Here is a 72089-nt window from a genome sequence, read left to right as displayed (position 1 = left end):
TGAACCAGGAAGAAACAGAAAATATCAACAGACCAATCACAAGTAATGAAATTGAAACTGTGATTAAAAATCTTCCAACAAACAAAAGTCCAGGACCAGATGGCTTCACAGGTGAATTCTATCAAACATTTAGAGAAGAGCTAACACCCATCCTTCTCAAACTCTTCCAAAAAATTGCAGAGGAAGGAACTCTCCCAAACTCATTCTATGAGGCCACCATCACCCTGATACCAAAACCAGACAAAGACACTACAAAAAAAGAAAATTACAGACCAATATCACTGATGAATATAGATGCAAAAATCCTCAACAAAATACTAGCAAACAGAATCCAACAACACATTAAAAGGATCATACACCACGATCAAGTGGGATTTATCCCAGGGATGCAAGGATTCTTCAATATAGGCAAATCAATCAATGTGATACACCATATTAACAAATTGAAGAATAAAAACCATATGATCATCTCAATAGATGCAGAAAAAGCTTTTGACAAAATTCAACACCCATTTATGATAAAAACTCTCCAGAAAGTGGGCATAGAGGGAACCTACCTCAACATAATAAAGGCCATATATGACAAACCCACAGCAAACATCATTCTCAATGGTGAAAAACTGAAAGCATTTCCTCTAAGATCAGGAACGAGACAAGGATGTCCACTCTCACCAGTATTATTCAACATAGTTCTCGAAGTCCTAGCCACGGCAATCAGAGAAGAAAAAGAAATAAAAGGAATACAAATTGGAAAAGAAGAAGTAAAACTGTCACTGTTTGCGGATGACATGATACTATACATAGAGAATCCTAAAACTGCCACCAGAAAACTGCTAGAGCTAATTAATGAATATGGTAAAGTTGCAGGTTACAAAATTAATGCACAGAAATCTCTTGCATTCCTATACACTAATGATGAAAAATCTGAAAGAGAAATTATGGAAACACTCCCATTTACCATTGCAACAAAAAGAATAAAATACCTAGGAATAAACCTACCTAGGGAGACAAAAGACCTGTATGCAGAAAACTATAAGACACTGATGAAAGAAATTAAAGATGATACCAACAGATGGAGAGATATACCATGTTCTTGGATTGGAAGAATCAACATTGTGAAAATGAGTATACTACCCAAAGCAATCTACAGATTCAATGCAATCCCTATCAAATTACCAATGGCATTTTTTACGGAGCTAGAACAAATCATCTTAAAATTTGTATGGAGACACAAAAGACCCCGAATAGCCAAAGCAGTCTTGAGGCAAAAAAATGGAGCTGGAGGAATCAGACTCCCTGACTTCAGACTATACTACAAAGCTACAGTAATCAAGACAATATGGTACTGGCACAAAAACAGAAACATAGATCAATGGAACAAGATAGAAAGCCCAGAGATTAACCCACGCACCTATGGTCAACTAATCTATGACAAAGGAGGCAAAGATATACAATGGAGAAAAGACAGTCTCTTCAATAAGTGGTGCTGGGAAAACTGGACAGCCACATGTAAAAGAATGAAATTAGAATACTCCCTAACACCATACACAAAAATAAACTCAAAATGGATTAGAGACCTAAATATAAGACTGGACACTATAAAACTCTTAGAGGAAAACATAGGAAGAACACTCTTTGACATAAATCACAGCAAGATCTTTTTCGATCCACCTCCTAGAGTAATGGAAATAAAAACAAAAATAAACAAGTGGGACCTAATGAAACTTCAAAGCTTTTGCACAGCAAAGGAAACCATAAACAAGACGAAAAGACAACCCTCAGAATGGGAGAAAATATTTGCAAATGAATCAACGGACAAAGGATTAATCTCCAAAATATATAAACAGCTCATTCAGCTCAATATCAAAGAAACAAACACCCCAATCCAAAAATGGGCAGAAGACCTAAATAGACATTTCTCCAAAGAAGACATACAGACGGCCACGAAGCACATGAAAAGATGCTCAACATCACTAATTATTAGAGAAATGCAAATCAAAACTACAATGAGGTATCACCTCACTCCTGTTAGAATGGGCATCATCAGAAAATCTACAAACAACAAATGCTGGAGAGGGTGTGGAGAAAAGGGAACCCTCTTGCACTGTTGGTGGGAATGTAAATTGATACAGCCACTATGGAGAACAATATGGAGGTTCCTTAAAAAACTAAAAATAGAATTACCATATGACCCAGCAATCCCACTACTGGGCATATACCCAGAGAAAACCATAATTCAAAAAGACACGTGCACCCGAATGTTCATTGCAGCACTATTTACAATAGCCAGGTCATGGAAGCAACCTAAATGCCCATCAACAGACGAATGGATAAAGAAGTTGTGGTACATATATACGATGGAATATTATTCAGCCATAAAAAGGAACGAAATTGAGTCATTTGTTGAGATGTGGATGGATCTAGAGACTGTCATACAGAGTGAAGTAAGTCAGAAAGAGAAAAACAAATATCGTATGTTAATGCATGTATGTGGAACGTAGAAAAATGGTACAGATGAGCCAGTTTGCAGGGCAGAAGTTGAGACACAGATGTAGAGAATGGACATATGGACACCAAGGGGGGAAAACTGCGATGAGGTGGGGATGGTGATGTGCTGAATTGGGCGATTGGGATTGACATGTATACACTGATGTGTATAAAACTGATGCCTAATAAGAACCTGCAGTATAAAAAAACAAACAAAACAACTAATACTAAACTTTCATTGGGTTATTTGTATGGAAATATGTTAATATAAATGTTTCAGACATTACATGAAATTTCTAAAAATCTTATATTTGTATTTGTATGGAAATATGTATGGAAATATGTTAATATAAATGTTTCAGACAGTACATGAAATTTCTAAAAATCTTATATTTGTATTTGTATGGAAATATGTATGGAAATATGTTAATATAAATGTTTCAGACATTACATGAAATTTCTAAAAATCTTATATTTGTATTTGTATGGAAATATGTATGGAAATATGTTAATATAAATGTTTCAGACATTACATGAAATTTCTAAAAATCTTATATTTGTATTTGTATGGAAATATGTATGGAGATATGTTAATATAAATGTTTCAGACATTACATGAAATTTCTAAAAATCTTATATTTGTATTTGTATGGAAATATGTATGGAGATATGTTAATATAAATGTTTCAGACATTACATGAAATTTCTAAAAATCTTATATTTGTATTTGTATGGAAATATGTATGGAGATATGTTAATATAAATGTTTCAGACATTACATGAAATTTCTAAAAATCTTATATTTGTATTTGTATGGAAATATGTATGGAAATATGTTAATATAAATGTTTCAGACATTACATGAAAAAAAAAAATGACTATGTTATCAATTGTGAGATTTGATTTTTTGGATCATAATTTAAAATCCAAAAACTTGGTTCATAACTAAGGAAGAGAGGATTTCATCAAAAGAAATATGCTCAGCAGGAGAATGCTATTCAAGAGAGATTTTAATTTATAACTCTGAGAGGAGTAAAGGAAAACTGTGTACATTGAATGGCATTAAGTGTTAGTTCCATCATAATGGAGGAGGTATCACTATGTCTAAGGAAATGAATCAAAGAGATATGTTGAAAAATAAACATGCAGTCTTACCATAGGAATGAATTCATTGAGTAATAAGATGAATGTAAAATTTGAACACAACATGAAATATCATCTCAAGATCATGCTTCTGGCATTATGAGATCACATATAGCTGAAAAATCAACAAGAATAAAAACTATGTGTTTAAAGTAAATTCCCAAAGAGATTTTACTAAACTTTAGTGGGATCTAATGTTAGAATTATGAAAATACTACTCTATATGAAAAAATTTTAAATGGGGACAGAATTATTTTTAAATGCACAAAGGAAAACTAAATTGATGTAAATACACAGTTAAATTTACAGTCTACTCAGTCAGGTCAAGAACAAGAATGATAATTTTCCTACATAAACCCTAACAGAGATGAGACTTAATGTGGAAATGTTAAACTAGGAAAATGTTAAAGAGAAAATATCTGACAAAAAGTTAACTGAATTTGTTAATAGTCTATCTCTCTGAAGATAGTGAATGCAATTACCGCTTCTCTAGATAGAATTATGGCTCTGCTTGTTCCCCTATTTAGCTATCATTGGGCTCCTTTCCCAGTCTCAGGAGTGAATCACGGTAGGTCCAAGACAATCTTTGTTGTCTCTCTCCTCTTGTCAGTGACTTTAAGTGCGGCCACATGGCACATTTCTGGATAATGGGATATGAGGTGAAGTCAGTGCTTACGCTTCTCTAAAGGTCTTTCTTTGACTTTAGGAAAAACAGTACTTGATAAAGAAAACTTAGACATGGCTACAATGAATTCTTTGTATCTTCAATCAAATGAAAATGCATACGGAAAGAATTAAAACATGAGAATGTGGTACCTAGAGCTCCTAAAGCAACCATTCGAAAATAACAGCAGCTTAATTGAGGATGAGTCCAATGACCTGAAAAAGATAGTACAGAAATATATAAAGGATTTGTGTCTTTGATAACATATTTTTGAATGACCAATTGGTAATCATCCTCCCTTTGATTTGCTTGTTTTATGAGGTAAAATAGAAGCACACACATACACCCTTTTTTCAAGCTAACTGGATCAGTGACAGAGTTTTATTTGGAACACGTAACATTTGAAAAGATTAACCAATGAAAACGATCTTTGAAGATGTAAAGGATATAGAAGTGTAGTTTAACAAAAAATTCATTTCAACACAAATTTCATAATATTTGACTATCACAAGTACTATGTCAAATGACAGAATATAAATATTATATATATTTCATATATATGTATGAACACATATACATCATATGTACAAAGCTCTGTCTGTGTCTAGATAGATAAGCACCTACTACCATGTGAAAAGCATATGTACGCAGGATACAAAACTGTAAAAAATTTCTCAGAGGGTGTCTGATACAAGGACCAAATAAGAGCTCAAATTGAAGAAATTCATCCCAGGAGTATCCACTTTGGATTCCTAGGGATATATCACTGAAATACATACTTTTAGTTTTTCACTTGTTTAATAACATGGTTGTATAAAATGAGTAAAAGAAAAAGCCAGGACAAATACACACACACACAATGACATTCTACTTAAACCATAAATCTATTTTAATATATTAATATAATATTTTGATTCATAGCCAGAGAACATAATGAAAACTGAACTTTGCAAAATAATTTTAACACTTGATTAACAAAATCCTTAAAAATATGATTTTAAAGTAGTGTACATGTGTGTACGTATGTATTTTCATCTTAGAAGTGAATACATTTGAAAATAGATTTCAAGTTCATTTAGAGTATATCTCCTGGTGTCTTAATCTTGATTAATGATCCATGTACTAGATCATATCCCTATAATTATAGAAATAACTTTCACATATTACCATATAATTTTATTTTGGAAACTTAATTATGGTAAGTTGATTTTTTAAGAAATGTTATGGGTAAAAAAAGACAGAAATCAAATATTTAATAGCCTGGCGAAAAACTCCACACTGATGATTGATGAACTATAATACTTTTGTGTTGTTTTAAGCTGCTTGGTGTGTGGTAATTAGTTACAGTAGCTATAGAAATCTAATATAAGAGAAACGGTTGGCCCTTTTTTGTTTTACTGATATTCAGATATTCAATGGCAGCCTCTTATAATACTAGACATTTAGTTACTTCTTATTCAACATCTTTTGTATAAAACCTCAAATTTACAGTGCTGGTTATTTAACAAAAAGTAGAAGGAATAGGAGAAGAAAGAAAAGGTAAAGGGGTAGGAGAGAAAAAGGAAGGAGAGGGTGAACAAGAAGGAGAAGAAGAAGGAAAATGTTAAGTAAGGAAAGAAAGAAGATAAGAAAAAAAGAAGGAAGGAGGGAAGAGAGGAGGGAAGGAAGAAGAGAGGAAGGAGAGAAAAAATTTAAACCTTACACTGGAACAAGAATACAGTACTATCCAGAAATAAATATCAATATTATATGAGGTTTAACCCATACTCAGTTTTTTTTTAAACCTCAGACTTCAGTCAAGTAAATTACTTTTGTCTATACAATTGCATTATTACCATGATATATACTATCTCTCTGTCTTAGCTTTAAGAATGTATATACTATACCTGACTAGAGATCTTTAAAAACTTCTATGCTTGACACATGATTTTTATACCTTTTTAAAGTTGTTGCCTTATCTCTTCAATTAGATTGTCTCCATCTTATAGGCAAGACTTATATTCAGTTGCTCTTTGGATCCTCCACTCATGCAACTCATTGGGAAAAAAATGAAGAAAATTTGTAGCCAACTCTAAATACAAATGCAGCTATATTTAATTAGGCTGTGAAGAATATATTATGTCTAAAATAATGTGTGCAACTACCTCCTTAAAAGACAATATACCCCATTCATTAATCAATATCTCTCTTCACATATAGAGATATATATATATCCATGTACAATGCTTGGTGTCAGTCTATTTATCTCTTGTAAAAATAAAATACAGTGTGTGTGTGTGGAAAAAAAAAAAAAAGAATCAAAGTCAACATTTGAAGTTTTAGGTAACTTATGAAATTGAAGAATAGAAAGAATCTACATCAGTTATGCTTACAATGTTATCTCATCATGTTGCCTATAAATATCATTGGTATTTTCATCAAAGATACTGTTACTTTAATCAACTACAGGCCCTTAACAGCTTACACATGTTAAAATTTTTTCTTCTACACAAATTGTCTTCAGTTTTAGTAAGCCATTAACTCAAATTGAAATCTGAAAATTTAAGTTTTGGGGGGATTAAATTGCAAAAGATTTCATTAGAATATCTTAACAGGTAAGCAATCAAGCTTCCATCATAACCCTGTGTACTAATTTAGTTTTTCCACAATATTTTCATCATATCTTCAAAACTTAGAAAAACAAAGCTGCTTAAAAAATTCAACAAATATGTTCAAATGACAAATCAGTAGGTGAAAATTGAAAATGTAATAGGTATTTTTCTTTGAATATTAGCTTCCACAGAACAGCAAATGATTTAAATATGAAAGATTCCTAGTCAAATATAAAGTTCTATGGTAATGTTTTTGCACACCATATATGGAAAACTTATTGGAGAACAGCAAAATGAAGCAAATAAATGAACAAGACTAATGTTTTACTTTTCAATACATACAAACATGATTTAGGCAGTACAGTATCTAAGCAATCAGTACTAAGAAATGGCCTATTTTATTTCAAACTATAAAATAATTATAACTTGATATTATAATATTGTATTTGATCATGTTCTCTGAAGAACAGAGGGGGAAAGAATTGCAGATACTGGGATAACCTTGAAAATAAGAATCCACACAAAGGGAGGGGATATCTGTATGTGTATGGCTGATTCATTTTGTTGTGCAGTGGAGGCTAACACAACATTGTAAAGCAACCATACTCCAATAAAAATTAATTAAAAAAAAAGAAAAAAAAAAAGTTGTTGCCTTATCTCTTCAATTAGATTGTCTCCATCTTATAGGCAAGACTTATATTCAGTTGCTCTTTGGATCCTCCACTCATGCAACTCATTGGGAAAAAAATGAAGAAAATTTGTAGCCAACTCTAAATACAAATGCAGCTATATTTAATTAGGCTGTGAAGAATATATTATGTCTAAAATAATGTGTGCAACTACCTCCTTAAAAGACAATATACCCCATTCATTAATCAATATCTCTCTTCACATATAGAGATATATATAGCTAACTTGTATTGCTTTGCTCAGGATTTTCCTGGTTTTAGCACTATAGTTTACTCATCCCAGGAATCCCCTCAATCTCAGGTATGCTGGCATCATGTTTCCCGCATACAAACATACACACACATGCATGCAAACACACATACACATATTCTTATTCAGATAGTTCATGACTACCATGACAATTCATATTATCGGTTTTGATATTGGCTTATGGTTAAAATGTGACACTCCCACAAATCTGTGTAATAGGGTTTAACAGGCAATCTCTCCCCATCTCAGACCTTTCTGCTTACCCTGTATCTTCTTGATACACTGGTAAACTGTGTGATTGATGATTGGCAAGACTGAGACTTCTTGGATCCCAGAATGTGTCCCTTAATGAAAATATCGCTGGGCTACTTGAACTTAGGTGAGTTAATTCTATGTTTGACTGCTTTGAAACAGGCAGTGTATATATCAGTTGCTTTTACCTGCCTAGTTTCCTTTCGTCCTTCGTTTGATAATTGTCCAAGGGGCAAGCCTGTGACTCATTCAAGGACAATCTGATTTGTTCTTCCTGAAATTTGTTGATTGTGCTTGAGAGGAATAGGGACAGAAAACAGAGCTGATACATTCTAGAGTAGGTGCCTGGGGACTTTTCTATTCATTGTTATTACCTGGACACCCAGAAGTGTCCCAGTTATTCTTCTTAACCAATGCCTAGCAATCAATCATTTATTTCAATTAGATGAGTTTCCTTTCAACTACTGGAGTTTTTTTAGAAAAAAAATTACCTTGGGTTAGCTTCAGTTGATGAATGGACACTAAATGATAGACTCAGGAACTGGGATAACAAGCCACTTCTGGTTCTATTCAGGTAAATCACAGTTTTTCTATAGTTTGGAAAGTGATAAACAGGCCACTTATTCTTCAGTCAAATTGTTTTCAGGTAAACAAATACAAAATGAAGTTTATAAGCAATCTTTGAAAATTTTTCATTTCTTTTGATTGCTTACTTAATGATGTTAATTTAACTATGATTTATTTTTCCATAATTGATATTCAATCATCAATATTTGATATTGTGTTTTATCAATAACACTGAGAACATTGAATTTTCTTAGACCAGGGTTTTTTAATTTACTTTAATTTACTTTTACATTAGTGACCATTACATTTGACTCACTGAGATTATCAATGTTCCAATCTTTACATTCCTATCTACTATCATTTGATTTTCTGTATTGAATTAGATTTATATCTCCAGTCTGAGTTTCTTCCCTGTACACCATACATTTATATTCTACTTCCTACTCTATATCTCTGCTTTAATTCCTAACAGGTATCTCAAAATTTGTGTCCCAAACTGAACTCTTGATCTTGATGCCCAATCTGATTTCTCTTACAGTACTCTCCATCTCAATAAATGAAAATCCTATTTTTCTAGGTGCTTATGAAAAAAGAAAACCATGTGAGAATAATTCTTGACTCATGCATTTTTTTTCACATTTAAGCCAACATTATATTCAGTGTCCTTTAACTACAAAACATGTTAAGAATTTGACCATTTCTCAAGACCTTCACCACTACCATCTTGGTAAATAAACCATCATTTCTTACCTGAATAATTGCAAAAAACCTCCTTACTGGTCTCTCCACCTCTGCCCTTCCCCCATTTAGTCTATTTCCCACAAAACAGAGAGAGTCATTCCTGAATTTTTTAAACATAATTTATTACATACTACCTCTATTAAAAATCTTCAACTATTTCAATCTTACTCAGATTAAAACTTAAATTTCTTACAAGTTATGTATCTCTAAATGACCTGACATTTCACAAATCTAGAATTCATTTCATGACAGTGCTCCATCCCTTTTCTCCAAAGTCACTAGGGTTCCTTGCTGACCATCTAACATCCCAATCCCACTCCTGCCTCAGAAACTTTCACACCTTGTTCTTTCTGCCTTGATTGTTTTCTCTAAAACCTTAGCACTTGCTATCTCACTTACCCTGCTTTCTTCTCCATTTTGCAGGTAGCATCTTATTTCAATACCTCTTAAAATCTAAACACAATCAACTAAAAATTCATTATTATTTTGTTCACAACCAAAAAGGAAAAAAGCCATCTATTATAAATGTAAAAGCCACTGATTATAATAATATTTTAATGTAAAAATATTGTTTGCTTTTTTATTGTTTGTCCCTTCCATAAGCATGCATGCTTCATGAAGGGCAGGGACTTTGTTTTGTTTTGCTATAGTATCTCTAGTATCTATAAATAGTGCTTATCATGTAATAAGCACCCAGTGAATGTTTCTGAATAGACGCATCAAATGTCTGCCAAGATCATGTGCTCCCTCCTTTATATACCTATTGAGTAAAAGATTCTTAAGAGAATAAAAGAGGATGCTTTGCAGCAAAAATTAGTTTATCAGCAAATGAGATTTTTAAAATAGTTTTGAAGTCCTTGGCTTTAATAAAGACTCAGAGAAAAAGACAAGATTGTTGCATTAGCTCAGGGTTTAATCAAGCAGTGAAAACTAGAAACGGAGTAAACCCTTGTTTTTACACACATATTGCGATCCTTCGCAGATTGCTTTGGTTTATATTACTTTCACTCTCTTGGTGGGCAGGGAGAGTACCAATAGCATCTACTGTTGCATAGGTGAGCATCCACTCATGTCTATCCTTCACTGTCATTGCCAAAGTGGTATTGTGTCACAGTACTGCCAAAGAAAAAATAATAACAGAAAGATTGGTGGGATAAGCTGTAGTCCCCATTGTTGCTGCAGTGCTCAAGGCCCTAATATTCATCTACCTCCTCTAGCATCCATTCTAAACTCCTCTTTCTAGGTTATCACTTCCGTTGGTGTAGGTACTTTCCCAGTAGGAAACCAAGGCTTTCATTCCTGAGGAATTTGAACTCTTTGTTTCTGTGAAAATGTTCTCTCTTTAAGAGCTTTGGTAAAGTTCTTGTCTTGTATTAGGTTGTGGTTGCTGCAATTACACATTCATAATTAACACAAGACAGTGAAGCACCGAGAGGTGCCCCAGTGAATAATCTGTGCTCTAGACTTAACGTTCTCATTACATCACAATGATCAGATCTACTTAGGATGATCAGGATCTGTGATTTTTTCAAGTATAGTAGCTAATTTATTTGCCTAGCACAGGAATCCTGAATTATTCAGGTGGCACCTGTAGATTTAGGTGTACTAAACCCTAGCTGTGTCCCTTCAAGGCAGATTTCCAACCCCTCCAGTAAACATTTGACTTCTAATCCTTCAGTCTAAAGTTGCAGGGATGGGAAGCACAAGCCTCTAAAGTGTCATCAGGAGTGATGGAGAGAGGGACCATTCCTACTTCCACCCTTTGTTCCCTGAATCTGTGCATTCTGCCTACTGGGATCACAGCATTATTTGATGGCTATTAATGCAAAGTATATACCATATATAGAACCACAGACTGGCAGGGGTTCATCCCTAATCTGGAACATCAGCTGCATCAAAGAAATAATTCTAACACTTTGTCAGGAGAGCAGTTTCCAGGTGATTTGGTATATAATTTGACCTAAAGATATTTTAATTATGTATCACATGTCACATATCCTTTGTCAAAAAGTGAGTCCTTTGGTCTAAGGTGATGTTATATGTGATAACATATCAGTAAATCAGATACTCTGTGAGCATGAAGTAGTGGTTCTGGCCAAGGACCAGTTGGTGGTTAATATCAATATCTGGAATATGTATTGATCTGCATAAGGACATGATGCTTCCTCTCTAGTTAGAAATGATCCAATTTAATCCCCTTGCCCAAAGTGGCAGCATGGTCTCCTCAGGTTTGGGCTACATGTTTCAGTATTTGTGTCTGACTGTTTATTAAGCAGCAGCAATAGATAGATCAGTCTTGGTGACTGGGAGTCAAGCCTGTTGGGCCTGTGCAGACCCTACATCCTGTCTTCAGATTACTTTAGCCATGGGTTCATTATGCTCCCACTGGGGTGACAGAAAATAGAGAATGGTTAACATCCACTGAACAAGTCATTCCTTATTTTTGGTTGTTTATTATCTTTTATGTGAAGGATGCTTTCTGGTGGGTATTAATGTGAGAGATGATGACTTCACATATTTTGTACCCATTCTTACGAATGCTTCCACCTTGTATCCAATATTCCAATTCCAACCAATATTTCCCAGGATTCTATGTATATTCCTATACAAGACCATGCCTTCTCCACATAAAATTGATAACTAGGAATACTGCTGGAATATCTGTTCACTGGAATAATTTTCTTTAACCACTGTCTTTAAGACCACACCTGTTTTAGGGTAGACTTCAATTACTGTTTTACTAACATATTGACCTGAATCATCCCTGGACAAGGCCCTCATATTTTCCTCTTCTGTCAACTGGTGATAGCAATCATCTCCACCCCCAACAAAGTTATAGATGTGAACTTAGGGAGAGGTGTTAAGTCAGTGAATAGAAGTAAATGACAAGTGACAAAGAGGTCTAGACCTCCTCTTGAGTTCTTTATATCTTGTTAGGCCTGGATTCAAATATATCAATCCTATTTTATGATATGGTGGATCAGACAGTATCTACTTCATGATTTGTATCTCTGGTGATATAGACACTTGATGTAACATAGTTAGGCTTTTCAATACTTATTGGGCTTCCTTGTGCCTTGCACTGAGATTCTCCTATCAGGGATTTCCAGAGGCTCAACATACTAGACTTGAATTTTACTATGCTAGATGAAGATTTCACTCATATTTACCGTCTTCTCATCTACCCTGACACCGCATAAAAGTTACATTTTTTAATTTGTGTAACATAGGTAAATCTATATTTGTTAACATTGTTCCCATAGCCAGTATCACTTGATTCTTCTTTTTCCTGCTTTCTACTTTCCAACTTCTATCAACTTTATGTTTACAATTTGTGGCCTAAATCATTAGTATTTTTATTCTGTGTTATTAGTATGTAAAGGGTGTTCAGTGCAGTCAATTTGTGCATTTTATATTTTATCCTCTAAGCTCAGAATGTCATACTCTTTGATTCATTCAAAAGATATTATTTTTAGTGCAAAAGTGGAATGGATTTTCCATTACTCATTGCCTGGATTTTACCATATTATCTATTTCCATGGAGCTGGATAGTAGAGGAAAGAACATTTACATTTTGGGGAAGAAGTAAACCAGAATTGTTACTCTGCAAATGTGTTATTTTGTATAAATTATAATATTTTTGTTTTCAGTTTTCACACTTCTAAAGTGAAGTTCGGTTAAGAGAATCTCTAATTGTTTCCAGTTCTAAAATTAGATGACTTTAAATCAAATTAAGCTGTTAAATCTAATTTTATATTATTCTAGTTAGCTTATAGTTAATTAATCACATTGTTTTCAATCATTCAGAATTCCAAACATATTCACAAAATAAATTATATATTGAATATGCTTATCTATTTTTAACCATTTTTATTGAGCTATAAATTACCTAGATTATTCTTATCTTTACAAATAATTCTAGAACTATGGAATCTTTTGTTGTATACAGTCTAAGTAACAGGACATCTTATACTACAACCTAAATTTGGCCCAGAGACCTATCTTGCTCTTTTAATCCTTGTGAGGCACCTGATATTTAAACTGAGCAGTACTCCTGAGTTGTATGCTAGATCTAAAATATGTAGAGGCCTTCCAAGCACTATGCTACTTTTTGAGTGGAGAAAGTGTAGGATGTCATGACTTGTCCTTTTTCTTGAATGGGATATTCCTGTATGCCCCCAGGATACAAACCTTGGATGTCTAAAACCTTCACTAAAGTGACAGGCATCTGAACCGTTAGGGGTTTAATCTCCCACCTCTGAAATGCATGTATCTTAGCAGAGAGTCCAGAACAGTTACCACTTCTTGCTCAATTCTGTCTATCATATCACCAATAGAATCAGCTTAACAGTAAAAATAGTAATCCTGATCTTAAAATTTTATTCCATTTAAAAATGATGAGTTTATATTAAGTGAAAAGTTTTTCCAGTTTATTTTAAAATTTGTTTTCTTTAGTGGGAACATTCTGTCTCAGAGAAATGGTTCTTATTTGGTCATGGATTATTTTTTATTTTACCCCTTTAAATGTCTTATAGGAACTAAGTTTATGGATATGCCTTCAATATAACCTTTGTTCTTAAAGACATTTTGCTGTGCAAATGAGTTTGCAGATGCATGATGAGAAACTCTTGCCTGTACCAAATACAAATCTAATCTCAGTACAAATGACAGCTGAGGCCATTATGTTGACAAAGCTTCTCATTATTTAAAGCACAGTTTCTTTGTCCTGTGAATTTTTTTTTTTTCCTGTGAATTTTTTGACATACCATATTTGGTTACTATTCTCATCCATCTTCATATATGCAATTCACTGAAGCAGTAAGCATAGGGTACTGACTTTTCTCATTATGGTGATAAAATTTATCTATGATGAAAAACTCATCCCCCAATTATATATTAATTATATTTTTATATTTTTATGACTATAGATACATACTATCCTGCCAATAAAATGCAAATTTAGATCTTTGCAAATACTAATTTGTACCATGCTGATTAGAGATAAAAATGATAGGAAATAAAACAAGGAGGGCAGATGATTTTGTGCTATAACTAGAGAAGATTTGAAAGGTAGAGTTAGGTTTAGCTGTATGTAACAGAGACTCCAGATGTTAGTGGGTTAACCAAGATCAAAGATTACTTCTTTTTCTAGTAAAAATCTGGAGGTGATATTCCCATGTTTAGGGTGACAGAGCTGTTACACATAGTTCTCAGGGTTTCAGATTCCAGGATTCTGGTCTTACATATCAAGGGTATGGCTCTCATTCTCAAATGACATCCAAGATATATATTCATCTATAAAATCTAAATTCTCGAGAGAATAGAGGAGAGGTCGGGATGGGCAAAGGATTCATACAAGCTGTCCTATAAGGAAATTTCCCAGGAGCTTTCACATAGACATTTTAAAATTATACCTCATTAACCAGAACTTCATCATGTACCTATACTTAGTCACTGGGGAGTCAGGAAAATATAGCTTTATTTATGTGGCTAATTATTCAGTTAAAAATTATTTTGCCATGGGAATAAAAAGGTCTACAAGTAGAAAGTGGAAGCTGAAATTTCTTTTTTTTTTTTAAGAGCAATAGTTGATCTTGTTGATCTTTTAGTTTATAAATTTATTTATTTATTGATGTATTTTTGGCTGCATTGGGTCTTCATTGCTGTGCATGGACTTTCTCTAGTTGTGGCGAGCGGGGGCTACTCTTTTTTGTGGAGCACAGGCTCTAGGCACACGGGCTTCAGTAGTTGCAGTGTGCGGGCTCAGTAGTTGTGGCTCACGGGCTCTAGAGCACAGGCTCAGTAGTTGTGGCACAGAGGCTTAGTTGCTCCACGGCATGTGGGATCTTCCCCGACCAGGACTCGAACCCGTGTCCCCTGCATTGGCAGGTGGATTCTTAACCACTGCACCACCAGGGAAGTCCCTGAAATTTCTAACTACAATTTTACTTCAGATATTCTAATCTCTATCTTGATTGAAGCACACGAAAATTCTCAAATAAGTAAATTATCTATTTAACTCTGAATAGTTACATGTGTTCTTTTCTGATTAGCTATCTTTATAGAGGTACAGAGTGAAAAGAAATGTTATGAAGAAATTAGCATTCCTTCTTATATTTCATAAAAAGAATACACCCCTTTAATTCTCTGTGTGATAGAAGCAGATATAACCTGTAGGGAATGAAATAAACAAGAGTCTTTCATTTAAATAGGATTCCTGATGTTGACCTAGGATACCTCACTATTTGGTGTTGCTGATGAAATAAGGCCATTGTTCGATGGTGAAATTAGGAAAGAATGTATGACTTACCTCTTCATAGCATATTGGAAATCATATGGTTTTGGAAAATTAAAACCTGGCACTTCATGAATACAAAATCTTGTTACATGTGAACAAGAGGCACAAAGCAAATGATTTATGGTACAGGCTAGAACATCTGCATTATCAGATTAACTTTCTAATACTAAGGTCTCAGGCTTTAGAATCATATTACTTACTTATCCATTTTCACACACATCACCACCACCACCCCACAGAAGAAATCTTTCATTTGTTTTCTAAATTATTTTCCCTCAAAACACATAATAAAATGAGTATATACTTAAATATAGTGACCCTGGAACAATGGTTAGGGTCAGGGGGTTAGGGACACTGACTCTTGCACAGGTTAAAATCCATGTACAACTTTACAGTTGGCCCTCCATATCCCTGGTTCCTCATCCATGGCTCAACCAACCACAGACCATGTAATATGGTAGTTTGTATTTATTGAAAAAAATCCATGTATAAGTGGATCCACCCAGTTCAAACCCGTGTTTTTCAAGGGTCAACTGTAATAAACTCTCAAATCAAAAGGGAGAGATTTTCAGACTGGATGAGAAACAAAAGACACACTTTCAAAGACAAATAGGTTGAAAGTTAAAAGATGGAAAAAAGTATGCTGTGAAACAGTAACCTTATGAGAGTTAGAGTAGCTTACTAATATTTGATGAAATAGACTTTAAGATAATAAATATTACGGTGGGCAAAGAAGGAAATATTCTAAATATAACAGGGTCAATTCATTAGGAATACATAGCAATTATGTATCCACACTTAAAAACCAAATCTGAACCAAAGAATATGTCTTTTGACCCACATTGTATTAGGATTCTCTGGTAAAACAAAACCAATAGGGTATATAGAGATCTATATGAAAGGAGATTTATTATAGGAATTGGCTCACCTGGTTACAGAGGCTCAGAAGTCCCACAACTTGCCCTATGCAAGCTGAAGAACCAGGAAAGCCAGTGGTGTGACTCAGAGTTCAAAGGCCTGAGAATCTTAGGGCTGATGAGATAAGTCCCAGTCTGAGTCTGAATGCTCGAGAACCAGGAGTGCTAATGTCCAAGGGCAGAAGAAGAAAGATATGTCTCAGCCCAAGCAGAGAGAGTGAATTCACCCCTACTCCTTTTTATTCTACTCAGGCTCTCAACAGATTGGATGATGCTCACTCACATTGGTAAAGGTTGATCTTTACTTAGCCAACTGATTCAAATGCCACCTTCTTCCAGAGACTATCTCACAGACATACCCAGAAATAATATTTTACCAGCTATCTGGCTATCCCGTATCCCAGTCAAGTTGCCACATAAAATTAGCCATCACACACACCTAGTCTAACATTTATCTGGTGCACTTCTACTCTACTGTAGTTTTGTCTTCATCCTTGAATTTGCAGCTTGTTTTTTGTCTACACAGAAATGATGTAGTCCAAGAACACCATAATTCCCAACAAGCATCACTACTGAGGCCCTTTTCATCTAGAGGGGCAACTAAAGTGCTTTTTATTAGATGGTATAACTTCTGTATAAATTTTACCTCTACCAGTAATGCATTAAATTGATATTTAATGTTTTAGTGCATATTTACTATGTGATTCAACTGTATTAAGGGTCTTACATACATTACATGTCATATATGTTATATAGATATGATACAGTTATCCTTATTTACTAGAGATGGATCTGAGTTTCAGATAGATTAAATAACATACTCACTATTTAATAGTCAGCTTGTAGTAAAGTCAGTATTTGAACCAAGGTTGAGATTACACACTACAGTAGTTTTCTCTAACACATAAGTATTACCACAGACTTAAGCAGCATAAAATAAAACCCATATATTAGCTCAGACCCCATATATGGTTCTGCAGCTCAGAAGTCTAGGTCCATTTGATGGGATTCTATGCTCAGGGTCTCACACAGCTGAAACCAGGATATCAGGATAAAATCAGATGGACTCTTATCTGATGGCTATGGGAAATAATCCACATCTAAGCTCATTCAAGTTGTTAGCAGATTTCAGTTCTTGTGGTTAGAGGATGGAGAATCCTGTTTCTTTGATAACTATCAACTGAGGGGTGCAGCTGCTCTTAAAGTGATCTATATATTCTTTCTCATACGGCTCTCTCCAGCTTCAAACCAGAGGGCAAAACAAATAAGCCCTTCTCACTTTTCAAGTCTCTTTGACTGTCTCTTCTGTTAACAGCCAGAGAAATCTTTCTCATTTTAAGGGCTAATGTGAAAATATTAGGCCTATTGGATAATGTCCCTGTCTTAAGGTCAATGACACCATATAACCTAATATGATCATAGGATGTTGCCCATTAATTCACAACTCTGGCACTAAGCTCCCTGTCAGCTTTGGTTTAATTTATGGTTGAAGCTTTCATCTTTTTTTCTGTCTTGATTGGTATTTATGAAGACAGCTGGAAAGAACACATTAAAGGCCATTAGCCAGACACTCTTCTAAATTGGAAATATGAATTTTACAGTGCCCTTAGAACGAAGGTCATTAATCACCAGTTTGAAAGTATGTAACGGTATGTAATAAGTACCCAACAAAGCATATTTAATACAAACCACGGCAAGGGATATTGTTGTGAAATTTCAGGAAATTCAAAATATAGAGATGATGTTAAAAACATTGAGAAGACAATAAACAGAGAAGAAAGGAAGGAGAGAAGGAAGGAAGTACGGGAGGAAGGATAGAAGGAAGGAAAGGAAGTAGGAGAGAAAGAAAAATAAATTCTACAGGCAAACAATAATTCAGAATGTCCTGGGCTTTTCAATAATAGTGCTGATACTATTTGACAATTGACTGTCCCTATTTTGAAATAAATTACTTTTAATGTAGGAATCAATACCTAGCTAAATAATCTACCAAGTAATAAAGATATTTTCAGATCTGCTAGAATTCTGGTAATTTATCTTCCTCATATATTTTTCTTAGAAGTAGTTTGAGGAGGTTTTTCCAGCAATATAACTGAATACACCAAAAATAGAAGCAACTGAAGTTTATAAAACAGCAACTCTGATTCAGGAGAACAGTATAGGAAAGTATCAGGAGGAGATATGTGCTTCAGGCCTAAGGAGTAAGAAACCCCAGCACCAAATGAAGATGAAAACCTCCAGGATGCAGGCCTCCAAGTTAAAAAAAAAAAAAAATGCAGATTCACTAGGTGTTCTGGTGTTATTTAATTTTTGACACATAATTTTAAAAAGATATGGCAATAAGATAAAAACAGACAGGAGGAAAAAAACCCTGTAATTATAGTATAATTGTCTATGCAGAGGACCAAATTTAAATAATCATAATAATGTGAAGTCATTTTATATTAGTTTAAATAAAATTTGTGCCATAACCTTATCAGAAGTATGGATAAGAAAGGGGCTTGTGAGTACAAAATTGAGATTAAATCAGCCTCTAGGGTAGCAAAAAGTAAGTGAATAATTTCCCAAATTAACACATCAAAAATATGTAATAGCGAGGGAAATTAAAAAATGACTACAATTATTTGGAATGGCTGCTTTGGGTGAGGGGGAATCGATGGTGGTGGAGAATGAATTACTGTTATTTGTAATGAGTCTTTTATCATCACTTGATATAAAACAAAAACAACACACAAAAAAAGAACAAATCTCTTCTGATATAATTTGCTTTGAAAAACAAGAAATATTAAAAACTCACATATTTCATAAATTTTAAAGGCTCACAGTTAGAGTCCTAACTTTATGTTGGCTCAAATTTAGTGTTTACTTGATGTATATAGTTCTATCCCTAGTTGATGTATAAACTTATGAGGTTACTTAGGCTCTGAGCACTGGGGTTGTGTTATCTACAGAGTGGGGAATAATGAGAATGCTTATCTCAGAGGATTGTATTCTAGGAAAAAAAGATAGTATAATCTCGAATATACCTTGTGAAAGAAAAGTTTATAAAACTGAAATCTAATAGAAGAATATATTTGACTGCTATCCAAATATATCACTCTCTTTCTTTCTATATATTACTAATATTATTTTGAAGATATATATTTTAAAATATATATCAATTTTTAAAAGATGTAATTTTTTGATTATTTTTATTTTTGCCTTGACAGATTTTCATCCATATCACCTTGAACTTTTTTTTTTTTTTAAACATACACAGGTTCATTTGTTACATTGTGTTTTTTTTTTTTTTTCCAATGTCTAGAGGTGACATTTATAAATTTATTTATTTATTATGTTTGGCTGTGTTGGGTCTTCGTTTCTGTGCGAGGGCTTTCTCCAGTTCCGGCGAGCGGCGGCCACTCTTCATCGCGGTGCGCCGGCCTCTCCCATTCCGGAGCACAGGCTCCAGACGCGCAGGCTCAGTAGTCGTGGCTCACGGGCCTAGCCGCTCCACGGCATGTGGGATCCTCCCAGACCAGGGCTCGAACCCGTGTCCCCTGGATTGGCAGGCAGACTGCCAACCACTGCGCCACCAGGGAAGCCCTCACCTTGAACTTTTAATGATCATCGTAAATTCCTACTTATTCTTCCTATTCTTCCTTATTATTATGTGACCATAATTTCCTATATCTCATCAAATATTTGTTTTCTATTCAACTAATTTATCTTCCTTTAGTCTTACTATTAACTGACAAGCAACTAATAACAAAGAAGCCCTTCACAATAAAATTACAACACTTTTAGTCTAGATTATGTAATAAACAAGTGTTTTTATCATTCATTACAAAGGAATAATATATTTCTCCCACATTTGATTTTAAATCTAACTTATTTGATTTCTAATGACTACTCAAATATTTGTGTCTTTGTTTTTAAAATACTCTGAATATTTAATATGAAGTAACTTCTTCTCTGATCTGTTTTAAACTAATACGTAAAATAGTCAATAATCTTCCACAGGTGAATTATTTCAAATAACTGGCATTATATATATAAAATGTTCTTCTTATGGGACTTCCCTTGTGGTGCAGTGGTTAAGAATCAGCCTGCTAATTCAGGGGACACAGGTTTGACCCCTGGTCAGAGAAGATCCCACATGCCGCAGAGCACCTAAGCCCGTGTACCACAACTACTGAAACCCGTGCGCCTTATAGCCTGCGCGTTGCAACTGCTGAGCCCGTGTGCTGCAACTACTGAAGCCCACGCACCTAGAGCCCATGCTCCACAAGAGAAGCCACTGCAATGAGAAGCCTGCAAGCCGCAATGAAGAGCAGCTCCAGGTCGCGGCAAGTAGAGAAAGCCCGTGTGCAGCCAAAAAATAAATAAAGTAAAATAAAATAAATAAAATGTTATTCTTATAGTAAAGCATTAAAATTCTTATTGACTACTTTTCACAACAATGGTAATTTGATAACTGTATCAGACTTACTAATATTTGAGCATCACCTAAATTTACCTGCTATCAATCTAAGAATAGGATAAGAAACACAGAGAAATGTAAATGGTTTAAAATGCTGTATACATTATTATGTGTTTGTTTCTATTAAATCTGGGTAAAACCTGCAAAACTGTATATTATGGTTGCAGATAGCATCATAAATTAGTTTTATAAATTACATGTGTTTCTAAACTGGTTTTTATTCTGAGTATAAAGTAAGGTTTGTTTGTTTGTTTATTATCTAATAGATAATTATTATTTAATAACTATCTAATTATTGAGTTTTATAATTAAATTTGATCAAAATTAATTTCTCTAGAGTCAAGGAAGTTCAGTTACTTTCCCAGTATTAGGGTATTTCCTTTTGATACAAAAATTAAACATGAAGCATTTGATTCATAGTTTTCTAATGACTTTGTGACACTATATCATCTTGAAAGAATAAAATACATTGAATTGATAAACTATAACAAAATACTGCTGAATGTATATTTTTATGTCCATAATATACATTTATAAATTTATAATGCACAATCAACATAAGTACAGGGAAAAGAGCCAATAATTTTTAAGTCAAATTTTTTATTTGTAACATGCTAAGTTGAGAAGATATGCGCTATGATTAAGCAATGCTTGTCGGGGTAGTACTCAAATTTTTTTCCTTATCTATAAAGGAACAGTATCTAAGAATAAAACTAGAGTTTTGTATGTACACACAGGTTCTACCGTCTCCACCAAAATGGTGAACAAGAATTTAATTACTTCCTATCAGAGAAATATCTATTAAGAGATAAATATCTACTATCATGAAATAACCCAAAACAATTCATTTTGGATGGATCACTGAACATGAGTCAAATATCCAGCTTGCCTGAGAGGAAAAAGAAAGAAGAAAGAAAAAGCAGCTATGTCCTTGACCTAAAAGTGAGATTCCATAGTTCACTACCACTATTCCCAAAGTATAGGCTCTATTACATTTTACACAGAAGGACTCATACTGATTTTCCCCTCAAGACTGTTTGTTCATATCATCTATAGTAACTGTCAAGATAAATTGAAAATTCCTGAACATATGACATCTAAATACAATGGGAGCTATATTTGTGCTAGCTATTTCAACATGTCATGTTATAAATTTTTTTACTCAAAAATAGAGTGTTTTTTGGACGATTGGGATTGACATGTATACACGGATGTGTATAAAATTGATGACTAATAAGAACCTGCATTATAAACAAACAAACAAAACAACCAATACTAAACTTTCATTGGGTTATTTGTATGGAAATATGTTAATATAAATGTTTCAGACATTACATGAAATTTCTAAAAATCTTATATGTTCTGGTATAATGTTATAAGTCATAATTCTAGTTATTACTTTAAAATGTGTATCTCAGAAATAACTAAATTTCCTTGTCAATTGCATTATTATGAACTTTCATCAAATCTTTAACTGTGGTCATTTTTAAGTCTTTTGTCATTTACAGACAGTTCTGGGTGTACTCTGATGCTTTTGCAAATATGTTCCTATAAAAAGGTTTCATCTTCAAGGAATTCATGGAAAAGACTGACAAGTACAGGTTTCTGGTAACTGACTGTACTGCTGAACTGAATGAATAAGCATTTTCAGAACTCTAATGGAAAACTGATGAACTCATAAAAGTGCTAACAAAAGATCAAGATAAAAAAAATTTAATTACATGGGACTGAGTGAACTGATGAGGATGATTATAATTTTTGTGACTTTCTGTTTGAATTTAAAAAAAAAAAATCCCACAAGGACTCAGAGGCAAAAAATATACAAATCAATTTTCACTGAAAAGTAAAGGAGCTGTTACAGTGGAGGATTACTGGACTGAAAGTCAATATTATGACATAGTATGAGTGTGTTTCATGTTTGGTAATTGCAATCATTGTTGCTTTTGTTGTGGTCATCCATTGACAATGCTTCGTGTCAGTCTATCTCTTGTAAAAATAAAATACAGTGTGTGTGTGTGTATGTGTGAAAAAAAAATTCTCAGCTTGAACCTCATGCTGTGGACCGCGAGACAATTGAGAAGATGTAATCTATTTTGCTTTTAATTCTCAAAATCAAGAGTTTGTTTTATGCGTTTAAAACTCCCCATCAAAATAGGCTTTCATTCTAAAAAAAAAGAGTGTTTTACTGGTAAGAGCCAGATAAATGTTTTCACAGCCCTCTATGAAAATATTTTATTTTTTAGATTTGGCCGTCTTTTAATCATTTATTCATCAAATTACAGCATATGATAAAAGTTAAATACATGTGTCCTATAAGCAAAATCTGTGGATGTGACATAGCTTTTAAATAATAAAAATGAAATTTTAATTAAAATACCTTTCTACTTACGTAGATATTTGAAATTTGTAAATTACCAACATTTCTGATACAAAAGTATAGTTGATTTAAAAGTATCAGCATTTCTATGCAGAACATTTGTTAGAGTGGTCAAAGGTGACCTTTTCAGAGGCTATAAAATACAATATTTTATTTATGGAAATTTGACTTAATTAAACTTGATATGGAACAAATCCTTAGAAACATTTAGTTAAAATGCTTCTGTTATCAATAACTGTTACAAAAATAGGTTGTTATCAATTCTGTGTCTTATTTAATCCTTAAAGAGGAGAAAAAATTATCTGTCACATTTGGTCACTATGTCAAGAATAGTATAATTTAATAGTGGGTTATAACAGTAGGAGAATTCCAGGGTCTTGGCTTAAAATCTATATTAAAAAATTAGGTTAAATGGTAGAATATAGTATGGTTTTTAAACTTTTTTGTCAAAATCAATGTACATCAGATATTATATACATTTGACTTCTGTACTGATTTTTTTTACCAGTTTCTCCCTATATCAGTTCATTCTCCAGATTGTTCCCTAAGAGATTCAAAAACTATTGTTTTACATTTACTCTAAACTGTGACTTTATTGATGGCAGAGATGAGATCTTTGCAGTATTTAGCTCACTAGCCAGTATATAGTACATGCTAAAAGGATTTTATTACATGGATAAGAGGTATTTAAAGTGAAGGATAAAAAAAGATATTCCATGCAAATAGTAATTGTTATGAGAAAAAGATGACATAAGTTGGTAAAAAATTCAGTTCATCCACTGTAAATATATATGCACCAAATAACTGTGTCTCCACAATATGTGAAGCAAAAATTGATGGAACTGAAGGGAGAAGAAATAGAATGTTAAACAAAAATAGTCGACTTTAATAATTTACTTTCAACAGTAGATAGAATATCTAGACAGAATATCAATAAAGAATTAAAGAACTTTGAAAACACTATAAACCAGGAAGACCTACTAGACATCTGTATTACACTCCACACAAAATAGTAGAATACAAAAAATCCACAAATGCATATGAAATACTTTCCAAATAGACATATATTAGACTAAACAACAAGTCTTAATAAATTTTAAAAGATTCAAATCATAAAATTATCTTCTCTGAACATGAGATGAAGCTAGAAATGAAAAAAGAAGAAATATAGAAAATTCAAAACTATTTAGAAATTAAACATCACACTCTAAAAAACCAGTAGGTCAAAGTGGAAATTTCTGATTGCTCAAGGGAAACTTGAAAGTGCATTGTGATGAATAAAAACAAAAATGGCATACCAAAACTTGTTGGGTGCAGTAAATGTAGCGCTCAGAAATAAAATTATAGCTTAATGCCAAATTTGTTTCTTTTTAACATCTTTTTTGGAGTATAATTGCTTTACAATGGTGTGTTAGTTTCTGCTGTATAACAAAGAGAATCAGCTATACATATACATATATCCCCATATTTCCTCCCTCTTTCATCTCCCTCCCACCCTCCCTATCCCACTTCTCTAGTTGGACACAAATCACTGAGCTCATCTCCCTGTGCTATGCGGCTGCTTCCCACTAGCTATCTATTTTACATTTGGTAGTGTATATATGTCCATGCCACTCTCTCACTTCATCCCAGGTTACCCTTTGCCCTCCCCTTTTCCTCAACACCATTCTCTACGTCTGTGTCTTTATTCCTCTCTTGTCCCTAGGTTCTTCAGAACCATTTTCTTTTTAATTCCATATATATGTGTTAGTATACGGTATTTGTTTTTCTCTTTCTGACTTAACTTCACTCTGTATGACAGACTCTAGGTCCATCCACTTCACTACAAATAACTCAATTTCGTTTCTCTTTATGGCTGAGTAATATTCCATGTATATATGTGCCACATCTTCTTTATCCATTCATCTGTTGATGGACACTTAGGTTGCTTCCATGTCCTGGATATTGTAAATAGTGCTACAATGAACATTTTGGTACATAACTCTTTTTGAATTAAGGTTGTCTCAGGGTATATGTCCAGTAGTGGGATCCCTGGGTCATATGGTAGTTCTATTTTTAGTTTTTCAAGGAACCTCCATAGTGTTCTCCATGGTGGCTGTAGCAGTATACATTCCCTGAAAGAGGGTTCCCTTTTCTCCACACCCTCTCCAGCATTTATTGATTGTAGATTTTTTGATGGTGGTCATTCTGACTGGTGTGAGGTGATACCTCATTGTAGTTTGATTTGCATTTCTCCGATGATTAGTGACGTTGAGCATCCTTTCAGAAGTTTGTTGGCAATCTGTATATCTTTGGAGAAGTGTCTATTTAGGTCTTCTGCCCATTTTTGCATTGGGTTGTTGTTTTCTTTTGATATTGAGCTGCTACATGAGCTACTTGTATATTTTGGAGATTAATCCTTTGTCAGTTGCTTCATTTGCAAATATTTTCTCCCATTCTGAGGATTGTCTTTTTCTCTTGTTTATGGTTTCCTTTGCTGTGCAAAAGCTTTTAAGTTTCATTAGGTGCCATTTGTATATTTTTGTTTTTATTTCCATTTCTCTAGGAGGTGGGTCAAAAAGGATCTTGCTGTGATTTATGTCATAGAGTGTTCTGCCTCTGTTTCCCTCTAAGAGTTTTATAGTGTCTGGCCTTACATTTAGGTATTTAATCCATTATGAGTTTATTTTGTATACCATGATAGGGAGTGTTCTAACTTCATTCTTTTACATGTAGCTGTCCAGTTTTCCCAGCACCACTTATTGAAGAGGTTGTCTTTTCTCCATTGTACGTTCTTGCCTCCTTTATCAAAGATAAGGTGACCATATGTTTATCTCTGGGCTTTCTGCCCTGTTCCATTGATCGATATTTCTATTTTTGTGCCAGTATTATACTCTCTTGATTACTGTAGCTTTGTAGTACAGTCTGAAGTCAGGGAACCTGATTCCTCCAGCTCCATTTATCTTTCACAAAATTGCTTTGGCTATTTGGGGTCTTTTGTGTTTCCATACAAATTGTGAAATTTTTGTTCTAGTTCTGTGAAAAATGACATTGGTAGTTTGATAAGGATAGATTTGAATCTGTAGATTGGTTTTGGTAGTATAGTGATTTTCAAAATATTGATTCTTCCAATCCAAGAACAAGGTATATCTCTCCATCTGTTTGTATCATCTTTGATTTCTTTCAACAGTGTCTTATAGTTTTCTGCATACAAGTCTTTTGTCTCCTTAGGTGGATTTATCCCTAGGTATTTTATTATTTTTGTTGCAATGGTAAATGAGAGTGTTTCCTTACTTTCTCTTTCAGATTTTTCATCATTAGTGTATAGGAATGCAAGAGATTTCTGTGCATTAATTTTGTATCCTGCTACATTACCAAAGTCATTGATTAGATCTAGTAGTTTTCTGGTAGCAGCTTTAGAATTCTCTATGTATAGTATCATGTCATCTGCAAACAGTGACAGTTTTACTTCTTTCCAATTTGGATTCTTTTATTTCTTCTTCTTCTCTGATTGCTGAGGCTAAAACTTCCAAATCTATGTTAAATAATAATGGTGAGAGTGGGCAACCTTTTCTTGTTCCTGATCTTAATGGAAATAGCTTCAGTTTTTCACCATTGAAAATGATGTTGGCTGTGAGTTTGTCATATATGGCCTTTATTACGTTGAGGTAAGTTCCCTCTATGCCTACTTTCTGGAGGGTTTTTATCATAAATGGGTGTTGAATTTTGTTGGAAGTTTTTCTGCATCTATTGAGATGATCATGTGGTTTTTCTCCTTCAATTTTTAAATATGGTTTATCACATAGATTGATTTGCATATATTGAAGAATCCTTGCATTCCTGGGATAAAACTCACTTGATCATGGTGTATGATCCTTTTAATGAGCTGTGTGATTCTGTTTGCTATTATTTATTTGAGGATTTTTGCATCTATGTTCATCAGTGATATTGGTCTGTAGTTTTCTTTTTTTGTGACATCTTTGTCTGGTTTTAGTATCAGGGTGATGATGGCCTCGCAGAATGAGTTTGGGAGTGTTCCTCCCTCTGCTCTATTTTGGAAGAGTTTGAGAAGGAAGGTGTTAGCTCCTCTAAATTTTTGATAGAAATCGCCTGTGAAGCCATCTGGTATTGGTCTTTTGTTTGTTAGAAGAGTCTTAATCACAGTTTCAATTTCAGTGATTGTGATTGGTCTATTTATATTTTCTATTTCTTCCTGGTTCAATCTCAGAAGGTTGTGCTTTTCTAAGAATTTGTCGTTTTATTCCAGGTTGTCCACTTTATTGTCATGTAGTTGCTTGTTGTAATCTCTCATGATCCTTTGTATTTCTACAGTGTCAGTTTTTACTTCTCCTCTTTCATTTCTAATTCTATTGATTTGAGTCTTCTCCCTTTTTTTCTTGAATGAGTCTGGCTAATGGTTTATCAATTTTGTTTATCTTCTCAAAGAACCAGCTATTAATTTTATTGATCTTTGCTATTGTTTCCTCCATTTCTTTCTCATTTATTTCTAATCTCATCTTTATGATTTCTTCTGCTAATTTTGGGATTTCTTTGTTCTTCTTCCTCTGAATGCTTTAGGTATAAGGTTAGGTTGTTAATTTGAGATGTTTCTTTTTTTTGAGGTAGGATTGTATTGCTATAAACTTCCTTCTTAGAACTGCTTTTGCTGCATCTCATAGGTTTTGAGTCATTGTGGTTTCATTGTCATTTCTTTCTAGGTATTTTTTGATTTCCTCTTTGATTTCTTCAGTGATCTCTTGCTTATTTAGTAGTGTATTGTTTAGCCTTCATATGTTTGTATAGTTTGCATTTTTTTTCCTGTAATTGATATGTAGTCTTATAGCATTGTGGTTGGAAAAGATACTTGATATGACTTCAATTTTCTTAAATTTAACAAAACTTGATTTGTGACCCAAGATATGATCTATCCTTGAGAATATTCCATGAGCACTTGAGAAGAATATATATTCTGTTGTTTTTGGATGGAATGTCCTATAAATATCAATTAAGTCCATCTTGTTTAATGTGTCATTTAAAGCGTGTGTTTCCTTATTTATTTTCATTTTGGATGATCTGTCCATCTTTGAAAGTGGGATGTTAAAGTCCCCTACTATAATTGTGTTACTGTCAATTAATCCTTTTATGGCTGTTAGCATTTGCCTTATATATTGAGGTGCTCCTATGTTGGGTCCATAAATATTTACAATTGTTATATCTTCAACTTGGATTAATCCATTGATCATTATGTAGTGTCCTCCTTTCTCTCTTGTAATATTTTCTATTTTAAAGTCTATTTTGTCTGATATGAGAATTGCTACTCCAGCTTTCTTTTGATTTCCATTTGCAAGGAGTATCTTTTTCTATTCCCTCCCTTTCAGTCTGTATGTGTTCCTAGGTCTGAAGTGGGTTCCTGGTAGACAGCATATATACAGGTCCTGTTTTTGTATCCATTCAGGCAGTCTATGTGTTTTAGTTGGAGCATTTAATCCATTTACATTTAAGGTAGTTATTGATATGTATGTTCCTATTACCATTTTCTTTATTGTTTTGGTTTTGTTATTGTAAGTCTTTTCCTTCTCTTTGTTTCCTGCCTAGAGAAGTTCCTTTACCATTTGTTGTAAAGCTGGTTTGGTGGTGCTGAGTTCTCTTAACTTTTGCTTCAATGTAACAGTTTTAATTTCTCCATTGAATCTGAATGAGATCCTTGCTGAGTAGAGTAATCTTGGGTGTAGGTTTTTCCCTTTCATCTCTTTAAATATGTCTTGCTATTCCCTTCTGGCTTGCAGAGTTTCTGCTGAAAGATCAGCTGTTAACCTTATGGGGATTCCCTTGTATATTATTTTTTGCCTTTCCCTTGCTGCTTTTAATATTTTTTCTTATTTAATTTTTAACAGTTTGATTAATATGTGTCTTGACATGTTTCTACTTGGATTTATGCTGTATGGGACTCTCTGTGATTCCTGGACTTGATTGATTATTTCCTTTCCCATATTAGGGAAATTTTCAACTCTAATGTCTTAAATTATTTTCTCATTTCCTTTTTTTTTTTTTTTTTTTTTTTTTCTCTCCTTCTTCTGGGAGCCCTGTAATTCGAATGTTGGTGTTTTTAATGTTGTCCCAGAGGTCTCTGAGACTGTTCTCTCTTCTTTTCATTCTTTTTTCTTTATTCTGCTCTATGGTAGTTATTTCCACTATTTTATCTTCCAGGTCACTTATCCATTCTTCTGCATCAGTTATTCTGCTATTGATTCCTTCTAGAGAATTTTAAATTTCATTTCTTGTGTTGTTCATCATTGTTTGTTTGCTCTTTAGTTCTTCTAGGTCCTTGTTAATCATTTTTTGTACTTTCTCCATTCTATTTGCAAGATTTTGGATCTTCTTTACTATCATTACTCTCAATTCTGTTTCAGGTAGACTGCTTATTTCTTCTTCATTTGTTTGGTCTTGTGTGTTTTTACCTTGCTCCTTCATCTGTTGTCTATTTCTCTGTCTTCTCATTTTGCTTAACTTACTGTGTTTGGTGTCTCCTTTTTCCAGGCTGCATGTTCGTATTTCCCATTGTTTTTGGTGTTTGCCCCCAGTGGCTAACGTTGTTTCAGGATGTTGTGTAGTCTTCCTGGTGAAGGGGAGTCATTCCTGTGTTCTGGTGGATGAGGCTGGATCTTGTCTTTCTGGTGGTCAGGACCACATCTGGTGGTGTGTTTTGGGGTGTCTGTGACCTTATTATGATTTTAGGTAGCCTCTCTGCTAATGGGTGGGGTTGTGTTCCTGTCTTGCTAGCTGCTTGGCATAGGGTGTCCAGTATGGTAGCTTGCTGGTTGTTGAGTGGAGCTGGGTCTTAGTGTTGAGATGAAGATCTCTGGGAGAGCATTTGCTGTTTGATATTACGTGGGGCTGGGAGGTCTCTGGTTGACCAATGTCCTGAATTTGGCTCTCCCAACTCAGAGGCTCAGGCTTGACACTCAGCCAGAGCACAAAAACCCTGTCAGCCACACGGCTCAGAATAAAAGATAGAAGAAAAAGAAAGAAAGAAAGAAAAATAAATAAAGTGAAAAAATTATTAAAATAAAAAATAAAAAATATATTGTTAAAAAGAAAAAAAGAAAAAAAGTAATAAAAAAGTTTTTTTAAACAGAAAGAAAGGAGAGGAACCAAACCATAAAACAAATCCACCAATGACAACAAGCACTAAAAACTATACAAAAACAAAACAGAACACAACAAAAAAAAACTGGGCAGACAAACCTTAGGACAAATGGCAAATGCAAAGCTTTTGGAAAGTCTGAGGTCTTCTGCCAGCATTCAGTAGGTGTTCTGTAGGAGTTGTTCCACATGCAGATGTATTTTTGATGAATTTGTGGGGAGAAAGGTGATCTCCATGTCTTACTCCTCTACTATCTTGAATGTCCACTCTTAAATGCCTAAATTTAAAATGAAAAAAAAATTTCAAACAAGTAACCTAATGTTACACCTTGAAGAACTAGAAGAAGAAGAGCAAATTAAATCAAAAGCTAGCAAGAGGAAAGAAATGATAAAAAATAAGAGCAGAAATAAATGAAATAGAAAATAGAAAAGTAAAACAGAGATAATTAACAAATTAAATGTTAGTTTTTTGAAAAAAGCAAGAAATTTTAGCCATTGTGACTGAGCAAAAAAATAGAGACAATACAAATGATTAACACCAGAAGAAAAGTGAGGATATTACCACCAACCCTATAGAAATAAAAAAATGATTATAAGAAAATACTTTGACCAATTGTATGTCAACATATTAAATAAACTAGAGGAAATGGGCAAGTGCCTAGAAATACAGAGAATAACAAAATTGATTCAAGGAAAACAAGGATATCTGAGAAGACCTATAACACATAGAGATTGAATCAGAAATAAAAAACCTTCCAACGGAAAAAAGTGGACATATCACCTCACACTAGTCAGGATGGCCATTATCAAACAATCTAGAAACATTAAATGCTGGAAAGGGTGTGGTGAAAGGGGAACCCTCCTGCACTGTTGGTGGGAATGTAAATTGATAAAAGCACTATGGAAAACAGTTTGGAAGTTCCTTAAAAAACTAAAAATAGAACTACTATATAATGCAGCAATCTCTCTACTGGGCATATACCCTGAGAAAACCATAATTCACGAAGATACATGTACCACAATGTTCATTGCAGCACTATTTACAATAGCCAACACATGGAAGCAACCTAAAGTCCATCAACAGATGAATGGCTAAAGAAGATGTGGCACATATATACAATGGAATATTACTCAGCCATAAAAAGAAATGAAGTTGAGTTATTTGTAGGAAGGTGGATTGAACTAGAGTCTGTCATACAGAATGAAGTAAGTCAGAAAGACAAAAACAAATACTGCATACTAACACATATATATGGAATAATAAAAAAAATGGTACTGATGAACCTAGTGGCAGGGCAGGAATAAAGACCTAGACATAGAGAATGGACTTGAGGACCTGTTAGTGGATGGGGAAGCTGGGGAAAATTGAGAGTAGCATCGACATATATACACTACCAAATGTAAAATAGCTATTGGAAAGCTGCCACATAGCACAGGGAGATCAGTTTGGTGCTTTGCAATGACATAGATGGGTGGGATAGGGAGGGTGGGAGGGAGGCTCAAGAGGCAGGGGATATGGGGATATATGTATGCATATGACTGATTCACTTTGTTGTACAACAGAAATTATAAGAGTATTGTGAAACAATTATACTCCAATAAATATCTATTTAAAAAATAGTAATACAAAAATGTCATATTCCAAAAAAAAAATGCAGGACCAGATTACTTCACAGGTCAATTCTATTAACATATAAAGGGAATTTACACCAATTCTTCTCAAACTCTTCCTAAATATAGACGAGGAGACAACACTTTTTAAGTTAGTATATGAGGTCAGCATTACCCTGATATCAAAGTCAGACAAAGATACCATACGCAAAGAAAACTACAGACTAGCATCCCTTATGAATATAGATGCAAAACTATTAAATAAAATACTAGTAAACCAAATTCAACAGCATAGTAAAAGGATTATATGTATGACTGAGTGGGATTTGTCTCAGGAATGTAAAATTATTTCAACATAAGACAATCAGTCAATGCAATATACCACATTAATAGAACAAGGAGAAAAAAATCACATGATCATCTCAATTGAGACAAAAATAACATTTGTCAAAATCCAACATGCTGTCATGAAAAAAAAAAGAAAAGACAAGAAAAGTAGTAGAAGGGAACTTCCTAAACAGGATAAGGGGAATCTATGAAAAACGCACATCTAACAACATTCTCAATAATGAAATAATGAAAGACTGAAATGTTCTTCTAAGAATAAGAAAAGGAATAAGGAATAAGACAAGGATGCCCACTTTCACCACTGCTTTCAGTATTATACAATAAATTCTAGCTAGAATAATTAGATGTACAGATGGAAGGAAGGAAGGAAAAAGAAATGACATCCATTAGTAAGAAAGAAGCAAAACTATCTCGATTCATAGATGGCAAGATACATGATCCTACATAGAGAAAACTCTCAAAGAATTAAAAGTAATGTATTTTTTTCTTAAATGCCTTAAGCAAAGTTATACGGTACAAAATCAACAAACAAAAATCACTTGTGATTTTACACATCAGCAATGAACAATCTGAAAAAGAAAATAAGAAAACAATTTATTTTACGGTAACATTCAAAAGTATACCAGGGAATAAACCTATCCAAAGCAGTGAAAGCCATGTATGTTGAAAACCACAAAATATTGCTGAAAGAAATGAAAGAAGACCTAAATAAATGGAAAGAAATCCCATATTCATGGAAGGGAAGACTTACTGTTATTAAGATGGCAGTACTACTCAAGGCAATCTATAAGTTCAATTCAATCTCTCTAAAAATTCTAATGGACTTTTTTCCAGAAATGGAAAAGCTGATGCCTAAATTAGTATAGAATTGCAAGGGGTCTCATATAGCCAAAATAATATTGAAAATGAAGAACAAATTTGGAAAACTGAACTTCTCAATTTCAAAACTTTCTACAAAGCTATAATAAGCAAAACAATGTTATACTGCAATAAGGTTGTATATAGAGACCATTAGAATAGAATTGAGATGTCAGAAATAAACACATTTATCAATGCAAAATTTATTTATGTAAGGCCATTCAATAAATAATAATTGAATAATCTCTTCAACAAGTGGTTGAAAAGAATGAAGTTGGATTCTTACCTTATAGCAAACAAAAAATTAACTCAAAATTTACGAAAACAACTCTTCAGAAAATGGGCATAGAGTGAACCTACCTCAACATAATAAAGGCCATATATGAAAAACCCACAAAACAAGCATCATACTCAATAGTGAAAAACTGAAAACATTTCCACTAAGATCAGGAACAAGACAAGGATGTCCACTCTCGCCACTCTTATTCAATATAGTTTTGGAAGTCCTATCCATGGCAATCAGAGAAGAAAAATAAATAAGAGGAATACAAATTGGAAAAGAAGACGTAAAACTGCCACTGTTTGCAGATGACATGATACCATACATAGAAAATCCTAAAGATGCCACCGGAAAACTACTAGAACCAATCAATGAATTTGTTAACGTTGCAGAATACAAAATTAATGCACAGAAATTTCTGGCATTCCTATACACCAACAATGAAAAATCAGAAAGAGAAATTAAGGAAACAATTCCATTTACAATCACAACAAAAAGAATAAAATACCTAGGAATAAAACTGCCTAAAGAGGTGAAAGACTTGTACTCAGAAAACTATAAAACACTGATGAAAGAAATCAAAGATGACATAAACAGATGGAGAAATATACCATGTTATTGGATTGGAAGAATCAATATTGTGAAAATGACTATACTACCCAAAGCAATCTACAGATTCAATGCAATCCCTATCAAACTACCAATGACATTCTTCATATAATAAGAACAAAAAATTTTACAATTTGTATGGAAACACAAAAGACCCCGAATAGCGAAAGCAATCTTGAGAAAGAAAAACAGAGTTGGAGGAATCAGGCTCCCCAACTTCAAACTATACCACAAAACTACAGTAATCAAGACAGTATGGTACTGGTACAAAAACAGAAATATAGATCAATGGTACAGGATAGAATGCCCAGAGATAAAGCCACGTACATATGGTCACCTAATTTACGACATAGAGGCAAGAACATACAATGGAGAAAAGATAGCCTCTTCAATAAGTGGTGTTGGGAAAACTGGACAACTACATGTAAAAGAATGAAATTAGAACACTACCTAACACCATATGCAAAAATAAACTTCAAATGGATTAAAGACCTAAATGTAAGACCAGACACTATAAAAGTCTTAGAGGAAAACATAGAAAACCACTCTTTGACATAAACCACAGCAAGATCTTTTTGGCACATCTCCTAGAGTAACGGAAATAAAAACAAAAATAAACAAATGGGATTTAATTAAACTTAAAAGCTTTTGCACAGCAAAGGAAACCATAAAAAAGACAAAAAGACAACCCTCAGAATGGGAGAAAATGTTTGCAAATGAAACAACAGACAAAAGATTAATCTCCAAAATATACGAAGAGCTCATGGAGCTCAATATCAAAAAAACAAACAACACAATCCAAAAATGGTCAGAAGACCTAAATAGACATTTCACCAAGGAAGACATACAGATGACCAAGAGGCAAATGAAAAGATGCTCTACATCACTAATTACTAGAGAAATGTACATCAAAACTACAATGAGGTATCACCTCACGCTGGTCAGAATGGCTATTATCAAAAAATCTACAAACAATAAATGCTGGAAAGGATGTGGTGAAAAGGAAACCCTCCTGCACTGTTTGTGGGAATGTAAATTGATACAACCACTATGGAAAACAGTATGGAGTTTCCTTAAAATACTAAAAATAGAACTATCACATGACCCTGCAATCCCACTACTTGGCATATACCCTGAGAAAACCATAATTCAAAAAGAGACATGTACCAAAATGTTCATTGCAGCACTATTTACAATAGCCAGGACATGGAAGCAACCTAAATGTCCATTGACAGAGGAATGGATAAAGAAGAGAAGGCACATATATACAATGGAAATTATTCAGCCATAAAAAGAAACAAAACTGAGTTATTTGTAGTGAGGTAGATGGACCTAGAGTCTGTCATACAGAGTGAAGTAAGTCAGAAAGAGAAAAATACCATATTCTAATGCATATATATGGAATCTAAAAAAAAAAAAAAAATGATGAACCCAGTGGCAGAGCAGGAATAAAGATGTAGACATAGAGAATGCACTTGAGGACACGAGGTGGGAGGGGGAAGCTGGGGCAAAGTGAGAGTGGCATGGACATATATACACTACAAAATGTAAAATAGTCAGCTAGCGGGAGCAGCAGCATAGAACAGGGAGATCAGCTCGGTGCTTTGCGATGACCTAGAGGGGTGGGATAGGGAGGATGGGAGGGAGGCTCAAGAGGGAGGAGATATGGGGACATATGTATGCCTATGGCTGATTCACTTTGTTGTACAACAGAAACTAACACAGTATTGTGAAGCAGTTATACTCCAATAAAGGTCTATTTTAAAAAATGAATCAAAGATCTAAACATATGTTCCAAAATTATAAAACTCTTAGAAGAAAGGATAGGGGACATTTTCATGACATTGGATTTCACAGTGATATCTTGGTTATGATACCAAAAGTACAAGCACCAATGGGAAATATATTGGACTTCAAATTTTAAGAGTTTTTGTATCAAAGGACGTTATCAAGAAAGTGAAAAGACAACCCACAAGGATGGGGGACAGTATGCAAACCATATATCTGATAAGGGTCCAGTATCCAGAATATATGAAAAATTCTTACAATTCAATATCAAACAGACAAACAATTCTTAAAAAAATTTTTTTTAAACAATTAACACGTTTTTAAAAATGGGTAAATTTCATGAATAGACCTTTCTCCAAAGAAGACATACAATTGCCAGCAAGCACATAAAAAGGATGCTTATCATTAGTAGTCATTAAAGAATGAAAATTAAAACCATGATTATATACCACTGCACACCCACTAGGATCAAGATAATTTTAAAAACCCACAGAAATTATGAAATGAAGTATTAATGAAGATGTGGAGGAAACAGAGCCCTCCTACTTTACTGGTGATGATGCCAACTGTTTCAACCACTGTGGTGGAAACACATTTTGGCAGTTCCACAAAAAGTTAAACATAGAATTATCATATAACAATTTTACTCTTAGATATATACCTAAAGGAATGGAAAGAGAGTAGTCAAATGTTTCTACATGATTTTTCATAGCAGCAATAGTCACAATGGCCAAATGTGGAAACAACCCAAATGTCCATCAAGGGATGAATGGATAAATAAATTATGGTATATACATACAGTGGAATATTATTCAGTCATAAAAAAGGATGGCATACTAGTACATGTTATAGCATGGATAATACTTGAAAAAATATTAAGTGAAAGAAGTCAGACACAAAGGGCTACATATTATATGATTCCAATCTTATGAATTTTCCAGAATAAGTAAGTCCATAGAGATAGAAAGCAGATTGGTTGCTTTCAAAGTCTGGGAATAGAGAATTGGCTGTGACTGAGTCATGCGTATAGTGTTTTCTTTTGGAATAATGAAAATATTTTGAGACTAGACAGAGTTGGTGATTATACAACATTGTAAATGCGATAGCACACTTTGAAATAGTTTAAAATGGCAATAAGTTCTAGAGATCTAATGTACAATATTGTGCCTATAGTTAACAAGACTGTATTGTGCACTTAAAATTTTGTTAAGAAGGGTAGATCTTATGTTAAGTGTGCTTACTACAATAAAAATGATTAATTTTATGTTATATGAATTTCAGTTACATTTTTATAAATCATTTATTTTGCACCCCCCTTCCTCTTCATAACTAGTCCCTATTATAATGAATATAAGAATTTTGGTGTTTTCCTTGGCTGTCTGAATACACCACCAATTACACTTAGGCAGCTTCTCCATTGTCTTTGAGATTGTGAGAAATAGTACTCTGCCTGCTACCATGGGTGTTGAAGTGGGGGCAACATCCTTCAGCAAATTTCCAGTAGTATGGGGCTTGTGTACATGACTAATGTTCACCCAATTAGGTGGCTCTGCCTTGAAGTCTGAATATGGAGCTAGTGAAGTAAATATTAAAAGGACTATTTGTATTCAATTATGGTCATTGGTGGCAGTGTCAATTAATGTTGGTTTTCTATAGTAGTGAGGACAATATGTAGGTATGGATATTTCTGGTAAATTATGGTGTTTTTTCTACTGGCTTCTTTTAAAATTGCCTTTATTCATGAATTTCTTACAAATTTGATCTTTCTTCCTCCATTCAAATCCATGAGTCTCCTAAATTCTTCAGTAAAATCATAGTGTAAGTCTGTGTGTGTAGGGAAATGTTTGTGTGTGGTGTGTGTGTGTGTGTGTGTGTGAACATAAACTGCCACTCAAACTTAGGGTAGCCAGAGTAGATTTGTATTGCTTACAACCAAGACCTCTGACAGATATGTTCAGAGTTATTTATTCATAGTTTATTTTTTTCCTTTATGTACACTCATATTTTCCAGGTAATAAAAATAGTACCTGACCATTGAGATAGTTGATCTCCCTGAACTTTGGGAAGGAAAAAGTCTTAATATTTTAAAATTTGTGTCTGACCCTTGCCATTTGTTATGATACTCAGAAACAATTTACATGCACATTATTGTTTTGTCTTTAATATTGGTTTGGGCTTTCTTTAGAAGATTTTACACATATGGGGTATGAAAATAAAAGTATATACTTTTCAAAGGAATATTCTGCTACTTGATTTTGGGTGAGTTTTGCATCATCCTTAGTATTCTTTTTTTTCCCTTCCAGTTTTATTGAGATATACTTGACACACAGCACTGTATAAGTTTAAGGTGCACAGGATAAAGATTTGACTGACATCATGAAATGATTACCGCAATAAGTTTATTGAACATCTATCAGCTCATATAGATACAAACTAAAAGAAAAAGAAAAACATTTTTTCATTGTGATGAGAACTCTTGGGATTTATTCTCTTAACAATTTTCACATATAACATTCCCAGTATTCTTAATATACTGAAGAAAGAATAAGGTTCTTACTCATCACTAGTGTTTTCAATGGACTACAATGGAATTTAATTTCATTAAAAAATGTGTGATATTTTATAGTAAAAAGTCTGTAAAAATTGATCCCCTGTTGACAACATTGAATTGGCATCCATGCAGCACCATATTGCAAAGTATGTCACATGAGACACATTATATATCTCATTGCCAGCAAGCTGACATCTGGTTCATAACTTTTAGTGTTGGTTAGTGTGTCTCTTGGTAAAGCATAAATACACTAAATCAGGTACTAAAGAAGAACTGATTTGGAATTCCAAAGGAAGAACACTCAAATGTCAAAGCTATTTTCTATGTCATTAGTTTCTAATTATGTACTTTTTAAAATTAACTGTTTTTATAACAGTATCAAAGGTCAAGTGGAAAAGCAACAGACTTAAAGGAAATTGAAATATGTAAAAGAAATTTTGAACTGTAAAAATATTATTTCCACATGCTTTCTTCCCTTGCAAGCACTAATGGATTTTAGGATTGGTTCAATGTTAAGGAAGTAGGGAAAAAATTCAGAAACTTATAAGACATATGTTTTGATTATTAATTATAAGAAAACTATTGTTCTTAATTGTAATATATGAATTGACTATCAACATAATGATGCTTGCAAAACATAGTAGGTGTTTATGTTCCTTATAATCTTCTTCTGATATCCTAATACTACCTATTACGATATATTCAGGTTCTTATATTCCAATAATAGGAGCAGGAAGATCTTGTAGGTAGAAAATTTCAGATTATGTATACTAAATTAAGCCCACAGTTGGTGTTTTCTGAGCATCTCGGCAGAAGCGTATTGACATAAAATAAGTATTCAAAGAACTGTCTAAATGTATTGTGTTGGCCAAAAGCTTCGTTAGGTTTTTTCAGTAAGATGGCTCAAGTAGCACTTAGTTGTCTTTAACTTCATTCAAAACAATTTTGTTAGATTGTATGTGACAGCAGTCATATCAGCGTGCATTTAAAAAAAGACATCAAAATTGGTGAATTTTTGTGTAGCCATTTTAATATTGAAGATGAAAGAAAATAAAGTAACATTTTCGGCATATTATGCTTTATTATTTCAAGAAAGGTAAAAACGCAACTGAAATGCAAAAAAAAAAAGATTTGTGCAGTGTGTGGAGAAGGTACTGTGAATGATCGAACGTGTCAAAAGTGGTTTGGGAAGTTTCATGCTGGAGATTTCTTGCTGGACGATGCTCTAGGGTCGGGTAGACCAATTGAAGTTGATAGTGATGAAATAAGACGTTAATTGAGAACCATCAATGTTATACCACGCGGGAGATAGCCGACATACTCAAAATATCCAAATCAAGCGTTGAAAATCGCTTGCACCAGTTTGGTTATGTTAATCGCTTTGATGTTTGGGTCCCATGTAAGTTAGGCAAAAAAAACCCTCCTTGACCGTATCTCCATATGTGATTCTCTACTTAAACGTAACGAAAACGTTCCATTTTTAAAACAAGCTGTGACAGGCGATGAAAAGTGGATACTGTACAATAATGTGGAACAGAAGAGATCACAGGGCAAGCGAAATGAACCACCACCAGCCACACCAAAGGCTGGTCTTCATCCAAAGAAGGTGATGTTGTGTATATGGTGGGATTGGAAGGGAGTCCTCTCTTATGAGCTCCTTCCAGAAAACCAAACGATTAATTTCAACAAGTACTTCTCCCATTTAGACGAACTGAAAGCAGCACTCGATGAAAAGTGTCCAGAATTAGTCAACAGAAAATGCATAATCTTCCATCAGGCTAACTTAAGATCGCATGTTTCTTTGATGACCAGGCAAAAACTGTTATCAGCTTGGCTGGGAAGTTCTGATTCATCTGCTGTATTCACCAGACATTGCACCTTCACATTTCCATTTATTTCAGTCTTTACAAAATTCTCTTAATGGAAAAAATTTCCATTCCCTGGAAGACTGTAAAAGTCACCTGGAATAGATCTTTGCTCAAAAAGATAAAAAGTTTGGGGAACATGGAATTATGAAGTTGCCTGAAAAAATGACAGAAGGTAGTGGAACAAAAGGGTGAATACATTGTTCAATAAAATTCTTGGTGAAAATGAAAAATGTGTCTTAGTTTTTACTTAAAAACCGAAGGCACTTTTTGGCCAACTCAATAAAAGACAACACGAATATCACTAACAACTTGGGAGCAAGTTTATCTAAACTTTTTTGAAAATTAAGAATACTACTTTCTATCTAAACTTTGAATTCACAGATTCCATTGACTTCAGCATCAATATTTGATAAAGATGTTTCCATAAATATACCTTAATCAAGCAATTTAAGTCAAAGTAACAGGTTTTTGTTGGTGGTATTGGTGCTGCTGTTGGGTGTTTTTCATTCCTCCATTACTTATACATGTGGTTACTTGTTCACATGATTAAATAATGATTCATGTTTCTAGTGATACCCTGTATAAAAGTGATAATTCATTATGCTAATAGTATGTTAGCTTGGAAGGATAGCGTTCTGATTATTTCCTCTTTAAAGACTATGAATCACATTGGAGATGGAAATACTGAGTACACAGGTTAATTTATCAGTTGTTCAGATAATAGCATCTGTTGGCTCAAATTCCAAGTTTGTTCAGTTTCTTATAAGTTATCATAATTTATCATAAACACACAATATACCTAACATTCTGGAAATATTAGAATATTTGTGGACCAGAAAGAAAATCAGGTTTTTCCTAATATGTTTTTCTTTAATTGTGGACACACTTGTTTAGCTTAAGTCTGGTGCAGTGGAAAGATGTTACTGGATAAGAAATACACTTAGAACTTGAAAGAATTGAGAAAGAATTGACTTGAGAGAAGGCACTGGACTGATGTGAATTCAGATTTCGACTCCCCAAGTGGCAGTGGCCGAAATGTGTTCCCCAATTAACACCTACAGATTTAGTATATCTTTATTTATTACAGTGGTCACTTGTATCAGAAACTTGGGGTTATATAACATGGGATGTTATAAAAATGCAGACTCTTGGACTGAACCATTCTAATTCATCATTATCTCTGGGAATGGAGTCTGGTAATACATTTTAATTAGCACCTGAGTTGAATCTTATGCACATTAAAATTTGACAAGAATTTACCTAAAGATTTAGTACCTGCACGATACATGTTGAACAGTAATTTCATTCAAGCTGATGTCAAATTCTCTGTCACTAGGATCTGGAACTTATACTTTCTCTGGAATTACTGTCATTGATATACAGAATGTCATATACTTACAGACATAATTTTTTTAAATTTAATGACTTTGTGGAAAATCAAGAATTTAGTACTGGTAGAACCACAAAGAGTGTGACCTGTTAACTCTCCAATTTCCAGTACTCCGCAAAATGTGGTAAGGATAAGTAAGGGTCAACAACAATATCCAAATATGTCAGAGAGAGTGGTAATGCTCAGAACTGGATGTTGTGGTCCTCTATCTGGTACGAAACTCTATACAGTCAAAACTAGGGTGACATGAAACAACATCAAGTAAAACAGACCCAGGGCATAGTTCTAGTCCTCTGGTTTGGAGGATAGAATGATATATGACATGTTGTTACAGCATTTGAAACTGATAGTTCATGATTATGCAGATTAAGCCAACTGTAAAAAAAAAAAAATAGTGGAAAAAATATGTCTTTTAAAGATAGCACAGACTTTCAGGAGATACTTAGGTAACTAAATAGGGGCTTTACATGAAGGATGTGCTTAAATTCTATTGTGAATCTGAAGTTCTTACTACATTGCCAGGTTTAGTCTAATTTCATTCAAGTGGTGTGTATTATTAACAAGCTTTAGCGCCTGAGTAAGCTGAGTAAGACCAAGAAAGCAGAGACAGGCAGGTGGCTTTGTCATTAGATAATTAGTTAGAACTTGGAGTATATTTACTAATGTGACAATGTCATGAACAATGGCTATGAATAGTTCATTTCCTTTTAACAAGCACAGGTCAGTGTTTACCCTATGGCAGGTGCTCTCAGACTCTGCTGATATAACACAGAATAAAGTACAGGTTCTGCTGCCCTTATCAAGTTTGCAGGAAGTTACAAGGTACTCTAGATTAGCTATATGAGTTCTCTTACTATTGCATTTCAAATATATTCATGAATTTTTAAAAAGTCTTTGACACGCTGACCTGGGTTGTATCATAGGAAAAAAATGTGTTCCACATTTTTAATGATCATCTCACACAAAAATTAGAAAACAGTCTTTTTATAAGATGATGATGCCTGCCTATAGTAAAATCAATATTATTTTTTCTATTTGATTTATTAGTAAATACTGCATATATAAATAAATCAATGGGAAATCTGTTAAGATGCTTATATCTTTGATAATTCAGGAAAATTTATTGTAATCTGTTACAATTATCTCTTTGTTATGATTGATATTGTTTTAATTCAAAGGATTTACATTTTCAAAGAGATTAATATATTAAAGAAGGAATAAAACAAATACACATTCATTGTGGAAAGTCTTCATAACAAAAAGTTTTACCTTCTAAAATTTAATTTTACATTTATCACATATAAGCCACTATACACAGCACACAGAGACACACAACATAAATTGACTCAGAATGAGGTCCTTCATTTAAAGTATTTTATATTTTTCTGTCCTGGCCATATATTCAAAATAACAATATTATGATTCTATTGGCATAACTACATGATCATAATATCTCATTAGGAATAATAAAAGACACATCTTGTTGGCCCTACTTCCAATTTTATCACTGACCACTTCTCACTAATGCCTCTAATATCACTTTATTCCAAAGTGCTATCAGCTTTCACCTCAAGTATCATCCTCTAGTTGCCTGGCTTCCATTCTTATACCCTGCAATGAAGTTTTCATAGTGTAGCCAAAGTGGTCTTTTGAAAATCCAAAGCAGCTTGTTTCACCAGTTACAATTCTTTGCCTTCCAGTTCCAGCTACTATCTAGGCTGCCTTCTTCATATGATCTCCTCTCATACTATTGTACTTTCATTCACTAAACTCTAGTTAAGTCATCTCACCCTTTCTTTTGTTGACTACCAAGGCCCTGTACTGTCTCATGGGTTTTGCATCTACTGTTCTCTATATTGAATCCTTTCCTGCAGCTCTTTGAATGACTCTTTTTTACCACTTAGATTTTGATTATATTGCCACTACCTCAGAGAGAACTTTACTAATATCCTACTTAATGGAGACCCTGATTCCCCAGTTACACTTCTTAATAACTCTTATAACTCCATGTTAAACTTCAGATAATTTACGTACTTCTCTATTTCCCCCGTTTGAATGTATCACAAGAACAGAAATTATGACTGTCTTTTTTTCATTTCCACTGCTTAGAAGAGTACCAGGCATATAGCAGGGACTCAATAGATTTTTAATTAACGGAAGCTAATTAGGACTCATGAAAGAAGTCCTCTGCAGTTGAGGAAATAATTTTAAGGGTCCATAAATGTCCATTTTATGTTTATTTGCTAATGGATATGTATGTTATTATAACTTGGTAAAAAGAGGCTGTTTGTCTCACTAAAGAGTACATAACTAAAAAAAAGAAAGCTTTTGAATGAATACTTTGAGAAGGAAGTAGGCCCCTGTGTAGTGGAAGAAATGACAAAAAATTTAGAGGAGAAATACAAAGATTCCTAGAAGAAAGAGGAACATTAAACTAAGGAAAACCTCATTGATTAAGCCTTGGAAATATTCCTGGTTTGAAAATTGTAAACACTCTGCTTGTCACCTCTTCCTTGATCTATCAACTTTAAACTGAATCTGTTGATTATCCAGCGCAAAAATGAAAACTTTCGTTTACTCATACTGTTTTCAAACCACTGATTCTGCCCACCCCCCATTTTGGGGAATATTTTAAATACTTCCATTTGTTACTTTTATAGTTTTAAATAATACTCTTAAACTTATTTTCCTGAAACTTCAACTTTACCGTATAGACTGGTTTTTGCTCTACATCTAAATAAGGAAGATGCCATCATACATGTCTTAGTCTCTAAATCATAAAACATGAAACTGTTTATATAACATTACTGTATTATTTGTCTTAATATAGATTTTATATTTAAAACTTAGAATCCTATACACTACTGTCTTCAACAAAACTATATATCGCTTTTATGAAGACAGAAGTCAATTGAGCTGTCTCTGGAATTTTAAAAATGGTATTTTCATAATTATTTTTCTGCCTCTGTTTTATCTGTTCTCCTTTTCTCAAACTTCTTTTAAATGATTGACTTTTAGAAATCATGTATAACTGAAAATTTTTGTCTCCTTTCATTTTATACATGCTTCAAAATTTCTCAACATTTTTTTCTTATAGTCTGCTAAATATTTTGTTTAGGCTACGCTGTGTTAACACCCAAGAAATTTCTTTTGCTTTTAGCTTGCTGTTTTTCACTACAACATTTTCTATTGTGATTGATGTAACATATTTTCAATTCTCAGAAATTCTTATTGGAAAAATTCAGCTTTCTTTTCCTATATTATACTTCTTTCCTTCTGAGACAGTTGGTCTATTAGCTCATCTTGATCCTCTGTTATCTGCTGCTGATTTTCCTCAAAAGTCTAGTGATGACTTGACTCATTGTTCCTTTAGATTTAGGAATGCGCTATACTTATTAATATGAAAGTGACTGTTGAAATCCTGGCAGCAGATATTTTTATGGGTCTTATCCCCAAATAGAGACATTCTCTGCAAGTTCTTTGCAAGTGGATAGTAAATATAAAATGCTAACTTGCATATTGCTAAACTGTACCGAGAGTCAAGCTGCCACATATTACAAGCTCTGTTACATCTTTTAAATTATTTCCCAAGGATTGTTCTTTATTCAATAGCTTTTAAAATCCTCAAAATACCTCTCTGAATGTGTTATCACTGGTATCCCCAGTATAAATGTAAGGAAAAAAGAATTATAAATTTTAATAACTTGTCCAAATTCACACAAGCAGGTGTTGGAGCCAATTTTGTATCCTGACTATCTGATGTCAGAGTTCACTATAATTTAATATCATCCATTCTATGAAGATTCCTTAATTTTTTCATCAGTGTCATACTTTAATCTTTATATGTACTCATTCTAACAACTAGTACTTATACTGAGAATTTCTTATTTTTAATTTCATAAGCCTTTATATAATTTCTGATTTGTTTTCTTCTCTTACTGTAATCTCCTATTTGTGACATTTCCAGCTATCAATATAATCAAGACAGAAAAAGAGAAGCATATATGGTACCAGGTATGGAGCTGGGATAAGACGAGGTCAGCCTTTAGCCCATCTTTGCTAATTGGCTTTCCCAAGAGCGGAGTAAACTTTCTTCTATCTTCATAACAGGAGGTAGTTTTACAAGTTGGACCAAAGTGCCCCATGGAAGTTAGGCTCCTACTCTCCACAGAGAGGAGAGGTAGGAGTGCTGTTTTCCTTGGTGATTACATTTCAAAGGAATGACTTCCAGGTCCTTGAGAAAGACATTACTGGGTTGTTAAACTGGCACAACCAGTTTAAAAACTGGCTTTAAAAGATTTATATATCATAGGGGCAGAGGGAGAGCTTACAATTATAACTTTTCTAAAGTAAATGCTCTACAAAAAGCAATATCAGAGGCCTCCAGTGAGGAAGAAGTCTGTGGAAAGTTTAGTTAAGCTGAGGGTAATGTTAAAGCTATTTTTATCACAACCAACCCTCATTTAGTTTCTGCACAAGTTTGAAGTTCTTCTTGGTAAGTTGCACTCCTGTCATTGTGGTCCACATATAGCTTCTCAGGTTTTAGTGATCCATAACCAAAGACATATTATTTTTGTTTAATACACTGACAATGTAATATTTGAAGAGGAATAGGATAGCTAAAAAAAAAAAAAAAAAATTCATTTAGGAGAGGGAAGAATGAGAAATATATGGAAGCCAATGATACCTAGCTCCTACACACTCATGGTAGAGAGGAAAAAAATGAATTCTCTGTTCAGGTAACCTCATGTGATAGGTACACCTCCCCACCGCCCCCCCCCACACACACACTCCCCACAGTCTTGCCACTCCCTCAAATTGCAACCCTATTTTTGCCATCTAAGAATATATTAGTCATTGTCCTTGGCTACTACTTGTGACATTGAGATAACCTTTCTTGTTCTTTTTCTCCCTTGGCCATATGAGATGAACTTTGAAAAGAATGCCTTTCCTGGCAAATGCTCAGCTTTTGTAGTAGGTGATAAAGCATTATAATTTATTATAGTATAGGAATGCTGTTATTTTTGCAAAATATTTCCTTTGAAAACATCATGTTTTAAGGATACTTTCTTCCAGTCAGTTACTGTAAAAGTGACCATAGCTAAGGATTTTGCTTGAACACAGTCCTTAAAGTTTTTTTATGTTTTAACTTACTGACCTCTTTGTTCTGTCTCTGCCCCTTAGCCTTCCCATTAATGGCTGTTGCCCTGAGGCAATTTGAAATGATAGCCTTAGGTGAAGAAGCACCATCCTCAATGGCTCCCTTTGCCACCTGCTGTCTAATTTTTTTCAATCTTACCTCCTGCTGTGGCAGCTATTTTCCTGCTTCTTGGACTAGTTGCAATTTGGGGTACAAACACTGTCTTTTCAAACGCAGCAGACCCACAAATTATGGGACTCTAAATCACTTAGATTGCAGGCCTCATGTGGAGAGCATATCTCTTAGCAAAGCATTATTTTCTTTCTTCTCTGCTTTAGACTGCTTTCAAAACTTTGAGTTCATGCCTCTTTTTGGAGACTTGGCTGAAAGCCGCTAGAGGTAACCATTATACACAAATGTTCTGAATGTTCCTACCATTTGTGCTAACACCACAGCCTCAGTTGACACACATCCTGTGTGCATCTCAAGGTTTAGTCACCTATGCTTTTACTTACTGTTTTCTCTGCCACATGTTTATGTCTAACATTCTTGTTTACATGATAAGATCTGTGATCTTGCCATCAGTCTGCATTCAAGGCTGGAGTAACTTGAGAAGGGTGCAGTTGCAGCAACACCTATTTATTTTATCAGGACAGCAAAATATTTTTCAGCATCCATCTCAGAGATATCTGCTCATGTGTAATTGGTCACAACTTGAGCACATGGACACCCTTAGCAGCAAGGAAGGTGAGAAGAGCTGGCATATTGCATTTCTAGCCTCTGAAGTGAACGTGGGCAAGCAAGAAAGGGATTGGAAATGAGTATTGGGGAAGTCAAATAAGAAGGTACATCACAGATGAATACTAAGTTCCCTTAGTTTATTCTTTATTTCTTAATAATGAAGATACAAGTCCCTTAATTTGCTCTAAATGTGACATTCACTGTTCATTAGTTTTAATATGAAGTATGGTCATTTTTAAACTTTTCTAGATAGCTTTTATTTCTCTTTTGAGTTCATTTCAGTCGTCTGGGGGATTAATAATTATCATCTCTCTTAATTTCCAAGGCATTCACATCATCTTTTAGTCACTATTTTGGAAATAACACTGTGTTCAAAAACTATGACCTGAAAAATGTTGTTGTTATTGCTGTGCTGCTGGCAGTGTTGATGATGGTAATAGTGATTACTATAATGACATAATTGTTCTTTGTATCCAAGAATGCACAATATTTTTGTCATATTCAGTATGTTGTACAGAGCCATAGTTTGACTTGTATTTGTTAAACCACACATACTCATTTTGTTACTCAGTTCCTCTGTGCTCTTACTTATTTTTGTCAACTAGATCTGTTAAATTCTCCCTGAATTTCCAACATATTTTGATTTGTATATTTAGTGGATATATTTTTTGTGCATATGGGTATATAAACTTTATATTTCTTAGTCTTTTGTAAATTCTATCAGTATATAAGCTTCCTCTTCATCCCACTTGATTTTATTCTTAAATTTCAACACCTTGATGTGAATATGATCACTTCTGCTTTCTTTTATTTTCATTTCCTTGTTGTCCCTTTGCCCACTTTTTTTTTTTTTAATTAATTAATTAATTAATTTATTTATTTATTTATTTTTGGCTGTGTTGGGTCTTCGTTTCTGTGCCAGGGCTTTCTCCAGTTGCGGCGAGCGGGGGCCACTCTTCATCGCAGTGCGCGGGCCTCTCACTGTCACGGCCTCTCGTTGCGGAGCACAGGCTCCAGACGCGCAGGCTCAGCAGCCGTGGCTCACGGGCCCAGTTGCTCTGCGGCATGTGGGATCTTCCCAGACCAGGGTTCGAACCTATGTCCCCTGCATCGGCAGGCAGACTCTCAACCACTGCGCCACCAGGGAAGCCCTGCCCACTTTTTTATTTAAAAATTCTTGTACATTTTATTTTACTTTTGTTTTAAGAGGGTTCTTTTTTTCTTTTTCTTTTTTTTTTTCCAATAAAACACAGCTCGGCTAGGATTTTTTACTTTGACAAGCTCATTTTTTAAAGGATGGAGGAAGACAAAATAGTTTTTCCACTTTAGTTATAACAAATGACATGTTATTTTATTTCTGAATCTTACTATGCTTCTTCGTATTATTTTTTCTTCTCTTTTCTTATATTACTTTTTGCTGGTTTACTAAGGTTGCTGTTTATTCAACTTGTTAGTGGAGTATTCTATACACTTGGACTTTTAATCACTTATTCAAAAAGAGTTTAGTATTTTCTATGTGCCAGACACTGTTATAGAAAGATGGAATAAATAAAATAGAGGGGAAAAAAAATCTCCCCTCATGGACCTTACTATAATCAGATACATTTTATTATCTGTTATGGCCTGAATGTTTGTGGTCCACCAAAATTTGTGCTGAAATCCTAATGTGCAATGTGATGGTATTAGGAGGTGGGGCCTTTATCACAGCTAAAGTGGAATAACTATTTTGCATTCTTCCGTTCATTAAAAAATGAATTTAATTCCTTTTAATGAGATTTATGTCCTTTAAAAGAGGCTTGAGAGAGCTACCTTACCCTCATTCACCATGTGAGGACACAGTGAGAAGTCAGCTGTCTGAAACCCAGAAGAGGGCCTTCGCTAGAACCTGACAATGCTGGCACCTTGATCTTGAACTTCCAGCCTCTAGAACAATGAGCAATACATTTATGCTGTTTATAAGCCACATAGTTTGTGATATTTTATTACAGCAGCCCAGACAGACTAAGACATTATTATTATTATTTAAAACCAAGAAACTATATCTCCTACCAAGACTCTCTACTTCTCACTGTCTTTAATGCCCACAGTGAGCCATTTTGAGGAGATTTCAAGCCCTCCTCTCCTCCTCTCCTTACTCCCATCCTGAGTAAAAGCTTTGGAGCACTTTCTTTCCTGTTGTTAACATCCACCTCCAAATTTCACATTTACCTTTCTTATTAAAATTTTCCTTGCAGTATGCCTCTTCTGTTTCAAGGGTTGTCATCTTTTTTTTTTTTTTTTTTTGTATAATACAGACTGTCCATTTTTGTCCTTACATAGTCATTATTCATAAATATTTCCACTTCTATTCATGTTACTTGATTGTAAGGCCTTTGTTTTATTGGTTTGTTATTTGATCAGAGTTCTTTTCTATCAATGTTTTTGTGGATAAATTATGCTATTCCTAGAGTTTCTAAATTCTTGCATGTTTGCAAAAGCTTTTCTTTACCTTTATTGGCATATGCTGTCTCGGGTTACAGCTATGGGGTTATAGTTCTATTCTCTCTGTAAATGTTTGTCTCCTAACTTTAAGGTTTGCTTGAATATTCTGAAGTCAGTGCTATTATTATTTCCAATTTACACATGAAGAAATAAGGCCTAAAAAATGGCACTATCTTACCTAAGTCACAGAATATGACAGAACCTAATTCTCCACAGATTCCATAGCCCACACTTTTAACTATTGTGTTCTATTTCAACTTTGTTGACTAGAGAAGTAGCTAGAGGCCCTGTAAGTTGAGAGGAAGGTGAGAAAAGTCCACTTCTTTCTGACTTAAAACATTTTTTTCTACAAATTTTTTTTGTTTGGTTTTGTTTGTTTGTTTGTTTTGTCTAGAAGGTTCTTAGATGCTCTCTTGACCAATCTCCTCATTATTGTTCAGATCTCAGCTTACATGTTTCTTCTCAGAGATAACTTCCTGGACCTTAGGATTTAAATAAAATAACTACCCAATAGTAAGCACTCATCTATTTGTTTATATCTATTTACTTATCCATTTATTTATATACTTAACTATCTTATTAGGATGTAAATTCCTTGAGAATGAAAACCTTGTCTTCCTAGTTCTTTTATTCTTATTGTATAACAAAGAATGTGTCTGGTCTTTGTCTTCATTTCCTGGCATGGAGCTTCTAAAACCCTTGGAATTTCCAGAGTGATGTGGGTATTTTGTTATTCATGAGCCCATCGGATCACATCTGATTTTATGCTAAAAAGTTGACTCCAGAAGGGTGACACACCTTGATTCCACTGGAAGAAGGCTTGAAAGCTCTGTGTTCTAGACCCTCCTAGTCATTGCTCTATGTGTGTCTTCATTTGGCTGGCCTAATCCATATCATTTATAATAAAACTGTAATAGTATTTGGCTCCCCTGAGATCTGTGAGTCATTCAAGCAAATTATTAAACCTGGGGGGAGTTGTGGGAAACCTCAGATTTGTAATCCCTCAAATTACAATTTTAAGCTGTGTTAGCATATGTTTGAAGCATTTGGGATGCAAGGAAACATAAATTACAGGAAAATGTAAGTATATCTAATTTGGTAGTTGAAGGGAAGAGTACCTACTACTTAGGGAGTTGTTGGAAACTCCCAAATTTTTAGCCATTTGGCGAGAAGTGCAGGTGGCCTTGGAACCCCTTTTGTGGCATCTGAAATACAGGCAGTCTCGTATGGGGTCAAGCCCTTAATTGGGGGGATGTGATCTAACTCTGAGTGGTTAGTGCCAGAATTGAATTTGTAGTACATAAATTGGTGCAAAACTAATCTCCAACATTTTGAGCAAGACCAAGCACATGATGTTCGCTAATTTAAAATTTGTTGAATAATTGACTAAAGGAAGTTTGCAGTAAACTAGACAAGTTTCTTAGCCCATGGATTTATTTTCAACTAATATCACTGAGTATCAGACCTTGATGCGGTCTGTAACAGACATCTAGCTGCTGCTTCCTGTGCATAAATTTCATCTTGCCTGTAAATCAGAAAAGTGGTGTTTTGACTGTTGATACTTTTTATATAGCGATGTTAGTCCATTGCCTCTTCCTTGCCTGCTTTCTGCTTTCATCACTAACTCTGTTAAAATATACTGCATTTTGGATTGTTTTGCTCTCTCTTTCATAACAATACTAAATAGTAGGTCCCCTTCTGTTCAATTACCAAATTAGATATATTCACATTCCCTGTAATCCATATTTTCTTGCATCCTAAATGTTTCAAACACGTGTTAGTACAGCTTGAAGTTATAATCTAAGGAATTTTTCAGACAATCTCTTCAAGGACGTCTCTTCTTCTAATTCTTTTTCTCCTAAGCCTCTTTGGCAAAAGGCAATTTGTTTGAAAAATGCAATTATCATCCATAACTCACATTCAGAGTAATATCATCTGTTGTTTTCACAAATAATCTAACAATTGCAACAATTGCAGAATTTCAAGCTATAAAATAGAAAATACTGAGCTTGCAATCTCCAGTGTGTATAATTACTTAACTAAGGAATGTGATAGAAAACACTAATTTTTCCAGACCATTAGGTATATTACTACTGCAGTGAGAGAACCAAAAGACTCATTATGTTGTGTAAGAATTATATTGTTAGCCTAAATTATACACATCAAAGCACCAGATATGGTATAAAGATGTAGGTGCTTAGAAAAGTAGTGAAGATTACTGTTTCCTCAAATCATATCTAAATAGGCCTTTGGGTATGTCTAGCAAAAGCATTATTTTCAGAAAACATACATATTCTTGTAATGTAAACAACTTTTATCATTTTAGGAATTAAGATATAAACTTGAACATAATTCTTTCGTGATTGGTATAATATTCAACCTTTAGGTTTCACCAAAATAAAGATATTGTTAACTTTCAAGATAACTGCTGTTATTTTGCTGCTGAAAGATATTCTTATATTTAACACTACTGATTAAGTACTATACTGACCGAGATAATGTCTCACTGGGACTCAAATAACTTTGTTTACATAATAACCATATAATTGCACATTATCTTTTACTTCATCTAAACAACAATAGTGCCATATGTTTTACTAACTGAATAGTCTGACAAAAAAGATAGTGTAATTACAAAATTAATTATAATGATTAAAGTAATAAAAAATCAATATTTGTATTAGAGTGATCAAATTTATTCTGACCATAATAAGGATAAGTAGTGATAGATATAAATAATTTGGACACTGAAGAGAGCCTAGAGTCTATAAATATATATTATTGCTTTATGTGTCACAATACTTGAAATCCTCCTGTTAAACCAGGTTCCCTCAAATTCCTCTCTTCTGTGCTCTTTGAATAAATAATAAATAATAAATAAACATATATTTTGAAAATAGATTTATTTTTGATGATATAAATTATAATGCCAATATTTAATCTTAAGTATTTTAGAAACTTTAAAGAATGAAAAAGTAGTATTTCTCAGCACCTGATTAGGATGTTGTACAATCTCTTAATATGAATTGAATCACAGAACTAATTTAGACTATGAAGAGACTGGAAACCACATATGAATTAATCACTTTGGGGAGCTGACTTCTGAAAGGTTGAGGTATTTTCAGTGGAATTCTATATTTATGGAGAAGTGAGCAGAGGGGAGAGGGAGAGAGAAGAGAGAAGGAAAAAAACAGGGGGAAAAACGTTCAGCCTGGACACTGAGAACTGAAATCACACATTATGTCTATATTAATATGATGTTTATTTCTCTTTCTTCATTAGCATGACTTTGCTATTTCCATTTATTCATTAGCATTACTTATTTTTCCAGGAATCTACTACCCTGCCAAATATTTTGATTGTTCATTATAGGAATTTCTAGAAAGTCATAGGAATTAACACTTCAATGGAAAACATCAACAGGCAATTCACTCTGCCCTAAGATTCTTTGAATCTCTTACTTCAAAATCTTCACCTTCGCATTTCTATAAATCCTGGGCTATTGTATCATGATCCTTACCCAATCTTAATATATCTCTCACTCCCCCTTTAAAAAAACGTGCTTTAAACCAAACTTCTAATTTTCAAAAAATTCTGACCTCACCTTGCCCTCTCTCCCAGACACTGTGAGGTGTTTTTTCTTCCCTTACCACAGTGAGAAATAAAGTCAGTTTTGTCTTATCAAGAGATTGACTTTGTAATGTTTAGAAAACCAACTTTTGATAATGTTGAATTTATCCATATTAGTAGAATTGAAAGATAGCCTATCACACACACACAAAAGGAGAAAAAATAGAAAAATAAAGCTATAGGAATAATCTTAAAAGAAAAGCAAACAAAGGAAAAGAAAACAATCATGGAACTGGTGGAAATGATGAACAAATAGAAATGTGAAACTTACCTCAGAAATATTATCAAGATGATAAAACAAGAAGGCAGATGCTTCAGAAATTTTCTTTGTGCAGAGGACAATCCATCCATTTAGAAGGATATGGCTGGAAGGATGGGGGCTTCTACCTAAGTGACTCATTTGAAATGAAAATCTGACCATGTCATTTTGTTTCTTATAACTCTTCTGTGGCTAAAAACACTAATTCAAAAAGATACATGCACCCCAATGTTCACAGCAGCATTATTTACAATTGCCAATATCTGGAAGCAACCTAAGTGTCCATCAACAGATGAACAGAATGCAATACTACTCAGCCATAAAAAAGAATGAAATTTTGTCACTTGCAGCAACATGGATGGGCTTGGAGGGCATTATGCTAAGTGAAATAAGTCAGACAGAGAAAGACAAATATTATATGATATCACTTATATGTAGAAGCTAAAAAATACAACAAACTAGTGAATATAACCAGAAAAGAAGCGGGCTCACAGATATAGAGAACCAGCTAGTGGTTAGTTACCAGTGGGGGTGGGGGGACAATACAGGGGTGGAGGAGTGGGAGGTTAAAAAAAAAGAAAAAAAAAAGAAAAATGTTGCAAGTTCAAAAAAAAAAACCCAACCTTTTCTGTGGCTTTAATTGTACTTAAGATAAAACAAACAGAAATCCTTAATATAACCTGAATGATCTTGTCTAATGTGTATCTTTTTTTAAATTTTACTGTATTTTTTTGAACACTACTTCAATTATTTGTGTTACAGGGAAGAAATTGCAAGAAACACAAGAATTGCAACAAAATTCAAAATAAACTTGCCTACCTATGTTTAAAACTCAAGCCTATATCTGTGTATGAATAACAAAATTGGGTTGGTTATTCTTTCCACGAACTTTTGTAATATACATATAATACATTTCTCATATAAGACTAAACAGATTATTGTATATTTGTCTGCATATTTCTATATACAGTCAGTTTTACATACTGTTGCATCTCCAGAACTTCACATAAGGCAACACTCAATTATTTGTTTATTGACAGAATTAATATTTGTCATTAAATGTTACAAGTGTCAAAATATTGTCTTATCAATTTATCATTATCTCCATGGGAGAAGTGAAATTGTGGACAGTGCTATTAGAGACTGTGAATTAGTTATTGTTCTAAGTTTTTAATAACTTTTTATTGGTTTTGCTAGATTCAACATACGTGAAATGGTTTTTAAGCTTTCTGCAGAAAGTATATGTGCTAGAATATATTCCAACTAGGAGTTGCATTAATAATAAATTGTTTGAAGGCTAATAAATCATGAATAATGATAAAATGCAAAACTAAGTATCCAAGAATAAGAAATAGAAGTCACAAAATGTCACCAAAAACACACACATTTCCAACTTTAGGAGAATAATCCAGTTGAGTATTAAATTAAGTTTATAATCTTACAGATATATTAAATAGTAAATAAAATTATATATCTTGCTAAGAACCTAATACCACCCTGAAATCTTCCTTGAAAAATAACATTCTAAGAATTCTAATACGTGAATGTACTTACAAAGACAATCTTATGTTTGTGAAAGCAAATATCTCAGGCATATTTATTTATAAAAGTTACACTAAAAATGATGAATTGATAGTGACAAAATATTTATGCTATGGATGATTTTATTCTTCCAGTAAAATCAAATAATACATAAAACAAAAAGTATTTTTGTCATGTTAGGACTTTTATCATTACTATTTTAAAACATTTTTTCCTAAAACATTATATATTTTATCAGAAATTATTATATTGAGATCTTGTTTTGGTATAAATATGATTAAAATACTTCACTTATGTGATTAAAATATTTTCATTTATTTTGTGTGTGTCTATGGTGATTTATTTCTTATTTTTGTACATCCTCCTGAACTTCTTTCACCAATGTAAGTTGTACTCTATATTTCATTCAGTTTCACTTGTGCTGCCACTGGCCATGTAGTCCTTTTTCACAGTGAACCTCCATGGCCTGTAAGAAGCACTGCTTCAGCACCTGCTTCTGCGTAGTATTTTATTCACAACAGCATCAAGTGTGGTAAGTAATCTTTCATCTGACTTTCACATATAAAAGCCAGAAGCATCAGTAGACTGTTCACTGCTGTTGGAAGCAGAATGTAGTGCAAGTCTAGTGGCAAGTAACAGCTTGGGGTGCTTTCACCCAGACATTGCATCAAGTCATGGATAAATATTATATTGAAACTGAGCTCAATGAAAATTATGATCTATCCCCAAATACTGTGAATGAAGGGGATTTGGTCTTAAGCTAACCTGAGAGGGAAAAGAGAAAATATAAGTGTGCCCAGAAAAAGAAGTGAACACGTCCTTTGAGGAAGTGGAATAAAACTGCTTTGTTTTTTGGTTCAGTGGATGCCATTTGTCAATAAATTTTTCTAGAAATGCTTAATCTGTCTGTTTGATATTATATATATCAAAACATATATACCTATAATATTTTACATGTTTGTGGGAGGAAAGAAGAGGAATTAAACTATGGGTTACATTATTTATAACTATAGAATTATGAGTTATTAATTATGTGGTACATAACCAAAGAAAAATATAATTTTAAGTGAAAGCAATAGAATGGAAGTCAATTATTGAAACCTTTTAAAATATCTGCTTAAAATTGTTATAATAAGCTGCATAATCCCCCTGTGATTATTACTATGTTGTTTTACATTAACCCATTTCATTCCCTCCTCCAAATGTCTGAATATTTAATAAGGTAGCAGATACAGTAAGGGGAAAACATAGAAGGAAGTTGATGTTAGGTGGCATATTGTTTAATAATGTTGTTGGTCACCAAAAGAAGACATATTGTAAAAGCAGGCCCATGATAGCAGAGGAGTGAAAAGCTAAGTGGAGGAATTTCTAACGTTAAGTGATGCCTCCAAAGTTCCAAAATAGAAGATGTTACATGACATTTTTTTAGCCTACAGTATGAGTATAGTCTTATGTTAGTAAGAGAAGTTAAGTTGGGACTAATTTTACCTACCTAGAGTAAAAAAGGTAGGGAAAAAAAGAGGGGAAAATTGAGATAACAGGTATAAGGACATTTACAACCTTGCTTTACTTTTCTATTTTGCATCACAATAAATCGTTTCACGTTATTTATATTGAGTCTTCAACAATGGCTAATGTAGCAGAGATGGCAGTATAAATTAGCTGAAAAATCACTGAGCTAGTAAATGGGAGAGATGCCAATCCAAACTATATCTGAACTCCAAGAATATTGTTCTTTCAATACTGGTTACTGCTGTGGTAACCAAAAGAATAAAAATTTCCTCTATGATAGGGTAGAAAATTTACTAACAAATGTACTCGAAAAATGTAGTTTCTATATTTTGTTTAAATTGATCTTGTCTTCCTCAGAAACCACTTATCTGCTGGGTAGGAGTAACCTAAGCCAGCTGTGATGATACAAACAATTCCTCTTCACAGTGTTCAGGTTTTCAAGTAATATGGCACCCGTTCTTAAATTTCATGTCCTTCCCAGGATACACAGTAAATGGTAAGAAGGAAACAAGAAGGAATAATAGGCTGTTGTGGCATTGGAAATAATGAGTTCTCAGATCTCAACTTATCCTCTTGATGGCTCTTATGTTTTCATAGCAACATTCACTGTCTGCTTGGCCAACCAGCTGGCATTTGTTCCAAAGATAGTGGTTTGTGTAAACTGCTATCTTACTTTGTATTTGCCAGTATCCAGCAGACTTGCTTGGCTGCTTTGTCTTTTCCCCCATTTCTCTTGGCATACAGAGAATTTTTCACACACGTAACCAGTGTCTGATTCTGGTTCCCATTTGTACTTCAACTAGACAAATTGTATACCACCTAGTTTCTGAGTATCCTCTGTGGTAATTCTCTCCAGGAAACTCCCTTAACTAGTATCTCAATGTTTCTGAGACCCACACACACTAGAAGAGCATCAAGGACTACTTGAAATATTAATATAAGCATTGACTTCTTTCAGATTAATCATAGATACCACTAGGTTTACTTTATTGTGATTAGAGCCCAAATATTAGAATGTGATGGAAATGTCGACAGTTGTGAGGTCTCCCAAATTATCTTGATTCTCTAAAGCCATACTCCTTTCTAGGCTCAACCTCAAGGCAGGGGAATGCAGGAAGAAAATGAGCATCTCATCATTGTTTCCTCTGTCACATTTCTCAATCTCTCATCAACTCAAGTTTAGGAAAAGTAAATATTCAATCCTTTCTCTTTTTTATCTGGTTCTACTTTTAGTAGTACTCTATAATCTAATCCATGATACCTGCTTCTTAATAAGCTAAATGAGATTGTAAAGGAATCTTTTATAAAAAATAAATAAATAAAAAGTATTTTCTCCTACTATGCCTGGCTTGGATATCTACCAGCATTCTATTGATATTTTGAAATTTCAGAAGCTGAAAAGTAACTTTATATTTATGTTTGTGCTAATGCTACAAAAGCCATTATCACTATGTGTTTTCTCCAAGTTCCCCTCTCCCCTACTCAAAGGCATATAGAAACCTTGAGTTGAATACCATACCAGCAGAAATGTAAAAAAGAGAGCATGGCTATTCTTTTCTTAGGGACTTGGATGATTAGCCTCTACAATTTTATACTTTAACTCTACGGATGACTGTGAACTTCAAATATATGGGATAATATACTAGAGCATAGAGTAGTGGCATATGATAGAATATGAAAATTGTAATATTTGTATGAAAATCTCTAATAGTGAAGTTTATTTCTTAAATATCACTACCTATCAGTTCTTGTGACAATACCTATCTTTTTTTATATTTGTTGCTCAATTAAAAATGTAGTGTCTCTCACAGACATCAAATTCTTTTCTGGCTAGTGCCGTAGCTTTATTACTGTAAAGTCTCTTTCACTAGGTTTTCTTTACTTTACTATTAATTATTGGGCTTATGGATGAAATAAAGGATAAGGATTATAAATAATAATAAAAAGAGGAGAAAATGGAAGAGTTAAAGTTCAGCTAATTAATTCTATACTAAAATCTAATTTACTTGAGCCACTCGTAGAATTTGGATGTATGGTTCCCTACAAATTTGTATGCTGAGTGCAGTGCATGGTTTTTCAAATATTGAAAATTTACTGTAGCTGAATTAAGAGTACTTTTATAATGAAATAGCTGTTTATTACTTTTAGAGTACATAAAGTTGGAAATTATTAATTGAAAAATATATTTATGCAAATAGTTAACATTATTTTAAAAGTATAGACTTTGGTATTGCATTTTTGGACCACTCTTCAAAAGAATCACTTCTTTAGAGTTTGAAGGTAATTTATATTTTATATTACTAAGGTATATGTAAATATATACTAATTTGTTATATCATGTAAATATATACATGATACATGGGGTATGTCAATTCAACAAGCCATTAAGTGATTACTATGTCAGGTAGACTGTTAGGAATTTGGTTTTTAAAAAGATGGATCAAATTTGGTACCTGATCTATAAGAGCTTAAATATATTCAGGAAGAGAGGCACATGCCCAGATAATTGCACTATGTAACAGAATAGGAGTGCTGTAATAAAAGTAGAAACTAAGTGATAGCATACAGAGAAAGGACAGATTAATTCATATATCATATCCTTTATTTATTTTGTGTACAATATAAAGTAGAAACAGTGCAAAAATGTTTGTTTTCATGTAAGATGTTAGTGAATGATATATTAGTTTATGGTGGCAGACTCTTTAATATCTTACAACTGATTAACAGCAAAACACCAACTGTTGATATTTATTCCCAAAATGAAACTGGGGGGAAAAACACTAACATGTGTCCTTCAGATCAAAATGATTTCTGTACAAAGGTCACCGGAGGACTGTAAGATCAATATATTTTCCTTAACACTCTGTTCAGGATTTTGAGACTTGGTTTCCAGCAAATCAAAGAACACAAATTCATGCAGGTGGAAGGGATTTGAGTTGATCATAATACATGGAAAATGAATATGTCCTCTCTTCTGCCACTTTCTCTTTCAAACTCATTTCTACTTGCAAGACTTTCACTTGAGGAACCAAGTGACAAGGATTTATTTTGCGGATTATATATGCATTCAGCTGTGAGAGTTCCTTCTCAAAAATGCCTTTTCTATCTGCAATACTCTAAGTGGAATCTTAAGCTACCTGTGAGAAAATGGTAGTTGATACTGGAATGAAATTGTGGGGAGATTTTTTTAAAAATATCCATTTATCATTACACGTCCCAAGCAGCAATGAAGTTTATTTTACTTTGAATTGCAGTATCATATCACTACTTTTGAAGTAATGCAACCATGTATCTCTTTTATAGAATCAATAACCTCTACACAAATGCCTAATTTAATTCTGAAGTTTAACTACAGGAACATTAACTACATTAAAACCCAGGACTTATTGTCTCTATAGAGCAAAGAACAGAATTTAAATGTCTCAATGATGATAGTTTGCCTTGAACATATATTCTAGGCAAAACCGTATTTTGAAGAAGACTTTTCAAAAAGTTAGCAGTTCATTTCACTTTTATTTACCTATAAATTTTATTATAAAAATATTGGAAAGGTTATCAAGGAAGTAATTCTTCTGAATTCAAGAGGATTAGAATTAACGTGCTGACTAAATGCTTAACTTTCTGCTTTTCAGTTAATTAACAGCAATTAATGGCATGCTGTGAATGCAAAAATAATTGCTAACTGAATAGTAGACTTTAATGGCATAAAATTACACAGATTGGAACTTTGGTTTGCATATAAATCTAATATGTTGGAATATCTTCTAAGAGGAGACAGTATTGTTCCCCAAGGCACGGGAGGCTGATGATCTTAAAAGACTAGGTGATATCCCAGGCCTCCAAAGGCTCAGAATGGTCCTGGTTCACAGCTCACTATTCTACCTTGAAATAAAGCAATGCACTTCTTTTTGTAGCAATGAGAGATGCACATGCAAGATAGAATAGAAATAAAGGAAAATAAGTATATTTGAACACAGAATTTTTAGAATTAATTTTAATTTTTGAAGAGGAGGATATCACATTTCAAGAATACTTAAATGTTTTATCTGTTGTAACGTCTTATTGTTTGATTTGCTAATCGTTAAATTTATCTTAATGTTAATTATTGGGGAGATTTAGAGTAGAGCCAATATATAGGAATAGCTAAATTTAATTTGAAGTAGTTTAAACCAAGATTTGTCTTCATATGTCTAAAATATTAATTTACTTTATTAAAACATAAATTCTAATGTAAGTAGCAGTGGGTGAAGTGCTGCTAAAATTCTTATTCTTATGCATTGTTATATTGTTTATCACCTATTTGGAAAAGCATAACCAGAAACAAAAAAACTTGAGAGTCTTTTATTATGTCTCCTTCTACTAGCCTTCTAAAATCTTAGCAGCAACGACAGATAGACACCCATCTCCTGCCTTGGATTCTCTTTATTTTTCTTTCATATTAAGGCTACTTGTTCTCTGACATTTTCATTGCTTCTTTTTCCTCCATCTATGCTTTAAATAGTGGTGTTATAACCAGTTTTTTCTCTAAATTCATACTGTTTGGAGATCACAGTTCCTTCAGTTCTTTCACTATATCCAGTAGGCTTATAACCCCAATATGTTTTTCCAGTCCTTTCTCTTTCCTGCACTTTCACCTGCCACCTTGTCATTTCTTACAGGCACCTCAGGATCAGCATGTTCACAAGCACACACATGACTTTTCTCATTTCCTGCCCAATATCATCCCTACCAAAATATTTTCATCACTGTATATTTTTGCCTTACTACAGATAATGTTATATGTTCAGGAGTACAGTTATATGTGTTGACAGCTTAAAGTTCTCCTGGACACCAATTTTTTTTTCCTAACCTTCAAAGAAAATTATTTTCTCTTATTCTGAAATTTCAAAATGTCCCTACAGTTTGTCTTTCCTGTGTACTATGATTTGTATGGCTCAACTTTGTCACTAAACTAATCTTGAAATAGCCTCCAGACTCACATCCCATTTATAAATGTCTTCTTCTTTTCCTAAAGGTTCTAGTCCAAGTCATTTGAGGTTCTATAAAATGCAAGTTTCTATCAAATGACACAGAGACTTGTATCAATGTTTATCCCTTCTTGTTTAGGACTACATATGTTGAATATAAGGTTGCATTGATGAAGTTCTAGTAGATTATAGATAAGTGCTAAATACATAATTTATACACAAGGCTAGGCAAGATTTAAGTTTACAGAAAAGGCATCCCTTCTGGATGGGGTAAAAGCAAAGCCATATGGCAAATATGTATACTTACATGAATGGGAGGAATTTCTGGTAATTAATCTACCATATTATAGGTACTCCATAATAAGGTATGTTTGTGAAATGATCTACTCACAACTGAAGCCTTTGGCTGCTGGGCCAATATACACTGTGTATAAGACAAAAAGGAACTTAAATTGGCAACTGATTTATAGTATATACCACATTCAATAGGATGGAACACCCAAGCATTGCAGAGTTTGTATTGATTCCAAAGTGATTCAATTAATCAACAAAACATTTTACAGTTTTATTAAGCCACCACAGTTAATTCTGAGGTATGAATGTATTCCTATTATTTCCTTCACCATCAATGCAGCCTGTGGTCAGAATTGATGTTTTGTGGGAAACTACAAAATGCAAAAAAGAAGTTTTGAAGTCTCTGAATGAGAGTCTAGCAGAAGCTTTTTGACCAGATAAGGGAATCTTTTTCTGAAATATTCATCTATTACCACAGAACAGGTTACAGCTTTCTCCATGATGAAAGGGGTCTAATGTAATCAACCAGTCACCAGAAGTTGGTTGGACATTGGACTCTACTGTTGCCAGTTAACATCTAGCAGTAGCAGTATGTGGCCAGATTAGCCTTAATTAAGGGAAATGTACATTATTGATCCAATGTACAGTGTCCATTCCTGTTACTATGGAGAGCTTGTAAATAAGCTCATTGAACAAACAGCAGGACAGCTGGAGAATGAGACTGATTAAGATCCACAGGAATGGTGATCTTTTTCACATGATTATTGAAAGTCCATATAAGTACTTCTTTCATAGTTTACCTTTCAGCAATTTTCCAGTTTTGTTCCTTCAAAGTCCTCACCAGCCAACAACGCCCTTAGGCCCTGTCCATTAATTAGTGTAGATTCATTACTCAGACCATCTCTTCTTCCATATTAAGCAAAAAATTAGATGTAAGGACCTAACAAATTAGATGCAAGGAATGGCTATGAATGGCTAGTTCATAGCCATTCCTGAACTATGCTGTAATGCAGTAGCCATCCACTCTGGACTGGTGTCGGCATACCATGAAGACCCAACTATAAACCTCACCTGTGATTTTCCGTCCTGTATTAATTGGACAAAGGGAATTCTCCATGAAGTCATCAGTGTTGATTGAAGAGGAGGCAACAAAGCAATAAGAGCAGACACGATATATGTCTGAGCCAATTGTATTTTATACGTACTTTTGCCTCTATACCTGCTCAGACATCATCTCAGATATACAATTTCCATTTACAATGGCATATTACTGCACAGGTCTGACTTTGATTCACCGGATCAGATGAGTAGCTCTAGTCTTATGGCATCCCACAGTCAGGCATTCAACAACTACCAGCATCTAGTAGTGAGCCAAAGGCTGCTTTTCAAATGGAGAAGAGTTGTTAGCATAGGAAGTAATGGTCTTACTACAAAACATTAGGGATTTCCACTGTGATTTATCCAACTGAAGTTTGCTAGTGTCTCATAGATCATTCCCTATCTGCCACAGGCACTTTCAATACTTTCTGGTCTGAAGATGATAAAGCTTATAGTGAATATATATTGTGTCAATGTAGCTAAGTTGAAACTATGTTTTCCAAAGTCACTTTCCTTGTATGATTTTTAGTTAGATTTGGCCCCAAAAGAAATTTTTGTTAGAGATTTAAAGTAAAGAAGTTTGAAGTAAAGTAAAGAAGTAACTTTAACTTCTTTAAAGTAAAGAAGTTAAGCAGCAGCCATTATACTCTGAACGTTGGCACACTGTACCAGGCCCCACTGCAGCTTGTGTACATTGTCACTAATCTGCTGGTTCACATTGCTGTTGAAGGACAGCAGCCAAGCCTACAGCTTCTCCAGCTTCTGTCAGATATATTTCTTTTCAGTTTCACTGAGCCCTTAGCTAGGTATGTGTTCAGTTTTATGGCAAAGGGTGCCTTCTTCTTTGATAGGCCACTTGCATTGTCAGGGTTGTCAGAAATGAGAAACAGACATGAGTTATTTGTCTTCCTGGTTCCAACTTGTTCTAATGGATTTCTATTCGTCATTACTTCCCCTGATTCAAGATCAGTTTTTTTCCTCACCTATCAATCCTGCAGACCTACAGTTATCCTTCTCCTCTGTACCACTCATATCCAAATATGACAGTGTGACTTTTAGATGATCCCCAAATGTTTTCACCTGTATTCTTCTCCACCGTCATGACTCATAATCAAGTTAGGTCACTGGTGTCAATTCTGGAGTCTGAATGTACTTAGGTCCATCTTTGTCTTCTGTATTCCAATTCCTTTGGCGTTTTATGTACTCAAAAGAGTATATAATCCCAGATAACCTGGTGCTTTAATATTATTAACAGTATTTTGTGATAGATTGAAAATATCTATATTTCCACTGATTTCTTTTACTTAGGTCTTTGACAGTTATTTGTATTTCTGTTTTGAAAATATTTTATTTAAATAATATCAAATTAATTATAATTTTACTATTGAATATTAATACTTTAGCTGAAATGAAAACTGAAAGAGAAGCTCCAGAGTTAATAATCAATTACGTTCATTTTAAAATTCTGAAACTTTAGAATGTAATGTAGTTATTCAGTAATTAGTTTCAAGACAGTAGTATTTTGTAGATGTATTTTTTTGCTATACTGCAGTATATTTTCCCCATTTAGATTTCTTATATGTTTAATGAATTGAGAAAAAGTGAGTAATTACAGACACTTGAGGGTTTTATACGTCTCCTTTTGTCCTTATGGTATCAATCCCAATAATTGACAACAGCTTGTAGAAGAGTATTAAAGCCCAGAAAGATAATAAAATAAAGAAATATGAACTTTGGTCAGTTTAATAGTATACTAAAATGTAAATAAAACATAAATGACAGTTTAAGAAACCTGTAAACTTAAATAAATATGCTTTCATTTAAGATTTAAATGAATAGAGTTTATTTAATTACTTCCAGATAGTTTGGGAAATGCTCTGTGGAGATGAGTTAAAATTTCTTTCTGCTAATTACCTTTATTTTAACTGAGATTTCTTTCCCACTCCAAATATAGTATGATTCATGAACCCCATTCTTGCACATTTGTTGTATCTAAATTCCTCAAGGATACTGTTGCCAATTACTGGGATCATGGAGTTTATATTATCACATCATCTCTGACATCAAGTATTGTTCCATGCAGTATTAACATTTTTCTTGAATTCCACCAAAACAAACAAAAACACAATAAACATAAACCTAATGTATATAATGCATTAATTTGGTAGCCATCAAGGATTTGGAGCTTACAGAGGAAATTTTGCCATAGCAACTCTGTAATAAAAGGGCCATTCCTTTTCTGATATTTGGCTACAGACATTTTTTTAAACTTCACCTTCCTTTTCCACCCTTGGGCTCCACGTTTAGACAGGCCACTAACAAAGTGTACATGGAACTTTGGCATCAGTGAGAAATTTAACCCTTGCAAATCTCCAACCAGCATTGGAACTTTTCCCCCATCTGGCCCTCTAGCCACTGTTAAATCTCAACCCACTTCCTCTACTTTGCCCAAGCCAGTGCAGACCTGCTTGTGTTAGCTATACTCTTTCCTTTTCCTATGGAGCGTCATCAACTCTGACATCTGAACCAAATTTCAGAGGAAGTCCATACCCCTTCTGCTGAATGCCCACAAAACACTCAAACAGTCAGATTGAAATTTAGGCAAGAGTGTCTTTAATGATTCTTTTCACATCCTGTCTCTTGAGGTATATTATACTGGTCGTTTTCCCTTGCTTCCAACACGAGCTTCACGCAGTAAAGCTGTTGTTCTCTTCCTTTTTCCTTGTTATCCTTCCCTTCACAAAGTACACAGAAATGAGTGCTCCTTCTCATTTCTCATGTAGAAATTTTAGCTAGTTCTTTTATAGACTTACTACCTAATGACTCCCCCAAGGTTCTCACCTTTCCCCACAAGACAATTATAGATGTATTTATTGAACAAAATCCATTTCTCTGCTGGAGAGAGTTATGGTGACACTGTCTCATTTCTATGAATGTGTATGACCATATTCATACTGTTGCACAAATCCTGACAAACATTAGAAAGCACTTCCTTATTTGGGTATCTCTGTCAGCACCCCTGTTCACCTTTTCCTTCTGGCTAAACAAAATTCTTTAGAGATATAAGATATTTTTATGTAAGTTTTGCTCTTCTTGTCATATCAACACATAATTTATATCTGTGCTATGATTGTTATTTCTTTTACTTTTTTGCTCCTACCTAGGACATATTTTAACAGAATCATGCTTTTGTATTCAATAATCTGTACACATATTCTAGCATAAATTTTAAAGAGAACACATATGTTTTACTTTCTAAAAATTTAAAATGTAACATTTTTAAAACAAATATTTGAAACAAATAATTTTTAAAATAACTGGAAATGTTTTCTGTTCCCCTCAGCTTTAAATGATGCTATCTCAAAAAGAAAAAAAAAAGAAAAAAGCAATCACAGGAGAATCAGATGGTATAAATTGATAGAATATCCCCTCCCCCTCCTCAGAAATATCCTGTGCTTGTTAGTAAGTTGTTATCTCTCAGCCACAAATCTGCACTTTTCTATTTCACTTTTTGCTGTTAGAACTGGAACTATAGAAAGCATATTTCTGCTTTTCCAGCTGGCTCCCTGTTAGGCCTTGAAAATAGGTGGCGCTAGAAAGAGACTATAAGCTTGGAGGAGGAAAGGACTTGATCATTCCTGGGACATTCTTGTGATCTTGTCTCTTTCTCTTCTGTGAGCATTACTCTAAGGGCACTTCCTTACCCTGTTAGCTCCTTTCTGTAGTAACAGCTGGACCCAGTTTGCACATTTTCCAACAGTAGAAGCACCAGTTTTATTGTGTCCTTTCAGAGGCACTAGCATCAGCCAGTTGGGAGCCCAGTATTGGGTTTTTAAATATCATGGTTACTCATTTTATCCTGAATGCACAGATGAAGTGTTCTGGATTAGACACAAATGTCTTATTAATTACCTTAAATTACAGTAAATAATCAGCATGTTGGCTCTCTCTTGCCACAGACCTTACCTGGGGGAAATACAGTGAAAGCCAGATTGGAAAAAAAAAGTTTCAAGAGTAGCCAGTCACTTCATAGCAAAGGGAAGGAGGATAATAGATTTCCTCCATTTATATGCAGGAGAGAGAAAGTTCATTCCTTTCTGGAAAACAAATGCATACATACATACAATATTTATGTAAATATAAATATATTATATGTTTATACACACACACACACACACACACACGTATATGTCTACAAACAGAGAGAAATAGAGAAAGAGACAGAGACAACTTTTGCTCTTTAGATATGAGTTGAAAAGGATCCTGGGTCCTGACTGTCATTTTAGAATGTAAATATGTAAATATATTTGTCTAAGGGTCAGGCAAGCCCTGTGGGTCTCTGGCTTTTGTGGCTTAGAGAAGACTTCAAGGTCTGGACCTCATATTTCTTACAATATGAATATCCAGGAATATAGCCCTCCAGTCTTACTGATATCTTGAGGCTCAACCTAGGGACCTAGTCTATGCTGTAACCATTTGATCCTCTCATATCAGGGCATTTGGCTACAAAAATAGCAACAGATCTAATTTTTATGTTATATGAAGAGAAAATTGCTTCTAGGGTATGTGAAAGAACATTATTCATCTATATAGTGTATATGTTTCTGTATGCCAGGAGTCAGGTTTTCTAAAGGAGCACTAGGAAGCTAGAAAAGGTTTACTTTCCTGCACCTGGACCCTTTGAGCCCTTCCTTGGAGTTCAGAGATGCCATTATCTGCTGAACAGTGCCCCTTACCCCTGTAGTCAGTGAGATTTTTTTCTCTGTGGGTTTCCTCTTCTAAGCTTCTAAATTTTAATAATTCTAAACATTTTCTTTATTCCCCCAGTCCCAGATTGCTGCTTCCTGCTGTAAATACATTGGCGCTCCCTATTACCTTTTTATTTACCAAGAGAATGCACACTCTTTACTCTGACAGGCAGCTATGCCAGGGGGTAGATCACTTTGATTCAGTGAGGTCTTGGGCTAACTTGGGCTATGCTGTGTCACAGATTTAGTTTTTTTCAGTTCACCACTGGTTTCAAAAGCCTTGAGGACAGAGTTCCAGTTTTGCAAGATGTAAACATTCTAGAGATCAGCTGCACAACAATGTGAACACACTTAACACTACTAAACTGTATACTTAATGGTTAAGATGGTAAATTTAATTTTATGTGCTTTTATCACAACTTAAAAAAGCTCTAAGTGTCTGTTGATTGGATGAAAAGTTGAGGGTGTGAACAATTTTGTATTGTTTTTCTGTCTTCTACCCCTATCAGCACTTAAGGCTCTAAGTACTACAAAACATTGTAGGTCTACCTCTTGCTTCTTAGATCACTGCACAGTAAGTCAAAGTTTTATGGGGAAGATTGGTAGCCATAGAAAACTAGCTCTGTATTTATGTTTCTAACAGAATTCAATCTGTACATCAGTCCATTTTGCCACTAAAAACTCTACTGTTCTCTTTTAATTCCAGCAGAATACCTATGCCTATGGCAGTCCCAATATCTGCTCACCTAGGCACATTGTTGGTACATCCCTCTAGAACAGAAAGGTCCTGTCAATATTTGCTTACCTAGCAAGATTTCTTTCTTTTCTAGAATTTAGTTTCTGTAGACCTCTTTGAATCTACAGTCTTCTGATTTAAAATTAATTTGTTTTAGTTCATTCATTTTCTTCTAGCTAGTATGCTGGAAAAGTTAATCAGTTATAACCCCCTACATGCAAATCAGAACACTATTCAGTATTCAAATTAAACATAAACTTCTAAGATTGATCAACTGAAGAAAATGTTTTGAAATATTTTTTGTCTCTATTTCTCTCAACATAACCCTTCTTTCTTTGATCTCAAGGTATAAGTGAAAGTATCCTAGCCACAGTGGCTAGGATATTATATTTGTGAAAATTAAAACTTTTTATAAAGAAATATTTAGTTCGTCTTTGACTTTAGACAGATTACTGGGCATTATATTAATAAATATATGTATATGAATATATATGTTTGTGTTTATAATACATTATCCTAAGTAGTTTCTCAAACAAATCTAATAAACCGTTAATGATATATACGTATATGTATATATATATGCATATGTACATATATATGATTAATATAAGAGTATTTGAGGGCTTCCCTGGTGGCTCAGCAGTTAAGAATCCGCCTGCCAATGCAGGGAACACGGATTCGAGTCCTGGTCCGGGAAGATCCCACATGCAGCGGAGCCACTAAGCCCGTGCACCACAACTACTGAGCCTGCGCCCTAGAGTCAGTGAGCCAGAACTACTGAGCCTACGTGCCACAACTACTGAAGCCCACGTGCCTAGAGCCCATGCTCTGAAACAAGAAAAACCACCGCAATGAGAAGGCTGCACACCACAAGGAAGAGTAGCCCATGTTCGCCGCAACTAGAAAAAGCCCGCGCGCAGCAACGAAGACCCAACAAACACAGCCCAAAATAAATAAATATAAATTTTTAAAAAAAGTATTTGACATTGTAACATTTAAAATATTATATTTACACTTTTAAATAAACACCAAAACAGTAAAATATATACAGACATAAATGTAAAATCATAAATATATACATTTACGCTTTTCTACTTCCATATCGAGTTTCTCAAAGTTGTTGACCTAATGTTTTAATTTATCTGGTAAAAATAGAGTAGGTTTTAGTTTCTTATATATATCTAATTACTCTTAAAACTTACTTAAAACTTGCTGAGTGTATTTTAGAATTTTGATAAAATATTTCCTAAGTATATTAAATGACACATTAAAGCATAGGAGAAACTTTTAATGTACTATTATTTTTTAAGATGAAACAATTTTCCCATTTATATAGTACATATCACAGCCCTATTTAATGAAATATATTTCCACTTCATGCACTGAAAAAAATGCCTATGATACTCCAGAAACTATACCATTACATGGCATATCTATAATTATTTTATTACTTTTTTAAAGGATATGAAATTAACACGGATAAGATGTTTTAAAATTAGAATAACCTTAAAATAGAATAGAAAAACTGCAGAAACACTGCTATTTAATACCATCTTATGATTTTATTCAATATATGGAAGCAAATCACATGTAATCTGTAAATATATATACATATATAATGTATATATTTTAAATTCAGATATAGCTCAGATAACTCTAGGTATTATGATAACTCTAGATACTCATACAAGCTGTTCTAAAATGCTTTGGGGATTTTCCACAATATCCAGTAACATTTAAAGTTATTATCTGTCATATATGTCTGAAAATCAAAAGGAAAATGACTATATGTGTGTGACCTTTAAAATCTAACCAGTTTGTAACCATTTAAATTTTACTTATTTTTGTCCCCACACTACTGTATGTTGAAACGCTTTAGGAATTAATTAATGAGAGTTTATATGAGATATATTATTAGCCTTTCAAAATATTCAAGTATATAAAAGCATACCATATAGTTAGAATTTAGAAATTATATTCAATACATGTACGTAAAACTACTATTCATCAGAAGCACTATATTTTGTGATGCTTCTCTTCATAAATATTTTTGTAAGTGTATCTTACAAAATTAATACCGAAAAGACTTCAAAGTATACAATAGAAATTCTTAATTAGAAATGTAATGCAATTCTATTATTTGTAAAGAAATATTACCTTATGGCTACATTAATGTTTTATCTATTTTCTTCTATATCTATCTTATATATTTTCTACAATGTAAAAATATACATGCAAACTAATCAGCTTTATATTCATTAGGCTAAATAATATAATTATTACACACTAGGAATTTTGAATTTTTACCCAGTGAAACTTATTGATGGATTATGCCCTTACCTATCTAAATATTTTGGGAAAAATTATGTGTGTATATATATTAATTAGAAATAATAATAAATAATTTTATAAAGTATGTATATATTTCTAATTTAAAATGTCTTATCTGTGTGTAATTAGTTTATAGTGTAGAAATATATTCTAGAGAGAGATATTCAAGTGACCTTTCAGAATTTCAAAGAAAATTAAATATAGATTGTAAAGTGATAAAGAGCATGCATAGAATTAACATACCTTAGGGAAACAAAAATAACAACAAATGTCTCATATTGACAGAGTACAAATCTTCCCAATCAGCTGTGCATGGAGAAGAGAGAAGGGGAAGGGAATGGAATAGTTGAAAAACACTATAAACTAGATTTAACAGACTAAAGAAGACTCCAGCCAACAAGAGTAGAATACACATCATCCTCTGGCACAGGAAGCCATTCTGTGACTTATGGGAATGATTATGTGGTTGAAAAATAAAAGTATAACACTTTTATTATTGTGGGGATATCTTGGACCAGATTATAATTATAAACCTGACATTTATAAATTTCTTTGAACTTACTGGAAAAAATAAATAATGCATTTGCTTTATCTTACTAAATATTGTTTTCCGTTTAAGAAACCATGTGTTGGTTCATCTCTGAGAAAGACTACCATTTGGCATATTCCATTTTCCATAAATTTCTGAAAGTAACACCAGTACATATCCACCCATGTGTTTTGAGCCAGAAATAATTTAGGAAAAGT

Source organism: Balaenoptera acutorostrata, chromosome 2, assembly GCF_949987535.1.
Source record: "Balaenoptera acutorostrata chromosome 2, mBalAcu1.1, whole genome shotgun sequence".
Taxonomy (NCBI): Eukaryota; Metazoa; Chordata; class Mammalia; order Artiodactyla; family Balaenopteridae; genus Balaenoptera; species Balaenoptera acutorostrata.
This window is presented reverse-complemented; position numbering follows the sequence as displayed.